The 65,898-nt window shown below is 52.8% G+C and overlaps 3 protein-coding genes across 3 annotated transcripts; 2 read left to right on the top strand and 1 right to left on the bottom strand.

The window, feature by feature from the left end:
• The first annotated feature begins 17,645 nt into the window (after positions 1-17,645).
• SRSF6 (serine and arginine rich splicing factor 6) lies at positions 17,646-22,307 on the top strand. Its single transcript, XM_041398194.1, has 6 exons — positions 17,646-17,932; positions 18,129-18,277; positions 19,558-19,685; positions 19,853-20,061; positions 20,603-20,692; positions 20,808-22,307. The coding sequence occupies exons 1-6, from the start codon at positions 17,826-17,828 to the stop codon at positions 21,169-21,171; spliced, it is 1,047 nt and encodes a 348-aa protein (XP_041254128.1). The 5' UTR covers positions 17,646-17,825; the 3' UTR covers positions 21,172-22,307.
• Positions 22,308-22,441: 134 nt separating this feature from the next.
• Positions 22,442-57,126, top strand: L3MBTL1 (L3MBTL histone methyl-lysine binding protein 1). Its single transcript, XM_041398196.1, has 23 exons — positions 22,442-22,855; positions 35,929-36,118; positions 36,336-36,498; positions 38,571-38,794; positions 39,468-39,612; positions 39,750-39,879; positions 40,524-40,647; positions 41,250-41,355; positions 43,385-43,476; positions 44,067-44,171; positions 44,926-45,061; positions 45,556-45,647; positions 46,655-46,806; positions 46,892-46,968; positions 47,333-47,418; positions 47,980-48,090; positions 48,349-48,463; positions 48,720-48,819; positions 49,739-49,936; positions 50,225-50,271; positions 50,971-51,128; positions 51,764-51,826; positions 52,710-57,126. The coding sequence occupies exons 3-23, from the start codon at positions 36,363-36,365 to the stop codon at positions 52,842-52,844; spliced, it is 2,532 nt and encodes an 843-aa protein (XP_041254130.1). The 5' UTR covers positions 22,442-22,855; positions 35,929-36,118; positions 36,336-36,362; the 3' UTR covers positions 52,845-57,126.
• A 751-nt stretch (positions 57,127-57,877) lies between these two features.
• LOC121332603 (T-cell-interacting, activating receptor on myeloid cells protein 1-like) lies at positions 57,878-60,491 on the bottom strand. The gene is made up of 5 exons (XM_041398195.1): positions 59,937-60,491; positions 59,811-59,846; positions 59,354-59,623; positions 58,841-59,122; positions 57,878-58,190 (listed from the first exon to the last, which is right to left on the bottom strand). The coding sequence occupies exons 1-5, from the start codon at positions 59,965-59,967 to the stop codon at positions 58,027-58,029; spliced, it is 783 nt and encodes a 260-aa protein (XP_041254129.1). The 5' UTR covers positions 59,968-60,491; the 3' UTR covers positions 57,878-58,026.
• Between the last annotated feature and the right edge of the window lie 5,407 nt (positions 60,492-65,898).

Raw genomic sequence — 65,898 nt, forward strand, 5'->3', positions numbered from 1 at the left:
TCTTTCTGCACATCCTGGGCTAGCTTGAAAATCTCTGTGCTTTTAAGGAGGCCTGTGGCAGTTGCTGAGCAAGAAATCCTGCAGCAGCAACCACCTGAACTCCCTGGAAGAGATCCTGGCACCAAGCCCTTTCAAAGTCCTTCCTACTCTCCCCTACTCCTGGGATCCCACTCACACCATCCCACTGCAGCCTGGGGTTTATTGTGTTTGCATCCTCCTCTTTGCATTATAGATTTGGCCTTTATCTTTGTTATTTGTGTCTCCAATTCTTCCCCTACCAAGTACATCAGTCGCTATGGAAACGATTATTTCCTCGGGATGAGTAATCTTCGTGACAGCCCTGAAAACAGCAAAAAGTCAGTGCATATACTGCACCTTCTACTTAATTCAGCGAGTTGTTAATTAGCTCTTCCCTTCAAAGGGATCAAAATCTCTGCCACCAATGATCTGCAGGGAAAAAGAAAGAGTTTTGACTGGCTGCTTTGATCATTTTGTGCTAACTTGGCATGAATCGGAGAAACCCAACAGGCAGCTGCTGGAGCAGCAACCACCATCCAGGGCCTGCGTGTGGGAGGACCATAGGATGTCAGCTGCATGTAGGAAGCTCCCAGTAACCACTGAGCCTGAACCACTGAGCAAAGCAGAAATCCCAGTGGAGTCCCAGCACTCTGGAGCTGACAAAGTCACTGCACCACAGGTGGGAGGTGCAGGATCCCCCCACCAGTGTCCCCCGGTGGGCAAGAGGCCAGTGGCACCCGGCTTCTACCAGCCATGGTGTGGCCAGCAGGGCCAGGGCAGTGCCTGCCCCGTGTTGCCCTGCTGAGGTCACACCTCAAATCCTGTCTGGTTCTGGGCCCCTCACAACCAGAGAGACCTTGAGGGGCTGGAGCGTGTCCAGAGAAGGGAACGGGGCTGGGGAAGGGGCTGGAGCACCAGGAGCAGCCGAGGGGCTCAGCCTGGAGAAAAGGAGGCTCAGGAGGCACCTTCTGGCTCTGCACAACTCCGACAGGAGGGGACAGCCAGGGGAGTTCAGGCTGTGCTCCCTGGGAGCAGTGACAGGATGAGAGGAAATGGCCTTAACTTGTGCCAGAGGAGGTACAGATTAGATATTTCAGAAAATTTCCTCACAGAAAGGGTGCTCAGGCACTGGCACAGCTGCCCAGGGCATTGGCATAGTCACCGTCCCTGGTGACATCAGAAGCTGTGTGGCACCGATGTGGCACTTGGGGACATGGGCTAGTGCTGGCCTTGGCAGTGCTGGGGGAGGGGTTGGACTCCATGATCTGAAAGGGCTTTTCAGACCTTTACAATAAAAAAGAAACTCTGTAGCAGGGCCCCAGGAGCCTCCCCACAGGGTACCACAGCCAGCAGTGTCCCCCAGCAGGGACAGCGCTGGCTCTGCCGGCTCCATGTGCAATATCCCAAAGCTTATCCAAGGCTTGACATTAATGAGAGATGATTAAACAGCTCAGGCTCTCTCAGGGTGTCTGATGGCTCAGCCAGGGCTGGACCCTGTGCCAGGATGGAGCCCAGACCCCCGAGGCACCCCAGTGCTGCTGCTCCTCACACGGGGCTGAGGGCTGAGGAGGCGACCTGGCCCTGGCTACTGCAGGTTCAGTGAGAATTGTACCTTAGCTGAGTTCTGGAAGGATCCAGGGATGAGAGGCAGAGAGGGGCCTGAGCAGGGCATCTCCTCCTACCTTCTGGAAGAAGAGGCTCAGGTTAGGATGTCCCAGAGGAGAGCCTGGCTGGCTCTCCTGTGCTGCAGGATGAGAGATGCAGGTGAGCACTGCCAAGTCTCTGAAAAGAGCATCAGCAGCCACAAGAGCTCTTTGGTGTGGAAATGAACAGGCAAAAAGATGACTGGGAAAACTACCCCAATCCCAAACCCCTCCAAAAGAAGTTGGTGTCTCCAATGATCCAAGCACAGAAATAAACCCAGGAAAATCTCCTGACTGTGATCAGTCTGGCTCTGCAGGCTGCACCACTGAGGATGGAGTGTGTGAATGGGATGGGACAGACTAAGCTGCTGCTTTATTTCCCTTTGTCTCTACCCAAGGAAAATGTAGTGCAGCTCAAATAATGGCCCAGCAGTGAATACTTTCTGCTCTCTCCCTTTGGCCTCATCCCAGCAGTGAGTGGTACTGACATTTCTGAGGGCTGGGGGCAGCACCATGCTCCCTGGGAGCATCCCACACTCCTGGTCCATCCACTTGGCTGCAAAGGCAGGCACTGCTCTCAGAACCTGCAGGAGCCTGGGCTGCCATCTCTGGGATCTTCCTTCCCACCCTGCAGAGAGCCCGCGGGACGGTGGGGAGCTGCCTACAGGGTGGCAGCTTGGGAGGTGCCAGGAATCTGTTCATCCCTGAGCAAAGAGCTCCCCTGAGTCAGGCACTCAGATGAGGGCAGGCCAAACAATCTGTTTTCCATCCCCCCCGCCCGGCACTGCAGCACTGTTAGAAGGTGCTGAAGTCTCCAGATCGATCACCAGGAGCAGGGAAGGTCAGTGCAGACAGGCTGATTGCTTCCTCACCTTGCTGAGCCAGGAATTTTGCATCTCAAGTGTCACCTCTAGGCTGAACTTCTCCCCTGTGCTCACCTCAGGGGCCTCCTGCCCTGGAGAGGACACATGGCACAGGGGGCCAGGCCAGGCTCTGAGTCACCTTCCCAGAGCTCTCCCTGTGCTGAGACCCCGCTCCAGGATTGTCTAAACAATCCCAGCTCCTCTCCCCCGCCACCCCTGCAAGCAGCTTGATGTGTTTTCATATTTAACACCACCACTTCTCACCCTGCACTCTGCTTTTCTGCCTACATCCCTGTGTCCCCTGGCTGCACCCACCTGTGCTGTGGGTTTCCTGCAGGGACTGTAAGCCAGGCCTGCATTAATCCCTGGTTGGAATTTCTGTAAGGACATGAAGGCTCACTTTCAGCTGGCTGAGTTACTCCAAAATCTCAAGACTTCATTCCCAAGGTGGAGAAGGCACTGGAGCAGCTCTTGGAAGTGGCCAGGGGGCAATTCCCTGATTCCAGCTCCTTTACAAGCTGTGCCTGCCCCAGTAGCCAGGCCTTCTCTGGGGCTCTCGTGGCCACCACCACGGCACTGCCCTTCCTCCAGGCTCAGCCCAGCTCCCTGCTGGAGCAGCGTGGGAGTGAGGAGGCAGTGGGAGATCCCTGTGCATCACCACTATCACAGTACCACACTATAAGAGGTGCTGAGGTCACCACAGTAACAGGAATCTTTCAAAGTCCTCTGTGCCATCTCATGGAAAATCTCACATCCACACCCCATCCCAGTGAAAACCCACTGATCTGCCGTCCCTGGGCATCCCTCTGCACTGCTGTGCTCCCACTCAGGTGCCAGGAATGCAGCCAGATCCTGCATCTTCACACCACGTGGCAAATGCTACAGCCATGGGATTTATTTTTCTATGGATGTATTTCAGGCTTTACTGTAAAAAGAAAAAAATATTTAGCTTATTAAATGACATCCAGACAATCTTTTTATTAAGACACCCAAATATTCTTCCATCTGTGTTTGTACTAAGAGAAAACTAAACCATTCTTATCAACAGACTTGTCAGCAAATCTTGGGAAAAGGGTAAAATTAAGCCATGAGTGCAAACCTCTTGTTAACATGAGCATCTGTAATGCCCTCAAAATAGAAGGAAACTAAACATCAACTCAGCAAAATCCGGGGAGACGCAAATTAACAAATTACTCTCACAGTACAGTGGTTTTTCTTTCTTGAAAAAATCCACAAACAGGTTAATCTACTGCTCTGTGTCAAAAGGTGCAAAACTCTTCTCCTTTCATCACCTTCCACCCCAGCTGCTGCAAGCTCAGCCCAAAATACAGCCCAGGTGCACCAGCAGTTACCTGCACTGGGGCCTTTCTTCCAGTCAGTGATGTGTGCTATTAAATCTCTCTTTCTTACTCATGGCACAGCCCAGAGATGCTCTGCTGGATTTACCAGGTCAATTCTGAAGTCTGGTCACATAAAACTGTGGCAGGGAGAAATAAACACAGCACATCTTAATTCAAAGCCCAAAGACACAACCTTCATGGAAAGCAGTTTGTACTGCTGAGAATAAATCTCTACCTCTGCTCATGTATAAAGATCTAAGAATAAATTATTTGATAATGTTTATCCTTGTGTGGAAGTCTTGTATCATTCATTACATGCTCAGGATAAGCAGCTGAGCTCTGAGCTGCTCTCCTGACTGGACAGGAATGCCCTGAGGTCCTGCCAGGGTGAATTAATTACTCTTCCCCTCCTGGCAGTGAAGGGTCATTTCCTACAAGCCACTGCGAGCCCAGCCCCACCCCTGTGTGTCAGACCCCTCCAAGTGTCCCCAGCACTGTCCCAGAGGAGCGTCCCCTCATGCACCACTGTCACAGCTCCTGACAGCTCCTCCCCACGCCTCTGCTCTGCTCAGCACATCTCCAGAGCTGGGGCTGCTCCAGAGCCTGGGCTAGCAGGGTTCCACCCTCCTGCCTGGCTTCCTCGTGCTGCTCCAGCTGAAATCCTTGCTGGCATTGCAAGGAGAGCCCCCCACCCACCAGGGGGGCAGAGCTCATCAGAGACAGGGCACAGCCTGCACATCCCACCAGCTCCACGACCTGGCAGTGCTGGGTTAATGGGGAGCACCAGCAGCCCAGGAGTCCTGCTGCCCAGCCTGCACCCTCCACTTCATCCCTGAAAGATTCTCATTGCAGCTCCCACTACTGTAAAGTGTGCCCCTTCCCCATGGCTGGGAAGGAACACTGACAGGCTGCTTCAGAGAGGAGATCAGCTCTTTGATCTCCTCCCAGAGAGGAGATCCACTCTTTGCATTTCCACCCATAAGGGTTTAGGTGTTATTAATACTGTTGTGAATGACATTTTTAATGCTAAATCAGGTTCAGCTTGAGCCAAGGAGGCCAAGTATCGTAGGCAGCACAGAGAAGGACTCACAGGAAGGATTCACAGAAGTTAAGGAGGTTTTTTTTTAAAAAAATAAAGAAATCTGTGATTAATCTCCTTAATGCAAAGAGCATTTTCTGGGACATCAGTTTAATGACTCAACACTTCTGCCACAATGTCACAAAGCCCCTCCACTCATCCAGCTCCTGGAGTCCAGGGAATTTCTGGCTTTTATTCAGAGTGAAAAGTGCTGAACCCCAGTGGAAGGTAAATAGCTGGAGAAGGGAATAGAAGTCCCCCAGGAAGGCATGCAAAGGCACTCAGCAAATCCCCATCCTCAGAGCAGACTGAGGTTTTGGAGTCCCTCCTGTGCCCACACCAGGCTCTCCCCATCCTGAGATGGCCCAACACTGGCACGGGAGGGCTGGGGAGTGGAGCACCCAGGGACAGGGACAGGGACAGGGACAGGGACAGGGACAGGGACAGGGACAGGACAGGGTGAGGGCAGAGGCCGGGGGCTGGGCACTGCTGGTCATCCTGGCCACGGGTCTGGCAGCCATCGGGGGTGGGCAGTGAGCACTGCCCGCGGTGTCCCAGGGCTGCTGCACCGCCCAAAATCCACCCCACGGTGACAAATGTCAGCCAGGCCTGACAGAGCAGATGGACAGAGGCTGGGAAGCAGATGGAGAGAAGGGAATTTGGAGCTGATTTGAAAGGCCCCGAAGTGCCTTGTTAGGAAAACACATCCAGGCATGGACAGAGCAGCCTGCAAAGATGGGAAAGACAGGATGTGAGAGGAGTGCCATGCACAGCCTGCTCCTGTCACCAGTGGGGTCAAAGGACAGCCAGAGCCCCCAAGGGACACCACGCACCTTCATTCCCACTGGATGCAGACCCAGCTGGCAGCTTCCTCAACCAGCCACACAGTCAAGCAAATAAATGCAGGAGAGGCTGGGAGCCCCCAGAGCAGTCCTGGGGGTTCCCTCACCTCAGGATTGCAGCCATCATCCCCGGTGGCTGTGCACTGCCTGTGCCCGCAGTGATGGCCCAGGCACAGCCCTGCGTGTGCCCACACCGGGGCTGTGCCCGGGGCCACGGCACCAGCAGCTCCTGGGGGGCTTGGCTGGCTCCTCCTCACCCCCTCCATCACCTCCCTGCTCACCTCCAGAGAGAGGGATGGGAGCTGGGGACAGCAGAGCTGGCAGCAGTGGGAGCGGGTTTGGTGCCTGTGCTGGTTTCTACACCCCTCTGCTGGGCAGCCGGTACAATCGCTAAGGAATGTGGCAGGAACCGCAGGGAGAAGCCTAGCAGGAAAAGGAACAAAACCAACATGTTTTTAAAATGAACATGCCAGGGGAAAAAACCCAACTTCTTTAATTCCCAGTGTGGAAAATCACCACCAGCACTGTGTTCAGACAAACTGGAGTCCGTGTGAACATCCTTTGGCCGAGCTCTGCCTGAGGGGACAGAATGGATCTGAGATTTTCACCTGAAGAATCCCTGAAGGAAAAATAAGCTGGGAATCTTTGCCTTGCTGTTCCAGATATTGGATATCTGGAAGACCTGCATAGGATCCATATAAAAAAAAATCACTCATCTTTTATATTCTTGTAAGGCAGCAGAGGCTGGGGATTTGGGCTTGGATGCATAAGTTTTTAGTCTAAGCTCAGGCAGAGGTTTCCCACATGTTCTGTGACTTTTCTGTCATGGTTTAGTCCCAGCTGGCAGCTCAGCCCTGCACAGCCACTCACTCACCTCAGTGAGACAGGGGAGAGAAACAAAATCAAGAAAAAACTCATGGGTTGAGATAAGGACAGTTTAATAGGGAAGTAAAATCCACACACACAAGTAAAACAAACCAAGGATTTAATTCCCCACGTCCCCAGGGCAGGCTCAGCCATCCCCAGGACAGCCAGACCCCATTATGGTAACATCACTGCTGGGGTGAGGAGCAGAACAGCCCTTGGCTGTGCCAGCCCTGCTCAACAACAACTAAAACATCCCTGTGTTGTCAGGATTTTTGTTTCCAGCACAAATCCAAAATATAGCCTGGTGCCAGTTACTGAGAAGAAAATTCACTCCATCCCAGTCAAAAGAAGCACATTCCACCCTTTATTCCATACCATTTATGTCATGCTCAGGTCCCACAGTATCCACACAAGCTCATTAACCACCAGCCCACTTCCCATATTTTGATATACAGATATCATTCCCCTAGTATTTGGACCACTGAGTAAAATGTCCATAAATGTCCACAAAGTGAGCACTCAGCTCATTTAGTCCATGCCTTTGGGGTCACTCAGGTTTGGAGAAGTGGTGTTTGTGGGGAGGTGCTGGGCACACAAGGCAGCCTAGGCCAGGTCACTGCTGCCCTGCAACTGCTTCTTGTGTAGTTTCTCCACTGGTTCAGGTGGTTCCTGCTGTAGTAATTCCCATAACCTGCAACTCAAATCCTGGGTTACAACAATTTAAAGATATTTCCATGACAATCTCCACCTCTTTGGACCTGATTATCAGGTTTAACTCTGCACTGAACTCTTCCCTCCTTCCCTGTCCCTGCTCCAGCTTGGATTTAATCACAGACTGGAGTCCCTTAGGGGCGTCCCTGCTGCAAGTGCAGCTTTATCCATGAGCCACAGTCTCCACAGGAATATACCTGCTGTGGCACAGATTTATCCAGGGCCACAGAGCTCTGGGTTGCACTTGCTCCAGTGTGGCCTCATCCAGGGGCTGCAACACCTTCAGAGACACACCTGCTCCAGCAAGGCATTAGCACAGCCACATTCCCTTTGGGAATGGCCCTGCTGCAACAGGGCCCTACCCCTGCCTTTGTCCCTCTGTGTGTGCTAATCCATGGCCACAGTTTCAGGTGCTCCAGCATGGCCTCACGCACAGCCAGGGATGTTCAAAGTGTACCTGCTGCAGCATGGACTTATCCCACAGCACCAGATGCCCTGAGATGTCCCTTCTCCAGTGTGGATTTATCCCTTTGGAGGCACAGCTTTTGCAAGATGGACATGCCCACAGCCACACACTTCCAGAAGTACCTGTCCTGGTGTGGAGTTGTCAGACACGTCGGGGTGTCCTGCTCCTGCACAGGCTCACCCCAGGTCCCAGCCCCTCTGACTGGAGCTCACCTGGGGTCCCAGCCTGCCCAGCACAGACACAGCAGTGGTGCCACATCTCCCTGGCTGTTATCCAGGTGCTCCCAGGCACAGCACAGTGAGATGATCAGCACCACAGCCAGCAGGGAACGCCAAAAGCTGCCACTAATGAGCACAAGATTGCAATGTGAGCACCCAGCAAGCACAGGAGCTGCCAATTAACAACAGCTCAACAGCACTCACACCTATAGATTCCATCCAGCACGTTCCAAGTGAACCTGTCACTATCTTGAACGCTTGGAGCCCCACAGCAGGCACCAAAAAGGACTCCTGTGGGCTGCTACACACAGGCAAAGCAAACCAAGGGATTAATTCCCCACTTCCCAAGGGCAGGGAGGTGCTCAGCCATGCCCAGGACAGTCAGGCTCTGCCATGTTAACAGGGACTTGGGCAGATAATCGTCATCACTCCGCATATCCCCCGCTTCTTCCTTCTTCCCTGGCTTTACATTATGGTCTGGGATGTCCCTGGGGTCAGCTGTGCTCAGCTGTCCCCTCTGTGTCCCCCCTCCAGCTCTTTGTGCACTCCTCTTGCTGGAGGAGTGAGGAGCAGAACAGCTCTGGCTCAGTAACTAAAACATCCCTGAGTTGTCAGCAGTTTCCAGCACAGATCCCAAGCACAGCCTACACCGTGAGGAGAATTAACCCCAGCCCAGCCCAAAGCAGCACAATGTTATTAACCCAGCAGTGTGCCAGCTGGGTCTAGACACTCCACGTGGAGACACCAACTGATTTTCTCTAAGTACTCATAGCAGAAGCTGACAGCTCTTTCATGCAGTCCCCAAACTGAATAAAATGAGAAATTTGGGTTCAGAGTGCAATTAGTGCTTTTTGTGGGCACAGAATTGATGGCATTCCTCCTGTAGCCTTCTCAGGGGCAGGCCTCCTGCCTCCTCTACCTGGAGTACAGAGAGAATTTTGGCTGGAGTCTGTGACCATGTTGGAGATACAATAAGTCCACAAAAGATCAGCTGGTGCCACTGGGCAGAGGAACAAACACTTTCAGAGCCCAAGGATACCCATTTCCCTCAACATGTGTGAGCTCTAGCTGTACCAACACCCACTCTGAGCCATGCTGGGAGCCCCTGCTGACATGGAGGGACCATGGGGGAATGAATCCATTGGCAGAAGAGAGAGCAGGAGTCTGAGAGCCAGCACAGCCCGTGTGCCTCCGTGCTTGGCTGCTCTCCTGCACTGGCCACTTCAAAGACCAAGCCCAGAGGGGACCCACAAGGCATATGAGGACATTTCCCTCACATTTTGCAAAGGAAACAGTGGGAAAAAGTCCCATTCCAGTAATGCTGCACAGAAACAGTCACAGTCAGTTCAGCAGCTCTCTATGTATGTGTCAGGGGGTCCCATTTTGATCCAAACCCAGGAGTCAGTGGCTGGGATGGCTCTCAGGGAGGTGCTAAGGCACAGCAGATGGATGAACTGCTTGGTCAGCTCCTGGGAGCTGGTAAAATCACCTGACTGAGAGGCAGTTTAGCTTGTGCTATGACTGGATGCCAATAGCTTTGCGGCTTTCATGATTTAACAGGGCAGAGGACTTAAAATCCTTAGGAATTGCAGATGGAGTACTAAAAATCCATAGAAAAATCATTCAATTGAAGCTCAATGATTTGCTGTGGCCTGTCTCTGAGACATTGCTTCTTTATTCTTTTGCTTTCTTCCCCCCATGCTATGGTACAGAACATTATCCCCTGCAATGCTCCCAGATCCTGAATTTTGGAGAGAAAAAGCCACATGCAAGAAGAAGGGACCCTTGTAGGCATGGCCACATTTTCAGGTGCCACAGGGACACCTCCTGCTCTCTTCTGTCCCTCCATTCCCCACAAACACAAGGAAGATGAAGGTGAGACACGCAGGGAGACTGGGAATGACCCCAACAGTGAAGTACCCCAGGAACACCTGAACTGAGTTGGGCCATTTTGCATGTGAATCCTTCTGGTGTCAGTGCCTATGGGCTCCCCAAGAGGAGCTATGGGAAAATGGAAGAAAACCTGCCCATTTTGCCTCTGGAGCAGGCCCCATGTTCAGAACTGGGCTCCCAATCAGGTGGGAGAGGGAACTGCAACAGAAATGGTCGGACATTTGACAGCAGCATCCTGACACACCAGTCTTGCAACACACAGCTGGTGGGTAATAAATTCATAATATGCACACTTTAGACTGCTTTCATGAGCCATTCATATGTGGCCATACCTGCTGCTGGAAGGGCTGGAGAAAGAACATGAATTTCACACTGAGGGCTCCTCTGACAAGAGATTATAAGAAATAATCACAAGCCAAATATTAGGTCCCAACAAGACAGACAAATTACATTGATATTTATATTGGACTAACAATAAAAGGCCTGTAGAAGGTTACCAGAGCTCTGCTTCATATGTCACAGATTATGATTAATTACAGATTCGAACCTTTGTAGCAAGAGATCAGAGCCCTTCACCCTTAGGAGGGTAAAAAATGAATGTACTTTCTTCTTCTGACACTCCTCCCTCCTTCCACTCGCCTAGAAACACCACGATACTCATCTGTCTTCATTTCTCTTAAGTGCCCAGGGAAAAGGAACAGAGGCTTGAAATACAGAGTTGCAGCTTCCAGTTGTGCAGCTCCAGCTGATTTGGTGAATCAAACCATAAAACTCACAGGTTCGGGCTTTGTGCTGCGTCCCAGGAGCACACATCCCTCTGGGTGTGAGAAAAGCTGTGCATTCAGGGCTGAGCCTGCTGTGTGCTCGTGGGCACCAGGAACAGGACTGTCAATCAAGGGTGTAAAAATAACAGGGCACACAGAGAGAGGTCAGGCACTGATCCGGAAGGATGGAGAAGATAATTGGATCTTATCTGCATCTGCTCTGAGCAACCTCTGCCAGCCTGCCTGGACTGTGGGAGAGATGAGGTTCACCTCTGGTCACTGTGTCACGATTTTACAGCCAGTTCTCGTGTTTCAGGATTTCCAACAGACCAAAAGAGAAGGAATAAAACAGCACAAGGGTGAGGTCATCCTAATTCCAGCCAAGGCTGGTCAGAGAGGTCCCTAAATGGCCTTGGAATAGGGGGAGGTTTTGCCATTTACCTTCTGGGCCCCAGGCTGGTCCTAATCCAGGACCAAGGTGGAAGAAAGCTAGAAGAAGAACAAACAATGTGAAAAACACATCACTGATTATGGGGGACAAAGACTGAAAAAGGGGCAGAGGATGTGAGATGGAAAGATTTGCAAATGGCTTGAGAGGGCACTGGAGGAAGATGTGGTACCAAGTGAGGAGGCACATTGAAGACTCAGGATTCCTTCTGAAGGACAGAAATGGAAAAAAAAAAACTAAACAAAAGGATGCAATCCTAACATGAATCCTCTGCCCCTTTCCTTGTGGCCTCAGCAAATATCACTCTGCTGCCACCTGCCAGGGGCCCTGAGCTGTTCCACCAGAGACAGCCATCACATTATCAGGGCCCCTGAAGCCTGAAAGACACAACAGCCAGCGCTGGTGTATCAGCATCCCATGGGACACGGGACTCCTCATCCTGTGTGTCACATCTTCTGCATATTCCAAAGAGCACACGGCCCCCAGGCATTGATGCTTGGGAGAAAAGGGAGCTGCTCTGAGGGCCATGCTGGCCCAGGCACAGGGAGGTGCCTGTGCTGAGATCCCGCTGGATCTGCTCACACATGAGCAGAAAGCAGGGAACTGTGTCTCCTTTTCTCATCTAGACACTCCCTGACCCAGCAGATGCACTCCTAGTGCCGTTTGTCCCTTTCCTGATCTGTCTCGCTCTAGTCTTGCTTTGGTGCTGACTGGTTTGGGGATTTTTCTAACCTGACTTTGCTTTTGGGAGCGGGTTTGTCTGGTTGTCTCATTACAGGAGAACCAATTCCCTTGTGTACTTCTGTTTGCCACCACCTGTGGTCCCAGGGTGGGCAGGACCAAAGGCCAGCTCTCTGTGTGCACAAAACCCAGCCTGGAAGCACAGGGCTGTGATCATTCCCACTCTGCACGGCCCTGAGCTGAACAGGCTGCACTTCATCCACCTCCAGGGCACAGCACAGGGACGTTCTCCCCAGAAAAGGTGCTGATGTTAGCACCAGCTGAGGGCTCAGAGCTCAGAGGTTGCATGGACAGCACTTTTGCCATCAAGAATTTATTTTTCCCTGTTGGAACAGGGAAAGAAATTCCTTATACTGAGAGGCAGAGATGTTGAAATGAGCATCATCATCTATGAGAGCAGCTTTTATGGGCAGTGAAAACAGCACTGGAGGGCAGATATTTGGAGAAAGGCAGTTCCTCAGGGCTTTGGTCCTGAAGAGCATCCACCTGCAGGGAAGCCCTTAAAACCTAGGACTTTAGTCCAGGCTTTCACACTGCCTTCACTGGGCATGGGTGGTTTAGCTGCACCTGGGGTTGTTTCCAGTGGGTCTTACAGGCAGCTCCATAGGTGTCAGCACAGACAATTCCACGTGAATGCCCCATCCAGGGTTTTTAAATTTGTGCTAGGGAGTCATTTTCTGGGGAGAACAGGAGTGGAAAATAACAGAATCTAGCTATGGTGGGGAGAGGAGCTTTGGCACTAGGCACTACAACCTGCAGTTATCCCAAAGGAAATACAAATTACTTAAATAATGGGGGTTTTTTACATTTTAAGTATTTGGTAGAATTCATCCTCAGTTCTGTGTATGTCCCACTCAGTGCAATGGTGTTGCTGCCCACAGGAGAGGCTCAGAGACACTGTGACACTTTAGTAATAAACAGTTTTCCCACTTAACAGTTTCTGAGAGAGCTCTGGTGCTTCAGAGCTTGTTCTCCAACAGAACAGCAAAACATGGAAAATCCTGACTGTGAGCTACATCCCAACACTTCCAGGAGAGCTTTTATTTTAGTAGGCTCAGGGACAAGACACAACACCTCTTGTACTGTTCCTCTCTGTGTTGGGCCATTAAGGACTTAAAAAAGGCTTTTTGAACGTTCTACACAGAGATGTGTAATGGTTAAATGTAAGTCAAAATATCTGTATATTGTAGGAAAAAAAATATAGCAACTTATAAATTAGTTGCTGCAACTGCACACAGAAAACACTCCATGAATTTGTGAAATCATACAAGCCCTTTCCACTGTAATGCTGCCTGTTGCACTCGTGAATCAAGCGCTTATTAAATGAAAAAAACTTGAGAGATTTTCCCAGTTCTTTAACTCAAATTCAGCAGTTGCTTTGGAAAGGGAAGGCAGTGGTGGTGCCCTGGGCTGTCACTGGGATTTTCCAGCATGGAAGCATGAGGTGAACACAAGCTGCTTTTAATAGTGGTGGTGCCCTGGGCTGTCACAGACAGGGATTTTCCAGCATGGAAGCATGAGGTGAACACAAGCTGCTTTTAAAGCAGCTGGAAAAAAACCTGGAGTAGAACTAAATGTGGCCTTTTTACTATTTTGATTATGTAGTATGCAACATAAAAATGTTATCGGCATTAGAATAGAAATGCTTATATAAAATCCAAATATTTAATGTAATACAATATAATTAGATATATAGAAGTTTGTCTCAAATATTCAAATTATAGTGTACACCATGAATACTTTGAATCTAAAGCCCAACAGACTGTAACAGTGCATTTATCTACTTTCTGAGAGGATTTTCATCAACAAACTGGGAGAATTTTCCTAATTCAGACCATTAAAGGGAAGTCAGGACACACTCTTGGTGACTCCAGGCAGATGTTTGGGATCCTCCTGTGCAGCCGTGCCTGGAAATGACTCCACAGACAGAGCCCTTGGGGCAGCCCTGGCACTCAGGAGGCTGTGACAGGGCTCTGAGGGACTGACCCCGGGGCTCTCTGGGACTTTCCTTCTAGTCTGATCCTGTCTCTGGAGAAGAACCAGTGCCTCAGAACGCTGGAAAAACAGAACCTGAAACTGAGAAACCGTGTGTCTCAGTTATTTTCTGCCCTTAAGCAGACAGAGCAGCTCTGTTCTCAGCAGAGAAGAGAAATGCAGGCGGTCAACACCCAGGTAAGCTGTGCAGTGGCATCCTCTTCTCCAGGTACACACAGCAGCACCTTTGGCTTGGAGGCCCCAACCTCTTTTCCCTCCCAGCAGCATCCCCAGCTGCCCTGTTCTGCCCGGGGCTGCTGCTGCACCCCGAGGCCGAGGCTGGATCTGGTGTTTGCTGCAGAAATTTTCCCCTTTCCCCTCCCCGATGCCAGCAGGAAATCTGGGGGGAGAAGCAGCAGCAGACTCCTCTGGAGCTCCTCTGTCCCTCTCTTAGCAGTGTTGTCCCAGAGAGAGTTGGTGCCTGTGCTGGGCACTGAGCAATGTGGGGACACAGCCGTGGCTGTGGCAGGCTGGGCAGGGCACTTGCAGCGCAGCCAGTTCAGCCGCTGTTCAGAGCTGCAGCCCAAGGATGCCCATTGCCTCCCTTACTTGTTTTGTATCCATTTGTCTCCATTGGAATCCCTGCTTCTGTGCCTTCCAGTTGTGGCGTGTTTTTTGCGTGAAATAATTTCTTCTTTGTTGCTCTCCCTCTTGCCCACTCTGCTGCCTCAGGAGCAGCCCTGTCCCTGAGGCTGTGTGCGTCCATCTTCCAGATGCAGGCCACGCTGTGGGCTGAGATGGAGAAGAGAGATCACCAGGCAAGTCAAGAGAAGCAGCTGCTGGAAACTGAGGTGTCTGAGCTGCGTGTGAGGCTCCAGAGCTGTGAGGAAAGAGCAGAGGCCATGGCCACACAGTGTAAGGCCTTGGAACTGGAGCTGAAGAAGAGACAGGCTCAGAGAGACAATCTCAGGGCTCGCAATCAGGAACTGCTGAAACAGCTGGAGCAATGTGAGTTTGAGGGGCTCTGTGCACGTGCTGGAGGCTGAGGTGTCTGAGCTGCGTGTGAAGCTCCAGAGCTCTGATGACAAAGCTCTTGCCTTGGCCGTACAGTGTAAGGCTCTGGAGCTGGAGCTGAGGAAGACACAGACTGAGAGAGACAACCTCAGAGCCTGCAGCCTGGAGCTGCAGAAGGAGTTGGAGAAAAGTGAGCAAGGTACAGCTTCTCCTCTCCCATTCACTGCCCCATGCTGTCACACCAGCTGAGAAGCTGTAGCTGGATGTCTCAGCTCGATTGTCCCAAACTCCAGGCCCTGCCAGAGCCTCCAGGCTATTGGCCTCCCTGGAGCAGGGCTGCACAGCCATCCCCTCTCCTTTGTCTCTCTTGGATTGCTCACTCTGCACAAGGCCAAGAGCAAACACACTTTCCTATCCCTCTGAAGCTTGCCCCTTTCATTCCTGCTTTTTTCTCTGGTGGGAAGTTTCCTTCATTTCTGTCAGCTTTGGAGCCTTTGTGGGCTTAGGCCCAGGCAAACACAGGCAGGTAGAGAAGACAGTGCTGTTGTCTCTGCAGGATGCACATCAGTTTACTTGTCTTTTCCCCTTCTCCTTTCCCTTCCCTCCTGCAGCAATGTTGAGGGCTGAACACCAGAAAGTGTTTCTAGAAAGTGCCCTGGAGAAAGACACCATTGCCCAGAAGGGAGAGGATGTGACTCCTTCTCACTCTCTGCAGAAGAAATGGGAGGACCTGGAGGAGGAAAGAACAGATGTTCTGGTGAGATTGGCAGATGTCACAAAGGACCATTTCCTAGCTATGTTTGGACCTTGTGTTCATAGTTGTAAGGGGCACCTTCTTCCAGTTTAACTTTTCTAATTGCATTCTTCTGAAGAAGGACGAGAAAATGTTATAATTTCAAAGGCAGTTAATGCTCAGGCTGCTCATTTTCCTCCATGCTGGGTTTCTGTGCCCAAGAAGCTTTAGTTCTCAACGTCCTCACTGTCTCTATTGACATTGCATGGTTTGGGGAATTCCTGGTGTCCAAAGCCATGTTTGGATTTCTAAATATCTGGATGTGGAAGGAGCGGGGAGAGTCCCAAGTTTGCTGTTGATAGAGAGGTGTTTGGCCTTGGCCATCTGAGAGCAGCCAGTGGGGAGAGAAGAGAGGAAAGCCAAGTGCTGATCCACATCAGGACGTGTGCCTGCAAGGGGACAACTCGTCCTGGGTGGCAGCAGAGAATGACAGAGTGATCTGGCCATTGCTGCTCCCAGAGAGGGCAGTGGGGCTCTCGGGGATGGAGCCATGGAAACTCCACACAGGAGAGGTGGAAAACCACTCCTGTCAGCCCAAGCTCAGGGAATGAAAGGCTGGGGCTGTTTGCTCTTCCCTTCCTCCCTGATGGAGAGCACATCCTCAAGGCACTGCCTGAATCCTGCTTAGCGTGCACTTGAAATCCTGGCTGCAGTTCTGGCAGCTCCTCCCCAAAGGAGCACTGGAGTGGAGCTGCAAGAGGTCGGGGAAGGCCAGAAAGGAATCTGGGACGGGCTGAGGGAGCTGGGAAAGATGCAGCATCACGAGCGGGGGGGGGCCAGCAAAGGGGTGGAGCATCCCGAGGGGCAGAGAGAGAGAGGGGCAGCCTGTGCCTGCCCCTGCAGCAGGAGTCCAGATCTGGTATGAAAAGCAAACCGAGAGAGGGAATGAGTGACCCTTTTTCTCCCTGTTTTGGCAGCATGAACGGGAATTGTACCAGCAGCACATGAGAGATCTGGAAAAGAAGAATGAAATGCATGCACCTGAGATGAGAAGTCATGAGGAAAATACTCAAGGACTGGAAGTGGAGAGGGAAGGCATGCAGGAAGATCTGGAGCATGAGGCTGCTGCCTTCAAGAAATGGAGGCACAACACTCAGGTACTGCGTACTGCACGGAGCAAGAGTGAACTTGCCAAAGGGTCTCTGAGGAAAGACTTGGACATCCTGAAGGGAAAGTCTTGTATCCAGGCAGATACTGGCATTGACCTTCATGTCCACTCCAGTGTCCCTGAATTATTCCAAAGATGTTTCCCATGAAGAGATGGGTCTCTATCCCTGTCAGTGCCGTTGGGTGAAGCAGCCCGGGCTGCAGCAGGCAGCCTTGTCTGTCTGCCTGGCTCCAGCCAGAGACCATTGACTGCCAGATTGTTTCCTGGTATGCCTGGAAAGACTTATCCAGTGCTGGAGGTTGCTGTTCCAATCAGATCCCTGCCAAAAGCTGGGCCTGGGGAGCTGCTTCTCCTGTGCCCATGCAAGGGGGGGCAACATGTGGATGTTTGGGTTTGGTGTGGGAAATAATAGAGCAGGTGAGCTGAGTTTTGGACTAAACCCAGCTGAGTTTTGGACCAATGGCTGAAAAGCAACTGCACTCCGAGTGCTTAGAATCGATTGCATGGGCAATTGAGGAAGATGCAGTGTTTTTGGGAGACACCACGGAGTTTGGAGTAGGGATGTTTGTTGGGAAGGACTGTGCCTGCCCCTGCAGCAGGAGTCTGATTCCGGGGCTCTGTGAGATTGACCCCGGGGCTCTGTGGGACTGACCGCTGGCCCCGGGGCTCTGCCCGGCTCGCCGCACGAGCTCGGTGGGACTGAGCGCTGGAGACGCCGCGCACTGGCGACGCATGCGCAAAGCCGCGCGCAGCCCCCGCGGGCGGGCGGGCGCTCGCAGCGCTCAACCACCGCCCCCCGAGCACGCGCGGCGGCGTGGTGACGTTAGCGCGCGCCCCGCCTCCCGCTATAAAAGCGGCGGCTGGTGGCGGTCGCCATTGTGGTGTGCCAGGCCCGGCCGTGCGGAGCGGGCCAGCAGCGCCTCCGCCGTTCACGCCGCCAGCACTCTCGCTCCTTCTCTCTTTCTATTTCTTTTCCTTTTTCTTCCTCTTCCTCCTCCTTTCCTTTCCTCTCCTTCCCCTCCTCCCCCCCTCCCCGCCGCGGACATGCCGCGCGTCTACATCGGCCGCCTGAGCTATCACGTCCGGGAGAAGGACATCCAGCGCTTCTTCAGCGGCTACGGCCGCCTGCTCGAGGTCGATCTCAAAAACGGGTGAGCGTCGTTCGTCCGTCTGCCCCTCCCGAGGGCCCGGGCCGGCCGGGCCCGTCCATGTCGCGGCCGCTGCCGCGTGGCGCCGGCGCAAGATGGCGGCCGGGGGGGGAGCGGAGCGGGAGGACCGCGGAATGGACCGGGAGCTGTGACAGTGTGCCCCCGCCGCCGCCTGACCGGGCCTTTCTCCTCTGCCCAGCTACGGCTTCGTGGAGTTCGAGGACTCCCGCGACGCCGACGATGCCGTGTACGAGCTGAACGGGAAGGACTTGTGCGGGGAGCGGGTTATCGTGGAGCACGCCCGCGGCCCCCGCCGCGACAGGGACGGCTACAGCTACAGCAGCCGCAGTGAGTCCGGGCCCGTCCCTCCCCGCGGGGCTCGGGGCGGCGGCGGGCAGGGCCGGGGGCGGGCAGGGCTCGGCTGGCACCGAGCCCCGGGGCTGGGTGGGGGAGGTCGTTAGCGAGGGGTACCCGGTGCATCGCTGGGGCTGCAGCGTTTTCTTCGGCACCAGCGGCGCCCTCGGGTATCCCGGAGCAGTTGTGGCTGCCAAATCGTGGCCTTCTAGAAAGGGTTTGCTGTGCTAATTAACGGCTCCAGTATTCTTGGGAGCGTTTAGATGTGACAGTGATGTTGCATCAGTAATGTTAGCGTATAAATATCGTTGTGTAACTGGGGGAGAATCGCTCAACTTTGAGCTTTGATGTGGTTGATTCAGCTGGATATATGGGAGGGGTGGGGGGAGGTTTTGGAGCAGGAATCTGTTGTGCTGAAGGGGGGGATATTGTAAATATTTCTGTGCTCAGCTCGCTCATGTAGCTTCTTGAGCTGAGCTGTCTAGAGCTTGAACGGCCTAGTACTGTAACTAAAAGTACTAAGGTTGATTTTTTCGGTGGTGTTTGAAATCGTGGTGTTGGGGTGGGTGGGTTTCTGTCTTTTTAAAAAAATCAAATGTATGTTGTTTTAAAATTGTTGCATGTTCAATTCAAACTTTTTAACAAGTCCTTGATGTTTCAATTTAAAAGTGACCAGTGGGGCTGAGGCTGTGTCCACTGAGGCTAAGATGACTGCCTTTCCTGGCCATGGCTTTTCCATACATTGTGTGACCCTTGCCCTATGACCCTTTGGCTGACCTTACCGGAAGCCATGACGACAGCAGCCTTTTGCCATTAGACGCAGGGTGATGGTGAGGATTCCAAGGGTTAGACAAAACTGGTTAAACTGAACTAGGTGACTGTTACCTTGCGTGTTTTGTGGCCAAACCACCACCAAAAACCTCATACTGTGATGTAAGTACTTAGTGTAACTAGTAAACGTTTTTGTAAAATGTAGAAATGCATGTAATCAGTTAAGTTTTATATTTTACAATGTTCTGTAAAATAAAACTTAGCAAGGTGAATCTAATAAGGAGCAGTCACTCTCTAACAGATCTTAGGAGCACAGACTTGTAGGATGTTAGTCTGTTTGATTTGCCATTAATATAGATCATGGCAAAATTGCAAAGTTTATTGGAGGCTTAGCGAAATAAAGTCCTACTCCAGTAAATATGACTGTTAAACTAACTTTTTCAGAACGTTGAGCCTCCTTCATGCTAGGAGACAACCTAACTTCGTTTCTTTGTACAATCAAGGTGGGGGTGGTGGCGGATATAGCAGTCGGAGACAATCGGGACGAGATAAATACGGACCGCCCGTTCGTACAGAGTTCAGGCTGATTGTTGAGAACCTTTCCAGTCGCTGTAGTTGGCAGGATTTAAAAGTAGGTATTGATGTTCCGTGTGGAGTCTGTTGTGAATATCAGGAAGCAGTAGCTTCCTTTAATAGCAATGTTGATTTTGTTGCAGTAGAATAATTTAAGAGTGTTTGTGTGCATTGAGTGCTGCTTGCAGAGCCCCCCGTTCTGTAGCTGCCCTGTGCTCCCCGCAGGATTTCATGAGGCAGGCTGGGGAGGTGACCTATGCAGATGCCCACAAAGAACGTACAAACGAAGGAGTGATCGAGTTCCGCTCGTACTCGGACATGAAGCGCGCCCTGGACAAGCTGGATGGCACAGAGATAAACGGCAGGAAGATCAGGCTGGTGGAGGACAAGCCACGCTCCAGCCACAGGCGATCCTACTCTGGCAGCAGGTCCAGGTAACTCAGGGGACACACTGCAGCAAAATGGTGACAATCTGCATGGGGATGGGTGCCCTACCTGCAGCAGTACCTTCAGCTGATGGTTTAGGAATAGGAGGAGGCCTCAGTGTAGAAGGAAATATTTCACATCAAACAGCAAAGCCAGCTTTGAGCAGTTTGCACATGTGAAACCTCAGATGTGATTCACTGACAGTATGTTAAACCCACCCTGGTGGGACCACCCTTGCTCTTGAGAAGTTCTGTAGCAGCTTTTCTCTGTTAGATTATGCTACTAGATAGCACAGCGTATTAGATGCAATCAGGAAGGTTCTTCCCTGTGAGGATGGATTTCCCAGAGAAGCTGTGGCTGCCCTTGGATCCCTGGAAGTATCCAAGGCCAGTTTGGATGGGGCTTGGAGCAACCTGGAATAGTGGAAGGTGTCTCTGCCGTGGCAGGGGGTGGAACACGGTGATTTTTAAGATCCCTTCCATCGTATACTTGATAATGAAGGGTACAACCAGGCAGAGAGACAGGGAATGACATTTTAAATGTCTGCAGGTCACGATCCAGGAGACGGTCTAGAAGCAGAAGTCGGAGGAGTCGGAGCAGCCGCAGCAGATCCCGTAGTGTCTCCAAAAGCCGTTCCCGGTAAGTGCCCTAGAGTTAACACTGCCAGTGCAGGAACTCCCTTGCTGACAGACGTTTACAGCTGCTGGAAGTGTGCTGCAGGCCATGCGGAATAAACTCTCTCTGTCTTTGAAAGATCTAAATCCAGGTCGCGAAGCAAAGACCGCTCCCGTTCCCGATCCAAAAGCAGGAAGTCCAGGTCAAAGAGCAAATCCAAACCCAAGTCTGACAGGGGTTCACGCTCCCACAGCAGATCCAAGGAGAAGTCTGAGAAGTCCCGGTCCAGATCCAGGTCCAGGTCTCGATCTCCCAAAGAAAATGGTAAAGGGGATGCTAAATCTAAGTCCAGATCCAGGAGCAGGTCTCGCTCCAACTCTCCGCAGCAGCAGCAGTCTGCCAAGGCTCGCTCCGAGTCACCACCCAAAAGAGCTGCCTCCAGGTCCCGCTCCAGGTCTCGCTCAAAGTCCCGCTCACGATCAAGATCCAGTTCAAGAGATTAGGACTACAAGTCTCACCTTGCACACTATTATGGAACATTTTCCTACCAGTCAGGCCATTAGTGTTATGTTAGTACTTCAGAAGTTGGTTTTTTCTCTTGCAGGAGTGAATGGCCTAAGAACTAAGGCATAAGGCATAAAGGTTTAATTTCTATCCCAAATTTGACAATACCAGATGGAATGGTGGTACAAAGCAGGAAGAGTCCCCATTTTGTAGAAATTGAGCTGAAGGTTTGATTTTATAGCATTTCTGCAGGAGTAACTTAATTACTCTTAAATGCAAAGTGGTTTTTATATTAAAAATAAACTGAATATAAACAGGCTTAAGTATGGGCTTTTTGAAAGTATCCTTTTTTTCCTATTTTTTTCATGGCATTAGAACTATGGGTGTCATTAGCTTCATAGGTTTCAGCTTGCTGCCAAGGGCAGGATTGCCTTGCTGAGCAGGTCACACAGTTTATCTTAATTTTGGAAGGAGTCAGCAAACTGTATAAACCAGTAACAGTACTAGGAAGATTTTAGACCAGCAATAAACTCAAGTTGGAGGACTTACGTTGTACCTTGACTTGCCAAAAGAACATTCCCCGCATACTGAGACTGTATTAAAGGTAACAAAGGTACTCTGGAACCTGTATCCTACAGTATTGCTGAAAACCCCTTTGTTCCAGACTTGAAAGAATAAAAGTTTTCTGACGTTTCTTGCTTGAATCTCAAGTGTCACTGTTGTCAGACATGAAGGTGTCTCTTGGCTGTGGTCCAAGTCCTTAGTATGCTGTATGGTTTGTCAGCCTCTGAATCCCCAGTGGACATGAAACCCAGGTAAAGAAATCTGTCTTCCCTCCCCTTTGACTCACTTATGTTAACGTTTTGCTTCAGACTAGGAGAACTATAATCCTCTTGTGTGTAGGTCCGAACTTTATTGGAAATGTAATCTCTTGGAGCTAGAGTTCTAGTTTAAACAAAGGCTTTGCTAAACCACAGTTGCCAGTTCACTAAAATTGTGGAATAGGACTCATCCCAAAAAAATCCCCTTTATAGTTAAATTGATTTTTGTAACATGCAGTAGCAAACATTAGAACTGCCTTGTACTCTTTATACAACGTGTAGTTTGACTTGTATAAAATTAAATTGGTGACTCAAACTCTTGTGTTCATTGCAGTGAAATGGGATTCTTGCTCTGCCTTGTGCTGGGGAAATCACAAGGTACCCTGCTTTTATAGAAACAACTTCTTTGGTTTTGTGATAGACTTGGTAGTTCTTGACAGGCTCTTGGTGGTGTGCTTGAAACGAGCACAAGCTCTTTGTGTCCCAGTGTCACTTTGTCCTTTCTGCAGGTGTGGCTGGGTGTGACAGCTGCACCTCTGGTTCCAAGTTACACGCCTGCCCAGAGGAATTGGGTCAGCACGGGGCACATGTGAAATGTGACTTGATGCCAACTTGTCCTTCCTGGAATTTCTTTATGCTGTAAACAATTCTCCTCAAATTCAGGTTCTCACCATTTCCTGATGGTCTGCAAAGCTGCATTTTGCCTGTTGCAGGTGAGTGTCCATGCTGGTGGCAGAGGGGGTCCTAGGGAGAGAGATCAGGTCTGAGATCACTCCAGCTGAAGTGGTTCCATGCCTGGTGTTGCCATAAGATCAGGTTATCAGCCTGGGTGCTGCAGTGTTATCTGCACCTGACCCTGGTGGTAAGTTGTGATAAGGAGTTCTTGGGTTAAATTGGAGCTGTTTGCTGAGGGTGGTGTATTTTAGCGTGAGTACAAAAATGGTGTCGCAGTGTTGATTCCTGCAGGATCTCAGATGGGAAGGGAGTATTGGGGGCTTCCTGCAGAATACACACTTGACAAGAAGAGTTAAGTTCAGGTTTACAGCCTAAGATACACTTGAGGACATGTTTGAGTTAAGCTGCTTTGGTTGTACTTCTGATCATGGAGCAGGTCAGACTTGAGAGGGAACTGCTCCTCTTTGTAAAGCAGCTTCACAGAGAACTTTGATAAAATACACATCACACTCCTCAAAAGAAGGATTGAGCTTGGAGCTCAGCAGGTGGAATGTGCATATTCCCAGTATGTGTGATAACAAGATGTTGACCATTACTTTTTTGTAGATGCATTCCCTGCTTTTTAAATCTGACCCCAGTGCCAGCCCGAGGCTGTCCTGGCCACCCTGAGGCTGTGGATGCCCCAGCCTTGGTCAGCATAGCAGAGAAGGCTCCTAACCAGCTGCACTCAGCTTTCTGATTGCTGTGACAGTGCTGTGACAGTGGCTGTGCTTAGATTGCATTTAACCAATTTACCTGGAACTCCTTTAAATATCGAGATTCCTTTCTGTGTTACTGGAGCCACATTGTCTCCTTTGGCTTCTGCCCTTCACTGTGCACATGAAGCAGGGATTCCTTGGCATGACTCATCCTACTGGATGGGTTTCCTCTGGAAAGCCAGGAGGATTTTCGTAGTGCCAGATCCTGAGCCAGGCAGTGAAATGCATGGCTTGTGATAATGGTGTGAGGAACCACCAAACCCCAAACACCTTCAGTGTTCCAGCTCTGCCAGCAGCACTTTTTGTGGAACACTGAGGCTGGTGTGTGGTGGTCATGACAAGTGTGATTATTCCTGATATCTCTTCTGGGTGTGATGAAAGGGGTTGAGATAAATCTCCATACAAGAGTAAAAGGCTACAGGACCTGCATGGTGGCTGCCACGTGCTTTGCTTTGCCTGCAGTAGCAGCAATATTTTGATGCGGAAACCACCTGACATTGTCATAATTCAGATTTTACCTGACCCTGGACACAACCTTTTGGGGGTGTGCTTCGGAATTGGGCTACCTGACTTTTGTTGTTGTTTTTTGTGATTTTTTTTTTTTTGCCTTTGATATAATCAATATTAATTTTTCTTTAAAGAGACAAAAGAGAAACCTGCCTTCTCATCAAATGGGGGGTGCAGGATTGACCAAATCTAAATGTCCTGTAGCAAATTGTGGAAGAGAAATATTACAGTTAAAAGTGAAACTTGGAATCTGGGACTGTATTTGCAGTCTGGTCCTGGCCTTTTCCTATATTTGAAAAAGCATCCCTTCATGTGTTTTGTTTTTTGACATAAATGCCAGTTTTGTCCTTAAATCATAGAATCCTAGACTGTTTTGGGCTGGAGGGACCTTAAAGCCCATCCAGTCCCACCCCCTACCATGGATGGGAACACCTGCCACCAGACCAGGTTACTCCAAGCCTCCTCCAGCCTTGCCTTAGACATTTCCAGGGATGGGGCAGCCACAACCTCTATTTGATTCACTTTTTATTTGACTCTATGTCAGGAAGAGCTGTGTTGCTGTAAGGAAGGGCACAGCTTGTGTCTGATGTACACTAAAGTAAATCTCTCACCTTGCAATATCACTGCTTTTAGGAGAGCTGAGGGGCACGAGTAAGTGACCCTCCTTTTTCCTACTATAACATTTCTACCTCTAAATTCCATGGTTTCAGACTGTTTACAATTGGGAGATGACTCTGTCCCAATCATGATTGCAACCAGCTTTAGCTGAGCAATGGGGAGGAGCATTTAAAACAATTCTTGGATTTCTTCTTCCAACATGGAATAACTTGAACTATTTCCAATTCCTACTGAAGTCTAGTTTAGGTTGGCATTGTAAGATGCACAGAGCAATTTCATGCATCAAAGAGCAAAAGTCATGAAAGCAGGAACATGGCTGAGGAGCCTGGAAATCCCAGCAAATAGCTGAGGTGCTGGGAATGTCTTGGAGAGGTGATGCAAACCCTGGGGTCATTTGAAAGATGCACCATTTGGATGTGGTTGGCAATAAAATTTTTCCTTTGAGGAAGAACTGAGTACAGTGATTTCAGTCAAAAATACCAAAAACAGTGGAGGGAAAGCTGCAGGTGACACAGCCTGTGCTGGCATGTGGATGGAGTGGGAAGGTTGTAGATTTATTACTAGTGTGTGCAGCTCCTGGAACAGGATCATCCTGTAAATGGGAATAAGAAGTTAGTGCTGTTAAGCCTACAACACCCTCAGCAACTCTGCTGTGTCCTGGCTTTGTCAGGGCTCTTTGAAGTAACCTGGAAGATGTTACTTTAAAAGGTGAGAAGCACAACTAACACAAGTAGTGCTCTGTGTAGTGGCAGCGGTTCAGGAATTATATCTTATGTGTCCTTAGGATCATAATGGTCACTTTTACACCGTGATCAGCCCTTTCCTCCCCCCACCCTTTTTTTTTCAGTTAGGTGAAAAGGATGAAATAGCAGAATATGGGCTCAACTCTCACCGCTCCCTCACACTTTGTTAGTTTGCTAAATGTGTGTGTAGGTGTCAGAGGGGGAGTTTCTGCTGTTTCATAATCCAGTAAAAATTTGCAATAAACAAGCTGCTCTGGAGTAGCTCAAACTTCCACCCTTTTAGCAACATCTGTCTTTACCAGGCTGGGTTGGAAGCACATGGGTGTGTTCCTGTGGGAGAAGGAATGGCAAAGCTGTTGGTATAATCCACACCACGGAAAAAAGTGCTGACCACAGGAGATGTCTGCAGCTAATGCGTGACTCAGTGTAGTTCACACCAGCTTGTACTAAGACTAAAATTTTGGGCATGATTCTGGGTGATTTTCTGACTCAAGGGCAATTTGACTCTAGTTCACAGAAAGTGGCTTTTGTAGAAGTCTAATTTAGAATATCTTAAATACTCTTTTTATTAATTTTAAAAGCAGACACTTAAGTCTTGCTCCAGTGTTTTTCCTTTGGGTAAGAACTGAGTGCAGTAATTTTGGTCCAAAATACCAAAAACAGTGGAGGGAAAGCTGCAGGTGACACAAGGGTTGGAAGTGACAGCCTGTGCTGGCATGTGGATGGCGTGGGGAGGTTGTAGATTTATTACTGGTGTGTGCAGCTCCTGGAACAGGATCATCCTGTAAATGGGAATAAGAAGTTAGTGCTGTTAAGCCAGCAGGTGTTCAGTGGCTCATGGGGCTGGTGTGACCACAGGGCACAACTGCACCCAGGGAGCTGCTAGAGCAGAATGGGGTAAGGTGCAAAGTGCTTTCCCCTGCACAGCTCTTGTGCTCCTTGCTCTGCTTAGCATCAGCACAAGAGGAAAACAGCAGAGTCTCTTGTGATCACAGTGGTGACAGGGATGCTGTACAATTCACCTGGGGGGTGCCACAGCAGCTCCTCTTCTGTTCAGCTCTGGTTCCAGCATGGAGCACGTGCTGACAGTAACAGGAGACACAGAAAAGTATTTATGAAAGAACCTCTCCAATTACCTTGTCTGGGTCTATTTGCTGACAATTAAAACCAGTTGCTCTGTGACACTGCAAGTGTAATCCACCACTTGCCATCATTCAGGTATCAGCTGTGTACATGTGGCAGCCCAGACCAGAATCGTTCTGTAGTTCTCCACACACAACATCCCCCTAGAAAGCATGAAACTGCTACACAGCATTGCAGTGACCTTCCCAGTGGAAGTAAAAGCTGTGGATGGCAGCAGCTTCCTGGTGTTTCATGTTTTATGAGGTCTGTGTCAGGCTTTGGGACATGACTGTGGGTGAGGACAGGGGTGACAGGCACCTACCCCATGTGTGCTGCCATCCTGTCAATAGCAGGATGATGTGGGGATGAATCCCAGCAAAACAAGTCCCAGAGCAGCACAGTCCTGCACACACTGCTCTTGTTGGACTAATGGACTAGCAGAGTTTAAAAATCCATGTCAGAATAAATTAAGTTATAAAAGCATTACAAAGAGATAGGTTTAAGTAAACAAAAGTTCACAGAATCCCAGAATAGCTCAAGCTGGAGAGGATCCATAAGGATCACTGAGTCCAAAACCCTGCTCCTGGCAGGAGCACCTACCATGAAACCATAAGGACCAAGTGTTGTCCAGACACTCCCTGAACGTGCTGCTTCCCTGGGGAGCCTCTTGCAGGCACTGAGCAGCCCCTGGGTGAGGAACCTTTTCCTCATGTCCCACCTGAACCTCCCCTGAGGCAGCTTTGTTCCATCTCCTCGGGTCCATTGCTGGTCCCAGAAGAGGGAGATCAGCACCTGCCCCCTGAGAGGAAGGTGCAGACAGCAGTGGGGTCACCCCTCAGCTTCTCTCCTCCCAGCTGAACGGGCCAGGTGGCCTCAGCTGCTCCTCCCAAGTCCTGCCCTTGAATCTCTTACCATCCTGCTCCCCTCCTCCAGACACAACTCCAGCTCTCAGCTGTCCTTTGTGTGCTGAGGGGCCCAAACTGTGCCCAGGACTGGAGGTGAGGCTGTGCCAGTGCAGGGCAGAGCAGGACAGTCATCCCCTGATGTGCCCTGGGGCAGGGCCGGCCCCTGGGGCTGCCAGGGCATTGCTGGCTCCTGTTCTACTTGCCCTCAGCCCAAAGCCCCTGAGCCCCTTCCCCACGGTAGTTCCCCAAGCCCCAAGGTATCAATTCAGATCCCTTCCAACAGAGGTCACAGAAATGGAAGTTGAGGCACAGAGATGGAAATGGTCTGATGTTACATCCAGAGGGCTCACTGGGAAGCCAAGGCTGTTTCCTCTTTTTTAGCTAATGTCGCTGTATCCTAGGAATTCATCATTCTGAATTCCTGATTGTTTTTTTTGCAGAAAGCTCAGCCAGGAACAGGGAACTGATGGGTTGCTTTTCAAGTGACTGAATTTCACTCTGCTCCTGATTCAAGTCTGTTTGACCTTCCCTCTGCAGCACAAAAGGATTGATATGGGAAAATTTTTTTCATTGTGCCACTGAAGTTTTATTTGAAAATGGGGAAGAAGGCAGTAGCAGCAAAGGAAATATATTGTTACTTCCCTCCTGATTTGCAGGATCTGTTGCTTCATCAGAGTATTACTTAATATTTCTAATGTGGTAAAAATTTTGGAGTACAAAATCTCAAGGTGGCAAGGAACCTGCAGATACACTAAAACTGTGAGGTTGTTCCTACAGTCTCCAAAGTGAGCAGGAACACTCTGTGCCCTGGGTTTGGAGCAGCCAGAGCTGGCTGTCAGGGTGAGGAGGCAGACACCTCTCCCCAGCCCATCCAAAACACAGTGAGGGCTCTTCTCAGAAGCTTTTTGTACATTTGGCCCTTGTCCTTCCAGCCTTGGTTCCTTCCTCTCCCACTTTCTGCAGGTAAGTGGGACAGACCTTGTGTGTCTCAAGACACTTCTTGTGTGGCCACAGACCACTGAAGGGTGGGCAGGTGAGCAGCCCTGGGTTTGAGCAGAGCTGTTTGGAAGCGCTACTGCAGTGTGTCCATCCTGCATTTCCACCTCAGGACCAGTCAGAGCGATCCTTTCACTTCCCAGGGATCTTGGGGATGTCACCTTAACATCCCCTGGTCCTTCTTTGGGGCTGTGGCTGGAGTGCTGGGGAGAGGATTCTGCCCTGGTACCAAAGCCAGACAAGGCCTGGGGAGCTGCTATGGTCTCCATGGCTGCTGTGGAGGACACGTCCCCACTGGTCTTGACTGATTCCTCTCAGAGGAGTGTTTGGTTAATTACACAGTCTTAGAATGGTTTGGATTGGGAGGGACCTTAAAGGCTCATTCCATTCCATCCCCTGCTATGGGTAAGGACACCTTACACCACCCCAGGCTGGCTCCAAGCCCCAATGTCCAGCCTGGCCTTGGGATCCAGGGGCAGCCACAGCTGCTCTGGACACCCTGTGCCAGGGTCTCCCCACCCTCCCAGGGAACAGCTCCTTCCAATAGCCCATCTAACTCTGCCTGCTGGCAGTGGAAGCCATTCCCTGTGTCCTGTCCCTCCATCCCTTGTCCCAAGTCCCTCTCCAGCTCTCCTGGAGCCCCTTTAGGCCCTGCAAGGGGCTCTGAGCTCTCCCTGGACCCCTCTCCTCTCCAGGTGAGCACCCCCAGCTCTCCCAGCCTGTCCCAGAGCAGAGGGGCTCCATCCCACCCACAGCACCCGTGCCCCAGGGGCGCAGCGCCCCGTGGCTCTGTGCTCCCCCGTCCCGTCCAACCGTGGCCCCGCGGCGCGGGGCTGCCCGGCCGCTCCGGGGGGCTCCCGTAGTTGCCATGACGACGCCCCCCTTTCCCGCATCCCCCCGAAAAGCTGCGGCGGGGCTGAGCGCGGCCCTGCGGATGCGGCCCCGCGCGTTTCCACGGCGACGCCGCGGCTGAGCCGCCCCCTCCCCGCGCTCCCCGCGCACACTCGGACCGGCCCCGCGCCCCTCCCGCTCCGCGCCCGCCCGGGTGCAGGTAAGGAGCGCGGCCGGGCAGCGCCGGCCCCCTCGCCGCGTCCCCGCCCGGCACCGCCGCCGCTCGCTGCCCGCAGGGGCGAGGCCCCGGTAGGGCCAGCGGGGCCGGGCTCGGCGCTGGGGGGAGAGCGCCGACATCCCCCGGGCTGGAGCCTCGCGGAGGGACCGGGGGGGCCGGGGCTGCCCCGGGGCCGGGACAGCGGGAGCGGTTTGCTGGCTCGGGCCCGGCCGCCGCTGCCCCCCGGACATCGCCACGCTGAGGGCCCGGGCCGGGCTCGCGTCCCGCCGGCGCTGCGAGCTGCGAGGCGCTCCCGGCCCTGCCCGGCCCTGCCCGGCCCTGCCCGCAGGGACCGCGCTGCCCCGGGGGAGCCTCTCCGGGCCGCGCCGGGCTGGGAGCGCCTCGCACGGCAGACGCCCGGCCGCGCTTCTTCGGGTGTTCCTCAAACACCGGGTGAGCAGCTGCTGTCCCGGAGCCTGCGGTGACAGCACTGCAGCCCTGGACGGGGCCCTGCAGCGTGCAGGGCTTTGGTCCAGCCCAGCAGTGCACAAACATCCCAGGCTGTGCGCAGGGTGCTCCACATGGTCCAGGACAGGTCCTGAATTGATTTTACCTGGATTTCTTTAGTAGTTGAAAATAAAACACTGGACAGTTAGAAATATTTTGATGTCAGGTATCCATCCTGTTTAGATGTTTCCATCTGCTTAGAAGTGTGGAAGAATATCGACGTGTGCAGGTCTGGGTGGTGAGCAGGGCTGGTGCTCTCAGGGGGCAGTGGGAGGTGGGTGTGGCAGTCCCCGTTGTCCCCCTCAGAAGTGCCCAGGATTCAGGCTGCCTGCTGGCCTTGGATGGTGTCACCTCAACCCCTTTGGAGTGGCACATGGGATCGCTGATGACTGCTCATCCTCCCCACCTTGGGTCTGAGCAGATCCACAGGCCTGAAAGCTGGTCCTGATGACAGTGAAACTCCTGGGGACAGCAGGTGACACCCAGCCTGAGTGTCTCTGCTTTATCGTCCGTGTCTGAACCTAAAGCTAAAGGCAGCTTGCTGCTTTACTGCCCTTCTCTCTCTGACCTCCATTTCCACAGAATCTATTTGCTCTTTTGAAATGTGTAACATGAACAGACTCTTACTGCACAGAGGGACATTTCGTCTAGTTTTGAGGTTTTGATGAATACCATGGTCCACTCCAAACCTCACCATGCTGCTCAAGAACCCAGGAGCAGAACTTTGTGGCCCCTGGTTTGTTCCAGAGGAGGCATTTGCTCCTGGCTTTGGAGCAGCAATCAAATTTGGAAGGGAAGAAGTGTGTGATCATCCTCCACTGGGCCACCTACCTGTGTCAAGGGTGTTCCTGAGTGCTCCTGTGTATTTACAAAGCAGATATTTTCTGCAGTGCCATTAGTCTCCTAAACAACTGCCCTGGGCGATGCCAGAAGACAGGGGAAGATTTAAGGTAGCAGCTCTCAGCCCTGCAGATCTCTGAGTGCTCTGGTGTGCCTCTTGCAGTTTTAGCATGATCCCGGCTGGTAGTCTTTCTTAAACGCTCAGTTTTGCCGCTGGAGGTAATTAAAAATCCATATCTCAGCTGATAGCAAGGATGGGGACATTCTCTGTTATGGCTGAGGAAAATCCTGAAAAAAAAAATTTACAGAATCTCAGGCTGGGGGAGGCTGGAGGCACCTCTGGAGGTCACCTTGCCCAGCCCCTGCTCCATCAGGGCCACCCAGAGCCGGCTGCCCAGGATGTGTCCAGGTGGCCTTTGAGTCTCTCCAGGGATGGAGACTCCCCCACCTCCCGGGGCACCTGCACCAGTGCTCGGCCACCCTCCCAGTGCAGAAGTGTCTCCTGAGCTCGGAGGGCCCCTCCTGTGTGTCACTTTGTGCCCGAGCCCCCTGGAGCTGTCCCTGGCCCTGTCTCCTCTGCAGCCTCTCCCCGGGTTTTTATCCCCAGGGATGAGATGCCCTGAGCCTGCTCTGCTCCAGGCTGGGCAGTGCCAGCTCTCTCAGCCTCTCCTCATGGCAGAGATGCTCCAGTCCCTGCATCGCCTTCATGGCCCTGTGCTGGACTCTGTCCACTCTGTCCCTGACTCCTGTACTGGGCAGCCCAGCTCTGGGCCCAGCACTCCAGGGCCGGCCTCTCTGGTGTGGAGCAGAGGGAAAGGATCCCCTCCCTCTGCCAGCTGAGACACAGCTCCCAGTGCAGCCCAGGACGCTGTTCTGCATTGCTGCAGGAGCACATTGCTGGCCCGTGGGCATCCTGGTGTCCAGCTGGACCTTTCATCCCAGCAGGGCAGCCCCCAGCATGTACCAGTGCAGGTTTTAGGAATATTTAAAATTCTGAGAAACCACTAAGTGAATACCCATCAATATTGTTTGAATTATACTACTTCAAGCTAATTTTGTGATGAACAGAAGCAGCTCTCTTGAGCAGATCATGCTTTATAAACATTGTAGGGGCTGTGCAGTGGCTCCGTGCTCCTCTGTGGCCCGTTGCACGTAGCATGTCTCTCCTCTTCCCAAGGAATGGATCACTCCCTGGCTCTGCCATGGTTTGGTGAGAGGGTCAATGTGAGAATGAGTGTGAGGCTGTGGCAGAGCTGGAGGTTCAGGTGTACAGCAGCCCTGGAGACGCTGTGCCAGCCCCAGGATTACTGCTCCAGAAATTGGCTGTGCCAACACCCAGCGATCCCTGCTGGATGAGCTAAACCTCTGTGAGCAGCAGGGCCAGTGATCCTGGTTGCCTTTAAGTGTGTGTTTTGTGCCTGTGTCCCTGTCCGTGTGGCTGTGTGCACAGTCTGGTGTCCCCAGCTCTCTCAGGTGCTCAGGGCAGTCAGACTCAGGTGTCCTGTGCTGGTGCCCTTCCCTGCTGGGCCATGCACAGACCCCTCCTCTGTGCTTGTGCTTGGTTTCCTGAGCCTGAAGGTTTATCTCTGACAGAGACCCCTGTTCAAAGACACTGATCCTGCTGTCAGACTGGTTGGAATGGGCTGGTGAGATCTGGCTGCAGACAGACTCCATGTGCACAGCCCTGCCCTTACACAGAGCACGGGATTCCAGGAGCAAAGCAGGAGGGAACAAAGCACTCCCAGATGAGAATTGTTTTGAAAAATTCCACCTTCCAGACAACACATTTTGGTGTTCTCTGGAGGGACCACGTGTATGTGGGGGTTACTTGGGGTGGCTTTCCTCTTTCCTGGCTTTTCCAGCCAGGGATCCTTGGCTGCCCCTCAGCAGAAGGCAGAAATAAGGAGTGGATGTGAGGAGTCCTTGTGGATTGGATGGGCAGCTGGCTGAGGAGCGGGGCTCACCTGCACCCTCTGTAAGATGTGGAGTTACACCCAATACCAGGAAAAATTGAGAGCTCAGGGCGTCACTGGTAAGGCCAAAACAGCTGCAGCTTCACTGTTGCTCTTTTAAAAGCTGGCTTGGGGAAGGGGGTTTGAAGGCTGCTGAGCAGCCTGATTCTGGTTTGTCTGGGTGGGCAGAGCTTTACCAGATGTTACTGGGACATGTGTAGGCCAAAAGCGTTTAAAGATGGCAGCTGAAAAAAAAAAAAAAAAGATAAATAAAGGCTTTTGTTCAATATCCAGGGCAATCAGCAGAACAAATCATAGAATAACCTGACCATAAGGATCCTGATCCAACTCCTGGCCCTGCACAGACACCCCAGCAATCCCACCCCGTGTCTGAGAGCATTGTCCAAATGCTCCTGGAGCTCTCCTGGGGAGCCTGTTCAATGCCTGACCACCCTCTGGGGTTAAAACCTTTCCTTAACACCCAAGGAAAAGTGTGAGTTTGGTTTGCTATTTGTTGTGCTAATTTGCAGATTTGCATCCTGGTAGGCTGGATAAGGACCAGGCTGGGTAAAGCCCTGAGCAGCTTGGTGTAATCCCACCCTGCTGGGAGCAGAAGATTGAATTACAGAGACCTCCAGTTCCTGAGTTACCCTGTGATGATAGGGGTTGCTGCAGGGCTTGCAGGATCCCCCTGGAGGGATCTCGGGGGCAGTGGTACCTGCCTGGGCTCTGGCTCCAGGGGCTGAGGCCACAGAGTTGTCTGAGCTGTGGGCATCCCCTCCATGACCTCTTTTCTGCTCCCGGGAGGAGCAGGGTTATCAAAGTGCCTTTCTCCTGCTCTGGCAGTGGTGCGAGGGCAGGTCATAGCTGTGGCTGAGCCCCTTTTCCTTGTGAGATACTTCACAGCAGGTTGTTTCTCTTACAAAAACAAATGAATTTACATTATATAATTAATATATTAGTAGTAAGTGTTTGAAAAGGTTAATATTTTTTAAACATTTATGTAATATTAACAATAGTTACTGTTTATTTGTATTACGTATAGAAAACAGAAACAACAGAGATTATGAGTTTATTACTAACAATTTCTAAAACTTTGAATTATTGGGGAATCAGCTGATGATTTTGTAGATAGGATTTGATTGAAGTTTTTAAAATGTTTTGTTTTTAGAGAGATTTTTGGTAGTTGAATTATTACTAATACTTGTATCTTTGTATGGTGGTTTCACTCGTTGGGAAGCACTTTTTACAGTAAAAGATTTGTGTTTATGTTATATTTGGAATAGTACTGATCTGTATAGTATCCTTCCAGGGGGTTTTATACCAGGATTTAAAAAGCTGTGAGCTGGAAACAACATCTCCAATCCTGATTCTCAGTCCCCCAGGTGGGGATGGAGCTCTGCAGCCCAGGTATTGTGCCATGCCCACCCCTGTGGGGCCATGGTGCAGGGGCTGTGGGGGTTACCCCAGGAATGCTGAGTTAAACGTTTACCAGTGTGTGTTATGGCTGATGGGAGCAGTGTTGGTGGTAAATTGTTGTCTGACACCATGGAAGCCCCTGCCAAGAGGTGGGAGAGCCCTGGGAGCTGCTGAATTTCAGCTGTGGCAAGAGTGTGCTTACAAGTTCACACCAACAGTGTTCTTGCTGCTCATGTTTGGCCTTCGAACAGTTTTGGGCTTGGAATAGAATTTGTGCTCCATGTGTGCTCAAAGGGCAGGAGTTGGGACAAGGAGTTAGGGAGAGGTTTCCACCAGCAGGACAGAAGTTGCTCCAGCCAGAGGTACTGGGGAAAGCACTCACACTGCTGCTGAGGGATGGGTAAGGGGAACAGGAGGCACAGTCTGTGGTAGAATGGTGGCATTGTTAAGATTGTAGAGGACCTGTAAGATCACTGAGCCAACAGCAGGGCAGGGCCGTGGGCTGGATGGGCTCCTCTGCCTCTTGGAGGGCTCCCAACCCTCTGAGCTGGGCTGCCCCAGTGCTGGGACATGCCCTTGGCTGCAGTGAGGCCTTTCCCAGGAGGCTGCTGGAGGAGGGCCTGTCTGGAGGTTAAGGCCTAAATCTAAAGTTGTTTAACTTTTCTAGTTTAAGGACCAGCACTACAATCTGTAAGCCAAATTCATTCTGTTCATCCTGAGCTCACAGTGTCCACAGCATCAGCCTAGTCCTGTAAGGATGTGAAGAGTTAACCACAATCACAGAATATCTCAAGCTAGAAGGGATACCTAAGGACCATCAAGTCCAAGTCCCTGCTCCTGACACCCAAAATTAAACCATAATGTTGACTACTACTTCGCATTTCCTGAGCAAATATTTGCTTTTGTGTTCACATCAGAGACTGTGAGAAACTCAGGTGGAGCATCACCAACCTGAGCACTGGATCTAGTTATTTCTCTTCCTTTCCAGGCATTTCCAGTCCAAAATTCTGTTTGAATTGTAAAAAAAAAGGCAAAAGTTCCCACAAAATGAGGAGTTGTCCTTGAAATATTTGACCCAGTGATAAATCAAGGCTTGACTGGATTTAAGTGCCAAAAAAAGCAGATAGATTCCTGCTGGGTATTGGGAAGCACTGAAACAGGTTGGATGCTTGGATGCTAAATTAATTTTGGCTTTCACTTGGAGTCTGTTGTCCAGATTAGTTTCTAAGTTCCTTCAGCTGTCCTGACACTTAACAGTGCTTTTCTGCACCTGGAGAGCCTGAAAGGTCTGTGCTGTTTGCCAGCTGACCATCAGGTGTTTCTGGTCACAAACTGACAGAACTGGGAGGAGTAGATCTTCCCCTCAATGTGATCACACCATCCCACTCTGTGCCCTCTGATTGTAACACCTTTATCTGAATGTCTCAGGTTTTAAAATTCCAGACTTTGCCCTTTGTAGCCCAGTTCTTAGCTAACGCTGCTCCACCGAAATGAGTATCCTCTTTTCCACATGGATGTCTTTCCTTTCAAATTCAGATTGCATCAGGAGGGGTCAAGACATGGCCGTGGTCCTCTCTGTAGCCCTGCCTCCATCCTGGCAGCAGGTGCTTTGGAGAGGGTGCTGCTGCATCCTGGAGCCCCTGGGCCCATGGGTGGGGGCTGGTCACAGCCAGAGAAGGCCAGCCGTGCCCTTGAGGCCCTGGCACTTTGCTTCCTCCTTGTGATTCGTGGCTAGACAGTTTGAGCATCACCAGTCCTGTGAGAAACTCAGGTGGGGTACAGGGAAATTGAGTTCACCCTCTCACACCCCCAGTAACTCCTGTCACTTGTGAAATTCTCCTGCAGCCAGTTAGAAGATCAAGGGTGCCACTCCAACAGGAGAACAGGAAGGAGACCTACAGGGAGCTCTGCCTGCTCCAGGGTGGGATTTGGCAGCCCTCAGTCACAGTCTGTCGGAGCATTGTGGGCCCCCGTGGGAGCCAGGAGCAGCTTGTGGTGGACCTGTTGTGCTCCTGCCATCTTATGGTGGTGCCAGGTGAGAAAAAGCCCTCAGCATTTGCAGGCTCTGAGCTGGGACCTCACAACAGGGGCTTTCATGGGTGCCAGCTGTGACCTTCATGTGGGTTCAGTGGACCTTTAATGCATCTTGCAGGGGTTTGTGCTGGGAGAGACCATCCTGTGCAGTCACATTCTCACTCATTTGTTGTGTCTATACTGGTACCCAACTTGATTTCTTCCCTGCTGCCCTGCAGGGCCTCACTGTGTGCCCAGGCAAGGTGATGGACAGCAGGGGGGAGATGGAGGTGGTGAGGAGCACCAAGAGCAGTGCTGCTGGGGAGGTCAGTGTCCACGTGGTCACCACTGAGAGCACGGTGCAGAGCACCCACCTGCCCACCACTGCCTTCATTATACCAGGTATGTGGAGCAGCCCCCTCCAACTGCTGCCTCCCCAGCCTGGATAGCCCACACTGCTTGTGGAGCTGTGCTCCTCCCAAACCTTGGGAGGCAAAGCCAAGCTGCTGTTGCCATCTTGGATGTTTTCTGTGGCTATCACGCATCACTTGGACTGTTTGTGGTCAATCAAATCTTCCTGAGCTTTAAACAGATGCCCTGATGTGAGGGGCCCTGAGGCAGGGCACCACAGTGTGCTGGTGCCTGCTCTGCAGGGCTGTGAGCTCCTGGACTGTTGCATTACAGGGAATCCTAGAATAGCTCAAGCTGGAGAGGATCCATGAGGATCACTGAGTCCAAAACCCTGCTCCTGGCAGGAGCACCTACAATGAAACCATAAGGACCAAGTGTTGTCCACACACTCCCTGAACGTGATGCATCACTGGGGAGCCTCTTGCAGGCACTGAGCAGCCCCTGGGTGAGGAACCTTTTCTTCATGTCCCACCTGAACCTCCCCTGAGGCAGCTTTGTTCCATCTCCTCGGGTCCATTGCTGGTCCCAGAAGAGGGAGATCAGCACCTGCCCCCTGAGAGGAAGGTGCAGACAGCAGTGGGGTCACCCCTCAGCTTCTCTCCTCCCAGCTGAACGGGCCAGGTGGCCTCAGCTGCTCCTCCCAAGTCCTGCCCTTGAACCTCTCACCATCCTGGTCCCCTCCTCCAGGCACAACTCCAGCTCTCAGCTGTCCTTTGTGTGCTGAGGGGCCCAAACTGTGCCCAGGACTGGAGGTGAGGCTGTGCCAGTGCAGGGCAGAGCAGGACAGTCATCCCCTGATGTGCCCTGGGGCAGGGCTGGCCCCTGGGGCTGCCAGGGCACTGCTGGCTCCTGTTCTACTTGCCCTCAGCCCAAAGCCCCTGAGCCCCTTCCCCAGGACAGCTCCCCAGTCTTGTTCCCCAAGGCATACAATTTTTCAGGATTATCCCATCCTAGGTGCAGAATCCAGGTCTTACTCTTGTTTCATGCACGTGGTGATTGGATTGCCCAGCTCTCAGGTTTATCCAGATCTCTGTCTAAGGCCTTTCTACCCTCAATGGTGTCCACTGCTCCTCCTAATTTAGTGTCATTGATAAAATTACTTAATGGACATTCAATCCCTGCATCCAGATTATTTATCAAAAATTTAGGAGCGCTGACCCTAAACCCTGGGGAACCCCACTGGTGATGGCCACGAGCCTGTTGTGCACCCAGTTCCTGTAAGGCTTTGAGCCCAATTGCAGGAGAGCCATTTGCTCACCCAATGGACAGGACAGGATGAGCTCTGTGCTGGACTCTTTGTCCAGAAGAGTACTGTGAGAGGCAGTACCCTCAAGGCTTTGCTAAAATCCTAAAAAATCACATCTATTGGCTTTGCTTGGACAGCTTAGTGGGGTGACCTTTCCATAAAGGGAAATTGAGTTGGTTAACCAGGACTTCCCCTTGTGAACCTGTGTTGGCTGTGACCAAGGACTGTGTTGTCTCTCCAGTGTTTTTTAGTAACTCCCAGAATAACCTTCTCCATAATTTTACCAAGCAGTGTAGTGAGACTGACAGGCCTGTAATTATCAGGGTTGTCCTTCTTACCCTTCTTGAAAATTGGGACAATTTTGAGTGCAGCTGACTGGTGTCTTTTAGGAGGTTTGAGCAAAGCATGGTTGTGTGTTAGGTGAGATCAGGGATGTTCTCTAGAAGCCGATCTCCCAATTTTTCCTGGTGTCTCAGTTGCACAATGTGTTCCTTTGAAATGTAACTAAACTGGAAGTTGCAGTCCAGGAGCAAACTCCTGTCACATCAGGGCACTGTAGGCACAGAAACAGTCTGAGATCAGGCTGAAGTAGAAACCCTTGAATGTGGATAGTGTTGGTGCCACCCCCAGCATGAGCCATTACTGATTGCAGATTTTTTTGCATCACTCTGCTTCCTTTGTGCTTTGGCCCACAGCAGAGCCCTCACCTGGGAGATCATGTCCTCTGGGATCCTGGGCTGCCTTTGAGCCTTGTTTGCATCAGTGAAGTGTTCTGTGTATGCCTCTGCTTGTTTGTCTCCTTTCTTCCTTTCTCAAGCAAATGCCACTGCCATCAACCTTCCCACGAGCACCTTAGAAATCCAGAGATTCCCCCGGGAGCCCCAGAGGAGCACGGGGGCTGAGAGGCCAGACAGGGGAGCAGGGAATGAGCCCATCACAGCTGCTGTCATTCCCCAGATCAGTGGGGTGCAGACCTGCAGCACAGTCCGTGTGCTGGAGTGGAAAGATGGGGTGGCAACTTTGCCTGGGAGTAACCTGCGGGTAAGTGTAGCGCTGGGCCACTGTGTTTGAGCCCTCTGCCTGTCCCCACTTGAGCTGCTTGTGCTTGTAAATCCCTCAGCCTGTGCCAGGCAGGGAGCACCAGGATGTGCCGTGACCCCCCTGCACCCTAGCTGGAGAATCCCTCAGCTGCTCCAGCTCTTCTCCTGCCCCATCCCTGTGGCCCTGCCATCCTGGGAGCTTAGCACAGAGCTCACAGAGGTTCCTGTGGGGCTGCAGCAGCTCTGCCCTGAACAAGGAGGCACAGGGGTGCCACATGCTATGCAGGACATCTTCCCTTCCAAACTGTGCTGTGGACTTGGCTCTGCCCCAGTTCCTGCCCTCACCTTGGGAGCAGCAGCCTTGTGCTCATCTGGCAGGGGTACCCTCAGTGAATGACAGCTTGCAGAAAATTCACCCATTTCTCAGCTGCTGCTCAGCCTCAGGACACGTCATCCTCCAGCCCCCCACCTGCCAGCTCCAGCTGAGTGCCCAACACAGGCTGCAGGCAGGGCACCTTCACAGGGCCTGGGCTGCTGGCTCACCTCTGTGCTCAGAAGAGTTGTCCTCTTGTCAGACACACTGATGACCATCCCTGTCCCTCATTTTCAGAACAACCACCAGTTGCATGTCTGTCCTGCTGAGCTCTTTTTCCTTGTTTTTTGTTCAATGCCAGTTCCGGATAAATGAGTACGGCACGCTGAAGGTGGTGAGTGCTGATAAGATGCCTCCTGTGGAAGCTGTGAAGGAGGGTCACACAGAGAAAGATGGGGACTCCGAGGTGGCACCCCCCAGCAGAGACAATCCTACTGTGGCTCAGGGTAAAGGCACCATGGTGGCACTTGTGGCGTGGGTACCGGCATCCAGCAGAAGCTGTCTGGTGTCTCTGTGGGCGAGGCAAATGTCTCCCGCGTCCGCTGTCCTTCCGTGTGCCTCACTGCTGCTCCTCTTGTCGCAGACGTGCCCGAGCAGCCCGCGGCAGAAGGGCTGTGCCACTGCGACACCTGCGGCCGCAGACACGTGTGGGACGGCACCCGCGAGGGCAGGGGCTTCTGCAGCGAGCACTGCCACCAGCAGTTCAAAGAGAGGTAAAGGAAGGGGGGTCTGTGCGCTGTCCATCCCTCTGCCCTCCCTCCCTGCCCTGCTCCACATGCTCCAGCCAGGGATGGGAGTGCCTCTGCCTCTGGCAGGTGCTGGGGGTCCCGCATGTTCCGCTTGTTCCTGGAAGCAGGCTGGGGAAGGAAAACTTCCCAAGGGAACAGCACGAAGCGTGGGAGCCAGAATTTCTCCTGCCCAATTTGTGGCCTGATAAACACATATCTGCTGGAGTAGGAGGTTGCTGCAGTGGGGGCTTCCAGGCTGAGCAGCAATGGAAGGCCACAGGTCACAGGGGCATTTCCAGCCCTACTCCTGACCAGTGTGGGACTCTCAGGACTTGTTTTCCAGCATCTCTGGTGCAGCTTAGAGCCCTGCTACTAAACTAGATCCCTTTTGATTAATCCCTGGGTTCAGGTTTCTAACACCCAAGTGTGTGAGGGTGACTCTGGCCTGTACCTGGCTCTAACTCTTGGCAACTTGTATGTGTACATCCCCCCACAGGAGGGGTGGGGGCATGTGTGAGTAAGAAATGGGGGGACAGTGATTGTCCAGCAGCCCCTCCCCTGCTGACACCCCAGGCAGTGTCACCGTGCTGCACTGGCTGCAGTGCTTGGCCCTCCCTCCCTCTGTGCAGGTCTGTCATTGTGGAAAACTCTGCCAGCAGCACCAATGCCACCGAAATCCTCAAGCCTGTGAAGAAACGAAAGAGGAAGGACTATCAGAGTCCCTCAGAGGAAGAATATGAATCTGAGCAAATGGTAGGACAAAGACAGGGAGGGGGTGGGTGCAGCCAGTGTCCAGGGGGCTGGAGGCCAGCCCTGTGTGCTCAGATCTCATCATGCTGCTTAGGGCTCTGTCAGCTGCAGGTCAAAAGGGAAACAGGTTGGCCAAAATGCCAAAAAGACTTGAATGTGTGGAGATGAGGGCTCCTAGCACTGGGCTGGTTGTTTGGCATGTGGAGCACTGGGGCCTGGGCAGTGCCAGAGTGTCCAGGCTCGGCTGTAGGTACTGACCACTCTCAGCTGCCCTCTTGAGTCTGGGCCAGCAAAGTAAGGGCTGAAGTAGGGGAGTGTCTGTCTGTGTGCTGGGTGTCCTGGGGAAGGGAGACACTTTGACAAGGTAAGGAAGCTCTGCTTGCCAGCCCTGACAGTAGCACGTTGAGTCAAGGTGTGATTGCTGCCAGTCAGCACTGAAGTCCCTGCAAGCTCCTATCCCCAGGTTCTCTGGCAGTCCATCTCTGGGCCAGGCATTGGTCAGACTGTGGATCTTGTCAGGGTTACTATGGCCGTGGGCAGCAGTGTGAGGATACAACACACAGCCAAAAACCTCTGGGTTCTGTTCTGTCTGCTTTCATGTCTAGGAGGAAAAGCAGGAAGAGAGGAAAAGCTCAGTGGAAGACTCTGCCATGAGCAATCTGGAGGCTGAGGCGTGGAACGGGAGCCAGCACGGTACGGAGAGCGGGGTGGGCTGTGGGGTGAGCACTGCTCCTGTGGCTGGGGGGTCCCCCTGCAGGGTTGGACCCTTTTGGTGCTGCTGCAGGGTCAAACACCCACTGCAATGTGGTCCTGAAGGCTTGTGAGCTCCTCTGCTTTCTTGATCCTGCTCTCTCTGTCTCTTTCTGCTTCTCTCCTTTCCTCTCTCTCTCTCCGTGGGAAGGGGACACTCCTACGGACACAGCACTGGCCCGTGTTGGACAGAGCTTCCTGTCCCTCCCCTCGGGAGCTCGGTTTGTTACTGGCTCACGGACACTGTGTTTGCTCCCAGGGACACTGTCCTGAGCACTAACAGGACTGCACCACGTGTGGCTTTGCCCTCCTTTGGGATGGGCTCACTGGGAACTTCCCTCATGGCATCAGGAGCTCACAAGTTTGGGAGCTGCTCATGTAGGTGCAGTGCCACTGAGGCCATGTGAATTGGGGTTGTCTCATCCCTTGGGGATCTATTCCGGGACTGTATCAGAGATCTCAAAAGCAGAGCTGTCAGCATGGAAGGAAAGGAGACAAGCTGAGGGACGCAGTGTTTGCTTGGTTGGTTTTTTCCCTGCAGTGTCAAGGAAAACTTTGGGAAACACTGAAAATAAACATTTGTGGGAAACCTTTTGTCTTTGAGTACTGAAAGTCATACTCAAAATAATTTTAAAATTAAACCGTTCCAACTTCATACTCCTCTCCATAATCAAGTGCAGGGACAGTGGCAGGGGCCAGGTGTCATTAACCCCTGATGTTACAGTTAAAAAGGAATCTCAGATCTCATACCTGCTTCTCACTCTGAGCCCTGAGCCTGTAACCTTCCCTGCTGCATACAAGTAAGCAATGATGAGCTTTGTTACTTCAGCATTTTATTTTCTCTTATTTTAGAAGTACTTCAGCAAACAAAATACACACCTGGATGCCTCAGTGCAGCAGTCAGTGTATGCTCTGACTCTTGGTGTATTTGTCGTTCCCCAGAAGTGCAGAGCTTGTACTCACAGATTCCCCAGCCATGCCTGGCGCTTTTTCTGTGTTCTGAGGAATAGTAAAAGTGTTTTTCACTCTGAAATGTCAGCAAAGCAAGGTCAGTCACCTTATTCACAGAAGTTCACCTTTAATTTCTTCCCTAAGTTTCTGGTTTTTTTTAATCTCCTCTTCCTCTAAGCCCAAAGGAGGAAGGAGTTGGTCTGGTTTTCCCCTGCATTTCTAGCCTGCCCTACCTGAGGCTGTCTGCCGTGGCTAATGTGTATCTGGGAATTCCTCAGCACTGGAATAGGCACAGCACCCCTGGAGTCCCTTCAGCTGCTGAAAATTAGGGAGACAACGAAGCTGGAGAGCAAGAGGCTTAGGCTGTGTCTCACAGGTCTTGGGCAAGGCCTTTGTAGCCTTCTCAAAGGCATGAAGGGTCACCTCCCTGCCTATGAAGAGGCAATGCTGTCTTTGTCATGTGGGTAAACACAGCTGTAGGGCATCAGAGTGGCCTTTCCACATCAGAGTGGCTGTCCCACAGGGGCTCAGGTGGCTGTCTCAGAGCAGGGGATGGCAGAGCTGGGATGTGAACCTGCTGCTGGTTTGACTGTCTAGGAGCCCCTTGCAGCTGGGAATGATTCCCAGACCTGTGCATGGATCCTGGCTTTCACAAATCCATCCTGTGTGGACATGGCAGGTGTTCCGGCTGGAAAAGGGTCTCGTCAGGTCTGGTGTCCTGATGGCTTGTCGGTGTTCCTCACGCTCCCTGGAATCCCAGACTCGTTGGAAGGGACCTTAAAGCCCATCTGGTTCCACCCCCTGTCATGGGCAGGGACACCTTCCAGTAGCCCAGGTGCCTTACTAGGACATGGTTCAGGACATTTGGGTCATGGGAGCTCCTGGCTCTGCCCCTCGTCGTGCAGCCAGCCAGGTTTGCTGGAGAAGGGGCTCTGGCAGGATGGTGCTGAGCTGTGCAGGGATCAGGACCCTGTGTGAGAGTGGGGTGGGGCTGGAGAGGCCCCTCAGCAGCGTTTGTGTGCGTTTGTGCTGCGCTCAGGTGCCAGTGAGGAGAAGAAAGAAGGCTGGTCTTGGGCGTCCTACTTGGAGGAGCAGAAAGCTGTCGCTGCCCCTTTAGATCTCTTCCAGGATGTGAGTTGGGATTTTCCTGTCTTTTTCCCTCTTTCATCTTCTCTTTTCTTTCCCTTTTTTTTCCCACCCCTTCTCCTTCTCCTCTCTTCCTTGCTTCCCTGTTTTGCGGGACTCTGAGCAATAGCCAAGCTCCCGTTGTCAGCTGGAAGTGACAGGGCAGCTTCCAGTTCTGATTTGCCCATTGTCCCACTCCCCAGTAGGTGCTGGCCCCATCCCAAACACCCCACTTTTGCTTAGGACACTGCTGTGACTCTGGCAGGGTGGTGGAGCCTTTCCAGCCCTTCCTGGAAGCCAGATGGGCTCTCCTGAGGCTGTGCTGCAAACAAGTCAGGCCTATGTCCTGCTCCCACAGCTGCAGCTTTTACCCCAGGGACACCTTATCCTGCCAATAGCAAGAGATATAAATCCATAAGGAGGTATAACACTTTTTTTCCTACGGGAAAAAAAAAAAAATTTGGATGACAACATAACGTGTGGCCCACAGCCTCTTGGTCCCAGCAGCTGCCATTGCCTGGTGGTTGTTCCCCTGGTGGGTTCTAGACCCAACTCCCTGTGTTGGTTTTACATTGTAGTTTAATTTTTGTTTCCAGTACCAAGTAGCTTCCCAGCACAAGAATGGCTTTAAAGTGGGGATGAAGCTGGAGGGGATCGACCCGCAGCATCCGTCCATGTACTTCATCCTGACAGTGGCTGAGGTAAGGAGCCTCCAGTGCCTGTGTTCCTTGGTTCCTCCTGGCCCCTGCTCAGCCACAGGCTCTGGAGCAGGGGAGGTGGTGCCAGCTGGCCCCTGGAGGAGACAGGGCCTGTCACTGCAGGAGACGAGCTGCTGCTCCAGCACCTCAGGCAAACAAGCAGGGAGTTCCCTGCCAGCTTGGAGGGACAGGACACAGCACTGTGGAGCTGGCCTCTGTCACCCTGACACAGCGGGGGAGGGAGGGATTGTAGTGATGGCAACAGCTTATGTCCCTAAGACAGGTCTGAGCCCTTGAGATGGAGAGTATGGAGGCATCCCACTGTTCTTGTGTCCATGCACAAGGTCCACTTTCCATTCAGCCATGTGGCAGCTGAGCCAGCCTTGCCTTGCAGAGCTCCCCAGGCAGCCAGTGTGGCATTTAGCCAAAATCTCTGCATCAGCAGCTTCCTAGGCTGCAGAAAAAGGAGTCTATGAACTTGCTGGATCCAGCAAGGTGTTCCACCATGATATTTAATGCACCAGTCTGAACATCCCTTCTTTGGGCTGGCTTGTGGAGCCTTTGCACTGACCGTATTCCATGCTGGTCACCCTTTGGGACTGGTTTGTGCCTCCCAGTTTGGGCACTGGTCTGTGATTAACTTTTGGCTTCCCAAGTGACCCATGCTGAGCTGGTGTGTGGGAGGGGGTGTGATGCTCAGCCAGGGACAGCAGCTGGTCTCCATGGCCCTTTCCTTCTCCTCCCTCCCTGCTGGCAGGTGTGTGGCTACCGGATGCGTCTCCACTTTGATGGCTACTCTGAGTGCCACGACTTCTGGCTGAATGCTGACTCCCCTGACATCCACCCTGCTGGCTGGTTTGAGGAGACAGGGCACAAACTCCAGCCCCCCAAAGGTAAGGAGTTAATTCAGCTGGGGTGGTGGGTCCTGCTGAAGGAGGGGGATGAAGAGTGGGCCAAATGTCAAGCTTGAGGTGGGGACAGGGTGGCTCCCCTGGGGCCATCTCCTCCATGGGGCCATGGAGGGATGCTGCTGTACTGGTGGAGTTCCACAGGACAACATTTCAGGCAGCCATCGCTGCTTGCTCACATTTTGCAGCAAAGCCCTGTTGCTCTGGACCTCCCAGTGCCACCAGCTGTGCCCCAGGGCAGGCAGGAGGAGCTGTGCTCTAGATTTCCACTGCACTGCTCATGTTTCCTAACACCCCTTCAAAACCACCCATCAGCCTTCAGCCATGGGCTTTGGGCATCCCAGGGCTGCTGCAGATCCTGTCTGCCCACAGCAGGATGTGCTGGCAGGGTGACAGTGGGTCAGGGATGGCCAGGCTCACCCTCACATCCTCCTGGCTGTGAACTCACTGCTCTCATTTCTCTTCCTGAGGGGTTGTAGGTTATAAGGAAGAAGAATTCAGCTGGACAAACTACCTGAAGTTAACAAAGGCTCAGGCAGCTCCTAAGCACCTCTTCATGGTCCGAAACACTGTGAGTAGCAGCATCTCCTTCCTGCCAGAGCCTACAGGTTCAGGTGTGATCCTTCCTCTCCAGCTGTGCAAAATGCTTTCACTAGCACTGGGCTTTGCTTTGTCCATCCCAGATCCCTCAAGCCCACAGTGCTCAAGAGCCAGGAGTTTATGGCACACTTTGTTGCTCAGGATCTGTAGCTTGGGCACTCATTTGATATGCCCAGACTTGGTGCTGGTCTGATTCTATTTCATCCAGGTTGATCTCATGGGCAGTTAAATGTGAAGTATTGATGAGGAGAAGTAACTACTATTCTCAACAATTATTTGGCTAAAATATATCACTTCATGTTTCATAAGTATAATTCCTTTGTCTCTGTATCTTTGTTGTTTCTCTGTCTGCCTATTCTTTTCACATGGAAGCTTGGGTAAAGAAAGTGGGAATATAGGAGAAGGAAAATGCTGATTGTTCCTTTGTCAGCTGCAACGGAAACTCACCCTACTGGCAAATCAGCCTCTCCAAGTTATTTATTGTGTCTAAACCCTGCTGCTCATTGCTGCAACAACCCCACCAGTGTGTGTGATGCAATGTTTTGTACAGAATCTGGATCCAAGAAATGAAGGCAAGGAAGGGAGAAGTAACCCATCCCAGCTCCTCCTGCCATGCCTCAGGCATTGGTCACTGCTGACTGTGCCCACAAACAAGTGTTTTGGGACGAAGCAGAAGTAGTATCAGTTGGAGGGTTTTTTCTTGAAATTTACTGGTTATAGAAGATCCTGAGGGTCTGAAGATCACTTTTCCTCTTTCTTTGTGTGACCCAGCTGAGTTACTTCCCCACTTCCTCTTCCCTTGCACGGCAGCACACTGCCCATGCGGGAGCCTGAGTGGTCCCAGGCCTGTCTGCAGGCCTGACAGGGTCTGGTTTCAGGAGGGTTTGGGCAGGTGCCTCCTTGCAGCAGGCATAGACAGTGGTGAGGAAGGAGCTGGGGCTGCAGCTCTGAAAAAGCCCTGCTCCTCTCTCCTGCCAGCACGAGGCTTCTCCAGGCTTCAAGGTGGGCATGAAGCTCGAAGCCGTGGACCGCATGAACCCTTCCCTGATCTGTGTTGCCACAGTGACTGACGTGGTGGACAATCGCTTTCTGGTGCACTTTGACAACTGGGATGATACTTATGACTACTGGTAAGTGCACAGAGGCTCTTGGGAGGCCAGTGCTGGGGAGAAACCCACAGAGGGCCTTGTGTAAGAGCTTGGGTATGTTTTCTAGGTGTGATCCCAGCAGTCCATACATCCACCCAGTTGGATGGTGTCATGAGCATGGCAAACCTCTCACACCTCCTCAAGGTGAGTCAGTGATCAGTCAGGTGCAGCCTGGGAGTGCATCCCCTTGGGAACAGGCTTTCCAGGGTGGCGTAGGGGTCCTGGGGACACAAACTTCCTGCCAAGGCTCCTGTACACATGTTCAGGTGCAGCATGGTGCTTGTGTTAGGCCAAGTCTCCACTCAGAGATACGAGGAGACCCCAACTGTCTGTGCACACCCAGCTGTTTCTGCTTCCTTGTACTGTGGGTTTCATGGTCCATGAGAAAATAGCAGCACTTCTCAGGTTCCCGTGTGCCCAGCAGACTTGGTTGGCCCTCGAAGGCAGTGAGGGGTACTTTCTGACTTCCTGCAGGAATGTTTCACCTTCTGCATCTTCCCCCTTCCAGATTATCCTGATCCTGACAACTTCACCTGGGAAAAGTACTTGAAAGAAACTGGAGCATCTGCTGTCCCAGCTTGGGCCTTTAAAGTGGTGAGTGTCTCATCACCTGCTCTACCGCACCTGGGCAGGAATTTTGGTTTTCTTCATTGTCAGGTCTTTGCTTTTGTGACAAGTCCAGTGATTCTCTGTATTCTCCTGCCACAGGCCTAGGCTTTGGGTCTACACTCAGGGTTCAGAAGTCAGGGCTGTCCTGGGCAAATAGTTCAAAATTGGGAAAAATGAGGAGTATGACTGTGCCCTCAGCTAAACAGGAGCTGAGTGATGGAAAATAATTTAGGTTTGCTTGCTTAGTCTTGATTAGTTTTTGTCTCAAACTGCACAACCAGCAGCCATGTCCAGCCAAGTGTAGTTGCAATATAGATCCCCAAAATGTGTCTCTTAGAGACCTTCTTCCCTGGGGCACATCTTGTTAGACAGCTCAAATGCAGGGAGACTGTTTCTGCTTTCTCCTGTTGCCACTGTGAGCTGGGATGGCTCTTCCCTGGCCAGGCGAGGATTGGGAACTGGGCTCAAGGAGGACACAGTGCTGGGAAAGCTGCTGAGGGGGCAGGAGCCTCAAGCTCCCTGCTCCCCCTGACTGGGCTCTTCCAGCGCCCGCCCCACGGCTTCCTGGTCAACATGAAGCTGGAGGCAGTGGACAGGAGGACTCCTTCCTTCATCCGAGTGGCCAGTGTGGAGGACGTGGAAGATCACAGGATAAAGGTGGGTGCTGGAGCATCAGTGCTGAGCCTGTGTCCAGGCACTGTGCTGGCTCACTCCTGCCCTTCCCAGCTCACTGGCAGCGTGCAAATGTGGGCAGGTCCCAGTGCCTGGCTCCAGGAGTGGAGAGCCTTGTGCTGCACTTCAGCTCTACCCTGCTGTTTGCTCTCCCTGCTGTTTGCTCTCCACTAGGAGGGCTCCAGAGCTCCTCAGAGAGGTGTGCTGGCATTTGAAGGGTGACCCCTCTACTTGCTTCCCCAGGTCCATTTTGATGGCTGGAGCCACGTGTATGATTTCTGGATTGATGCAGATCATCCAGACATCCATCCCATGGGCTGGTGCTCAAAAACAGGACACCCATTGCAGCCTCCTCTCAGTAAGTGCTGCACCTGTGTCAGCTCCTCCCTCCAGGGCACAAGCATGCCAGACACCTCTGTCACTGCCACCTGCTCATGCACAGAAACGGGAGGGCAGGTTCTGGCTGACAATGGGCAGAGAGGAGAGGCCACTCTATGGATTTGTCAGTTGGAAAAGCCCTCCCTGTTTGATGCAGGCAGGGAGCCCAGAGTCCTGACTCTGCCTGGGCTTGCAGCTGTGACAGCCTTTCTCTTGTTCCTCTCTCCTGGCTGCAGGGCCAAAGGAACCAGCCTCCTCTGCCCATGGGGGCTGCCCAAGCCTGGGCTGCAAGAGCATCCCTCACTCCAAGAGCTCCAAGTACAGCTTTCACCACAGGTGAGCTCCCTGGCACAGCCTGGAGGGGCACAGATTCTTCCCTGCCGGGCCGGGCCAGCTCTTCCTCTGCTCCTCCTCATCTGCCACCCCCACCGCACCCAGACTTTCCCTGCGCTCACCCACACTTGGCTCTGCCCCTTTCTCCCCTGGGCCAGGCCCCGGGGCAGCAGCAGGACCCCAGCTGGAGTAACCCCTCTGAGCCCTCCTGTGCCTGTCCTGCAGCCCCAGAGCCCCTGAAGGTGTCCTGTGTGCCCACCTACCAGGGGCACCTGTGGGCTATGGAGAGGATGGTGCAGATGCTGTTCACTGACACCAGCTGTGAGAACGCTGCTCCCTCCACCTCTCCTGGATGCCTTTCCCTGTCAGGCTTTGAGCTGGGAAGTCCTAAGAAGGAGCAGTGCATGGTTCCAGCTCAGGCAGTCACTTGAGGGGCCTTTTCCAAGGGAAGCCAGGCTGGGTCTAGTGCCAACCCCAGCACTAGACTGGTGTCAGGAAGAGCCAGTATGGTGGAGTATCCGTGAGGGTGGGGAGGGCAGGTGTGCCTCCTGCGGGTTTCTCTGCTGGCCACACTCCTGGCACACACTTACTGCTTGCTGTGAGGCTGGTCTGGATGCCTGTGAGGGCAAGGGAAGATGGAGACTCTGGGAGCCCTGATGAGCTGCTCGATCAGCACACAGGCTCCTTGCCCAGGGTTGCAGGGATGGCAAAGGGCCAAGGTTTTTACCTGCAGGGACTGGCTGTGCCCTGCTCCTGCCCCCAGCAGCCTGGCCACGGGAATTGGCTCAGCACATCTTTCCTCTGCCTTCCATGGCCAGGGCAATGGCTGCCTGTGCTCAGGGGCAGAAGGGTGGCCCTGCTGGCTCGTCCCCGAGTGCTGCTTCAACCTGGGCCCAACGCTTGTGTCCCCTCTGTTCTCTAGGAAGTGCCCCACACCGGGCTGCGATGGCTCAGGCCATGTGACGGGGAGGTTCACAGCCCATTACTGCCTCTCAGGGTGCCCGCTGGCAGAGAAGAACCAGGGCAGGCTGAAGGCCGACTTGTCTGACACCGAGGCCTCGACGCGCAAGAGGAGCCCCATGGGTTTCCCGCAGCGAAAGAAATCTCGGCACCATGGGAGGTAGGGGCACGGCCAGCGAGCCCCGTGTGGGAAGGGCCCCTGTGCCACCACTGCCCACCCTGGAGGGATCACCAGGCCCCCGAGGCTCCTTGGCCTCGGTCCTGCCAGCTCTGCCAGGCACCTCTCTCGCTTTTTCTTCCCATGGTTTCTGGCTTTGGCTGTCAGCCCTTTGGGTGAGAGCCCAAGGGGTCCCTGCTCCCACTGCCGAGGTGTTGCTCTGGGCTCTGGGGAGGAGGGCCCTGGGGCCAGTCCCAGCCCAGCCGGACATCAGTCTTCCTGTCTCTTTAGAGGGAGACCTCCTAAGTACCGGAAGATCCAGCAGGAAGACTTCCAGAGTAAGTGCCATCCTCTGCCATGGTGTCATTGCAGGGCAGGCTGGAGGAGCTGGGGTGGGTGGGGGTGCTGGGGACAGGTGTCCCTTGGCTCACACAGGTCCGCCCCAGTGAGGAGCTTGTGGTCAGCTGCCAGAGCTGACCATGGGTAAGAGACGTGCCCACCTTGTGCCAAGCCTCACAAAGCTCCCTCAGTTTGGCTCTGGGGTTATGCTTGGGAGTCTTTGAGTGCTTTAGAGCATGGAATTAGGATCCTCTCTATGGCACTCTTAGTTTCTGTGGTGCTTTGTCCTGTTCAGACAGGGATAGTGGGAAGTTGTGCCCCAAAATTTCAGTGTGGTTGTGAACTGCCAAATTATTGCTGCCACACAGAAACTGATGCTGGATAGTTGGCTTGGCATTTAGTTCTGATGCAGACTAGCAGATGCCTGATGTGTATTCCATCCAGCATCCCTTTCACCATGGGCTGTCCTGCCACCTACCTCACCGCTGGGGGTGAGTGGAAAATGAATGATTAAAGGTCACGAGAACAAGTCAAAGCCAAGCTTGTCTCAACTTCTTTTCCCAGGATTCCTAATCCCATCTAAACGAACACTTGGGTACTGTGACACCCTGTTGACTCAAGGGACAGCCACTAGCTCTTGATACCTGCAAGGGACGTTCTCATCTTTTACCTCATGTCACGTTGTACTTTATCCCCAGCTATTTCTTCAGACAATGTGCACCAGTCGCTCTTCATGTCCGCCCTGTCGGCCCACCCCGACCGCTCCCTGTCCCTGTGCTGGGAGCAGCACTGCAAGCTGCTGCCAGGGGTGGCTGGCATCACAGCAGCCACGGTGGCCAAGTGGACCATTGATGAGGTGAGGTGCTTTGGACAGCTCTGTGCTGGCCCCCGACGTGCCAGCATGGCTGGGAGCGCCCTGCCTGGCTGTGCAGCACTGTGGCACTTGCACCAGGCACTTCAGTGGCCACGTCCCTGGGCTAGCGAGGAGGCGTCTGCTGGAGACATTGTTAACTTTGTTCACTTTCTTGGGCAGCCATGGTGACCCCTGTTGAGGCCTGAGTAGGTGGAGGAGCTCTGGCACCAGCCCCAGCAGCCCCTGCCTGCTCTCAGGCACTGGCACAGCTGCCCAGGGCAGTGGTGTAGTCACCATCCCTGGAAGTGTTCAAAAGCTGTGTGGATGTGGCATGTGGGGACGTGGCTTAGTGGTGGCCTTGGCAGTGCTGGTCAGTGGTTGGCTTCAATGATCTCAGGGGGCTCAGACAATCCTAATGACCCCCTGATGTCCCTGTGACCCCCCTGGGTGCCCCTCTCAGGCCAGTGCCTGTGCCTGGGGCCCCGGTTAGGCTGTGGCATGGGAGGGCAAAGCAACTGCACCCTCTGCCCCAAGAGCCCTGTGGCCCCTTGCAGGGCTCCAAATGTGAGGATGTGGGCTCAGGGGGTCTCCAGCCAGAAACATTGCTCTGTCTTGACATTTCTCTCATTTATTCCAAGGTTTTTAGCTTTGTGCATACTCTGACGGGTTGTGAGGACCAAGCCAAGCTCTTCAAGGATGAGGTGAGAAGGGCTGGCGGACGAGAGCAGGTGGTCAAGGACAGCTGTTTGCCACCAGGGCTGGGAGGAATTGGCCAGTGGCCTTCCTGCAGTGGCTTGCTGCTGGATGCTGAGGGCACATCCAGCACCTGGCAGTGGTCCTGCCCTGCAGCCCCACTGCATGGGGGGAGTGCAGCCATCCGGCTGTGTCCCTGTGGGGCAGGAGGGAGTGCTGAGACCCAGGGAGCTGTGCTGCCCTGTTCTCCCAGCATGGGGGGCATCCTTTGAGGGGGTGCGGATGGGGGGCAGCAGGAGGATGGTGCTGCAGCCTGAAGAGCACCATTGCCTCCTGTGGGGAGCTGCTCCTCCTCACCCTTTAATCCTTCCCCCTCTGCCCCTCTCACCAGCTCTGCTGCCTGTCAGGGTCAGCGTTTTTGGACCCTCTGTGGGCAGATGTGGTGACACCCAGGGCTGATTCTGGGCACCCTGGCTACAGCCACTGTCACAGCCTGTCCAGGAAGGGCCTCTGTGCTTTAAGGGTGCTCAGGCAGGCACAGCTGAACCAGGGCAGGGGCCATGAGTGCTGGTCCTTGGAGCAGGGAAAGGATGGCTGCTTGCCCAGAGCAGGTTGTGGTGGCTCTGTGTTGTGCTGGTGAGGCTCCAGCACAGAATCCCAACCTGGCTGCAGTGTGGGCTCCTGGGATGGCCCCTGGAAGGGTTTCTCCCCCTCTGCCCTGTTCCTGGGCATGTGAACTGCCAGCTGGGGTTTCCCTAGGGAGTGCTATGGGTAGGCCCAGCCCTGGTCTCTGGGGTCACCTGTGGCTTCTGCCTAGGTCGTGCTGGTGCTGGCTGTCCCCGGGAGTGCCAGCCCAGATTTGAGTGCCTTTGTCCCTGCTCTCCTTCCCAGATGATCGATGGCGAGGCGTTCCTCTTGCTGACGCAGGCTGACATCGTCAAGATTATGAGTGTCAAGCTGGGCCCGGCACTCAAGATCTACAATGCCATCCTCATGTTCAAGAACGCTGATGACACCTTAAAGTGACTTCTCTTGGCCCAGCCGGGACCCTCCCTCATCACTGGTGCTGCCAAACTGTCTGGTCAGGACAGAGATTCCCCCAGCCGACCGCAGCTTGTCACGTCCTGCTCGTGTCCTCCAGGGTTCCACACGTCCCCTCTCCTACCAGTCCGTCTCCCATCCTGTTCCTTGCACGCTGCCCTTGTGCAGCGCTGGGCCCAGGCCTTGGGGGCGGTTCCAGGGAAGGAGGGTGGAGGTGGCCCTGGCCCATCTTGGTGCCACAGCTGCCCCCACTGTGTCCTGTTGTGCCTGGGTCCCTGTGACCCAGTGCCCCGGGTCAGGGGCGCTGAGGGTTGGGGGAGCACTGTGGAGGGTGTCACAGCGGGGGGCTGGCACCTACTGGAGTCACCCAGGCAGGGGAAGGGACTGCCTGCCTGCATCCATGCTCACACCCATTAAAGGCTGCTCTCACCTTTGCTCAGCAGCTGGGAGAGATCTGGGGTTTTTCCCTCTGTGTGATCCTCTGGGGGTACTTGTGCTAACATCATTTCCAAGGGATATTCTTGAGGAGCTTCTGCTCATTTTGCCTTTATCTCTGAATTCTTTCTCCCTTTTTAAGGCCAGTTGATGACTGCTTTGCCCCTGCACTGCACTGCAAACCAGTGGCCACCTCTTGCCCCTTCAGGGAGCAGCTGTCCTGGCAGCTGCTCTGCCCATGACCAGCGTCTGTGCTTTCTTCCTCTTTCCTGGAATTCAGCAGCCCCAGGGCCCTGCCAGGCCAGGGCTGGCTGGGTGCAGAAAAGGCTCCATTTCTTCTTGCACTTCAGACTGTTTTGTCCAGCACTTCTCTGGGAGAAAGGATCCTTGGATAGCTTGATCCCCTTCCACCTATTAAAGAGTCCTCTACAAAGGAAGTTGTGCCCTCTTTGGTCCTTGTATTAGGAGCAAGGCCCTCTCTAGGGTGGGGACAGCTTCCGAGGACAAGAAGCATCCATTGCTCCAATAGGCAGATCCACAGTCGCTTCGGAAGGGGTTCCTGAGTTGGCTGAGTCAATTCTGCCAAGCTGCCTTCTCCCCACTCTTTGCTCTCACAAGGCACCTGGGTTTTGCTGTCTGAAGAGCAGGAGCTTCTGCTGTCCCTGGATCCCTTACCTGCAGAGCTCAAAGAAATCCAGCACTTAGCTGGTTTGTTTCTGTCCTTTTCAGAACACAGCACCTTTCCAACAGGGCCACAGGCAGTTTGGGAATGCTCATGTAACACTGCCCCTTGTGATGGAGGAGGGACCAAAGGGCTGCAGAGCCAGAAAAGCCAATATTCCTGGGGGTCCTGGCAGAGCCCAGCAGCTTCCGATAGGCCCCTGTGCCTCCTGGCAGTCCCCACACTGCTCTCCATGGTCCATCACCCTGGCACACCTGCTGTGGGAGCTGTTGGAGCAGGGGCTGGCCATGCAGTGTTGGAGGATGGCCACCTGCCCAGATGGCCATCTGCCCAGGGACCCAGTCCCAGGTCCGCTTCATTTCCCATTCCCAACAATGACATTCCAGTAATAAAACAACTTCCCCCCTTTCCCAGTGCCCAAAGACAGGGATGCAGAGGTGTGAGCAAGTGCAGCAGCAACGTGTCGTGGAGCTGCACTGCCTTGGGAGCTGCTGTCACATCTGGGTCAACCTGTTTGAGGCTTCCCATGGAAATGTAGCATTTTGACTCTGTTATTCAATATTTGGGGTCATGTTTGACCTGCCCTTGAAATGTCTGCTGCTTGCTCTTCCCACAGGACTTGCAACTTGTCCATGCCTTTGTTTTGTCATTGCTTGGGTTTGATCTAGGCAGCTTTCCTTCTCCTTTCTTTTTTTATGTCCTTGTATCTTTTCAAGCACTGCAGTGTGGCCAGCTGTGGAGAGAGGGAGTGGGAAGGAACAGCTGTGTCCCTGGGTCCCAGAGTCACTCTCCGAGCCACCCTTCATCTGCAGGAAGTGGTGTGCAGATTGGTCTCTTCAGCTGATGGACAGTCTCTTTCTGGGCAACTGTGTGCTGGGGCAGAAGAGGAGGAGGCCTGGGACCTTCAGCCCAGGCTGTGAATGGTGCTGAGACTTCCAGGTGTGGTCTGGAATGAAAAGGCTCTCTCACACTGGACACAGCCCTTGAGCTTGCAAGGACCCATCTTAGGAAAGCATCCTGTTCTCATCTGCTGTATTGCCACATGTGAAGTCATTCCTCCTGCTGGGGAAGGGACTGAGCACCATTCCAGGGTGCTAGGAGAGGAGCTGCTGCCCAGGCATCAGATCTGAAACTACTGTGAAGGAGGGAGAGCCTTGTGTCTCACAGGGCTGCCTACGAGAGCAGAGGTGGTGAGGAGCTCAGAAGATCCTGCTGAAGGGAAGAGGAGCCATGAGCCAAGCCCTGGCAGCCCTCCAGGGCTGGGTACAACCAGCACCACTGGCTCTTGCTGTGCTGCTGAGTGCAGCCAAGCCGTGCTCTGCCTGGGCACCAGCCCCCCAGGCAGAGGTGCATCCCCACGCTGTGCCAGCCACGGCACCACCTGCCCTGGGCTCTCCTCACCTCCCTCTTCAAAACAGACATGACCTGGACTGGACTGCCAGGGTGCTGCCCCTTGTCTGGGGGGTCTGGCTGCAGAGCTGGAGCCCAGGTCCCCACTGGGTGAGCTCTTTGCTGGGAGCAGCTGTCAGGAGCACCAGTCCCACTGCAAGGGTGGGGGGAGCTGGCAGGCTGTGTCACACCTGCTGCATTGAGCATCACTTCCTCAGCCTCTCAGGCTGATGTACCTGTTGGGGTACAAAGCTGCTGGATTTATCCGGGTGAGGGAGTTACAGGGTTTGTAGGTGGTCAAGGGCTATTTACTGTTAAAACTTATAACCTTCTGTGTCCTTTAAAACCAAACCCAAAGCATCGTGTACGTGTGGATGGGTGATTGTGGGAGTACCATGATGCCATTCCCCTGCTGTTGATGTGTTGCTGTTTTAGGGTGGGGGGTCTCTGGGGCTGTGGAGGCAGCAGACACCCATCCCAGGGTTTCATGTGATGTGTCCTCTGTGAGCAGTTGTCCCTGATCCCAGCAGGGAGGCCCTGGTCCCAGCAAGAAGGAAGGTTTGCTGTACCCCTGGCCTTGGTCCTCCAACCCCCCAGAGCACTGAGTGGAAGTCCCCCCTCAGGGACTGTTAAGGACAGCTGTGACCAAGGCAGAAGCACCAAATTTTCTGTCCTTCCCCTGCTGCCTGACCAGATTCCTCACAGGGACATTTACTGCCGTGTCACTAAGAAGCCAGAGAGGACAGTGGGCTGGGTCTGGCTCACAGGTTCTCTGGGGCCTTTCTGAGGGTTGTGGCTGCAGCCAGCTTTTCTAAGTCAATGAAGAATTCTTCAAGTTGAATGTTTTTCTGAGTGGAGGTCCCCAAGTCTCTGTTTCTGCCATTCCTGCCCCTGCAGCTGGTGTTGAGAGGGCTTAGCTGGAGCCATGGGAGAAGTCCCACTACGTGCTCCAGCCTCAGCTATGGGCTGTCTCCTGGGGGGGCTGGTCTGTGGCTGACTCTGGGTGCGTGGGAGCAGTTGGAGCCTCTTGGGAAACTGTTTCCTCCTCCCAGTGGAAATAGGCAGCACTGGGACAGTGTGAGCCAAGGTCTCCATTTCCATGAGAGCAGCCAGCCTGGAGCTCCCTCACACAGAGAGAGCCTGCCCCACCAGAGCGCAGCTGCCTGCCCTCGCCTTCCTCTGCTGCTCTCCACGGCGATCACAAGCACTGTCTGAAGAGAAAAGCACCCTCCAGTGGTCTGGGAGGGCTGGGGGCTTATGGCAGCTGCTGCCCACAGGGACACATCTGGGCCCGTGGGTGCCATGAGGTTGTTGGAAGAGGGAGCCAGGACAGGAGTGACTTTGCCACTCAGGTTCCTCACTCCTCATCCTCCAGGAGAGCTCCTCGATGCAGAGAGGGAAAGACAGGGCTGCAGCTTGGCTCCCTTCTTCCAGCCCAGCCCTTCCCTCGGGGGCTTGAGGCTCACTTGTACTTGGAGGGGGAATGGGGACCATATTGTGGAGGGAGTGTGATTATGATAACAAAAGCTTTTTTGCACTTTCATTCATTTTGCACTCTTTCTTAATTTCTTTTTTTTTGTGTGTGTTTTTGATATCAGCGCCTCCTCTCTGTGTTTTCATAATGAAAATCCTTCTGTTGTAGCCAGTGCAGCTATTCTGGAACTGTGTGTCCTGAATGTACAGAGATTTAAAGGCTCTATATATATAAATTTATATTGCTACAAAGGTAAATTTATATATATAGATGATGGTGTGATGTGTTTTGTCAGTGTTTTAAAATAATAAACGAATGTGAGCAACAGAGGCCTGTGAAGCAGGAGTGGTCACTGTGCTGTGGGAGTGGTCACGGCAGGGCTGGAGCATCACTGCTGCAGGGCAGTGGGAGCAATCACTGTGCAGTGGGGTAGCAGGAGCAGTCACTGCGTGGTGGGAGAGGTCGCCGTGCTGGTCACTGCATGGGTGCGGTCGCTGCATGGCCAGCATGGTCACTGTGCAGCAGGTGAGGTCAGTGGAGTGGCCAGTGTGCAGCAGGAGTGGGCACGACACGGCTGGAGCAGTTGGTGCGTGGCAGGAGTGGTCAGTGGAGTGGTCACTGTGCAGCAAGAGCGGTCAGCGCAGTGGTCAGTGCAGTTGTCAATGCAGTGGTCAGCGCAGCGGTCAGTGCAGCGGTCAGTGCAGCGCAGCGGTCAGTGCAGTGGTCAATGCAGCAGTCAATGCAGCAGTCAGTGCAGCGGTCAGTGCAGCGGTCAGCGCGGCGGTCAGTGCGGCGGTCAGCGCGGCGGTCAGTGCAGCGGTCAGTGCAGTGCAGTGGTCAGTGCGGCGGTCAATGCTGCGGTCAGTGCGGCGGTCAGTGCAGCGGTCAATGCAGTGGTCAGTGCAGCGCAGCGGTCAGCACAGCGGTCAGTGCAGCGGTCAGTGCAGCGGTCAATGCAGTGGTCAGTGCAGCGGTCAGTGCAGTGGTCAATGCAGCGGTCAGTGCAGCGGTCAGTGCAGCGGTCAATGCAGCGGTCACCGCGCCGCCCGGGGGTGCACAGCCCACCCCCTGCGTGTTCCTGGGTGTTTCACCGCCCGCCCGCCCCGCGGGACCCCCGAGGCAGCCGGGACCGGGACCGGAACCGCGACTAGGACAGGAACCAGGACAGGGATGGCGGCAGGGACGGTTTATTCATCCCAGCGCAGGTCGCTGCAGGGCAATAAGCGGCGGAGCGGGCGGCTCCCGCAGCCCCCGCAGCAGCGGCTCCGCGCCGCCTCAGCCGCGATGAGCCCCAGCAGCAGCAGCAGCCCGGCCGCCAGCGCCAGGCGCACGGTGTTGCACAGCGTGTAATCTGCAGGGACGGAAGGGACCGTCACTGGGGAGGAACCCGCCGGGAGATTCCAGTCCTCCCATAGGGGCAACAGGGGATCCAAGGGGACACTCAGGGCAAGGGGGTATCCCAGGGAGGTCCTCGGTGAAAGAAACACAAAGGGAAGTTCATAGGGAGCAAAGGGATCACCGAGGAGGCCCCCAGCTGCACCTTCCACATCCCTGTCCCCTGGTACACCCCCTACTCACAGCCTCTCACCTGTGGCACCAAACCCTCTCACCACCAGACCCCACCAAATGGCACCAAAGATGGAAAGGAGGGAAGAAACATGGAGCTGGCCCTCAGATGCCACTGCCAGTGAGATGGTGAGACTGAGCTGTGACAAGACATATGACTGTCCCTGGGGCTGGGAGATGCAGGGAGAAATGTCCTCTGCATCCCTTATACACTCTTATCCCCACCTGTCAGCCCAGCAACCCTGGTCTCTAGGTCATCTATAGGTTCTCTGAGGAGCTGGCCAGGCTCAAACACAGGTGAAGGAAGCTGGAACCCCTCGCTTGGTCACTTCATACAGCTGCTTTCCTGCCCTAAATATTTTTTCTAGCTCCCCCAGGGTGTGACAGATTGCTGGGAGGAAGAGTGGAGCAGGATGTGGCTGGGGGGATTCTCACCTCTCACCACAAAGTCCAGGGTGTTGCTGACAGCAGACCATTCTCTCGAAGCGTTGAAGGTGTAGCACTGGCAGCTGTAGCGGCCGCTGTCACCTTTCTGCACCAGGGAGAGGTTGTAGTCACCTCGTTCCCTGGGGAGCAGCTGGGCTCGGATCTGGCCCTCCAGGTACAGGAAACAGCCGGTGATGGGGTGTGTGGGCGTGCAGCGGAACATCACGTCAGCTCCCGCAGTCACCTCGTGCCCAGGCAGGACAGAGAGGTCGGGTCTGGGCAGACGGAGTTCTGTGGGGACAGGAGAGGGCATGAGAAGGTGCAGAGGGCTTTGATGTGGTGCCAGCAGCACCAGGGTCTCTGTGAAGCCACCAGCTGGCTCAGGCAGAGGTGAAGATGGTCCCCACCTCTCCAAGCCAAGGAAGAAGAGAAAAACCCTGTCCATCATGGAAATGGCCACGGGCATCCTGGTGTGCCCTGGGGTGTGTGACCACACAGGAGGGAAAACAGCACATTCCTCACCTTCCACAAGGACTTCCAGTTCAGTACTTCGAGCCAGCACAGTGTCTCCCTCCAGGTAATGGCAGTTGTAGCTACCTCTGTCCTTGTAGGTGGCATTAGAGATGGAGAACTCAGCCCTGCTGCCACTCTGCTGCAGGGTGTGGAGCTGGCGGCTGCCCTTGTACAGCACAAAGGTCCCATAGCTGCACTGGCAAATGCAGCAGATGGTGGTGGAGCCTCCAGGTGGGATCACCCCAGGTGGCTTCAGGAAGATGGAGATTGTGGGGGCACCTGCACAGGGAGAGAGATGCTGCCAGCCAGACCGGGAGCCCCCAGCAGCTGCCCTGCCATGAGCCTGGGGCTGCCACCAGGCCCTGTTTCCACACAAGGGTGAATTTTGTTCCAGGGGGGTGTGGAGGGAGATGGGTGGGCCCAGAAATGTGTCCAAACTCCCCATCTACCTCCTCAAGATACTCACTCGGTGTAGCCTCGCCCTGTGACACCAGCCAAGCGCCTGCAAGAGAAGCAGCTGTGTAACATCACGGTGGAGTGTCTGGACACCTCCTGTCGCCCTCTGGGAATCCACACAGCCTCTGGCACTCACCCAAGGCCAGCACACGGGTCACAGGCAGCATCACGTCCCTCTTGCCTCCCTCTGTATTCGGCTCAGGCAGGGCTTCTTCAGAGCAAAGCGTTGGCCAGAGGCACCGAGCAGCTGCGTGGCTTCTTGTGGCCCCTGATACAAACTCGTTGTCACAAGCTGCCTTCTGTCCCACGGCTTGGGTTTCTGCAGCACGACTGCAGGGCTGGGATGGTTGAACTGGAACCACAATGTCCAGTCACATGCCCAGGGCTGGGCCCCTGTGACAACTTAGGATCTGGCAGACCTTGGGGGCAAGGCTATCCGGACTTTTTGTTTCTCTTTCTTAGATCAGGTCACTTGATGGTGAAATGGCTTCTTCTCAGCCTTATGAAATAGGGAGTTGTTTTGCAACCACAAACCCACAAGTTTGGTGTCTCAGCAGAATTAAATAAGAGGGAAGGAACTTGACTTCCTTTTCGGCCTTTTCCTGGGCTACAGGGTCTGTCTTTGCAGGAGGGGCAGCAACACCCCCTACCTGCAGGTCTGGGTGCAGCCCACAGGATTGGTCCCACTCCTCATCCATCCAAACCCCCGCAGTCCCACACTGGAGCAACTGATGGTCCTTACTGCAGACAGCTGCTCCCTTCCACCCACACCTGGGCCCAGGTGCACCTCAGCTGCATCTCCTCTGGGTTGGCCAGAGACGTAGACAGAGCTCCCTTTGACAGTAATGAAGGGCTAATGAAACAGAGAAAGTCGCTTGCACCTCTGGATGTGGGAGAAGGGAATGGATGAGTTCTGGCACTGGGGCTGTGTGGGACATGTACAGCTTGTCCAGGAGTCCTGCTCTGAAGGTGGCAGTGTTTGTAGCTCCCTGCCCTCCTGTGGGCTGCAGGCAGCACATCCTGTCTCCTCTGTCTGCAACCTCTGCCACAACTGGCTCCTCAGGAAAAACAGGGAAGGCTCAGGGCTGGGTGGGGGGTTATATGGGTGTAAACCAGGGGAAAAAGGCAAAGCTGTACTTCTTCCAGACCCTTTTCTATCCTTTTCTTTCTTCCCCCTTCAGTCCTTTTGGTCTCCCTTGGAGATTCCATGGGCAAGGAGAAGTTTTGCCAGCAGGGTGCCCTATGGGCTCTTCCTGTTCTGGGCACCTCCTCTGGACCTCTCTCCTGTCTAACCACCCTTTGCTTCCCCCAGACTCAACTGATTCTTGGCATTGATGACTTAGTATTTTAGCTTTTATATTTTTCATATATTTGTAATTCTGCAATTCTTTAGTGTATAACTCTAAACTCCATATACAGTGCTAGTAGCTGTTGCTTTCCCATTTTGGGCAGACACAACAATTACTCTCCAGGCCTGGGAATCAAGGACACCTCACTGCCTCAGGCCTGAGAGATGGAAACAAAAGTGAGTTGGGGGAGCAAACTGGGGGTAAATGACTTCATTACCCGAAGCTGTAATTGGAACATTAACCCCCAATATGCAAAAGGACCAAACTTATAAAAGTTATAAAAGTATGAAAACCTGTGAACCGTTGTCCACTTTGGGTGTAGCCCCTGGGGGAATTTGTCTGCCTGAAATGTACCTGAAGGACCTTAAAAAAATATAACTGCTTATTATTCCCTTAATTTTGTCTGGTCTCTGTTTTTAGGTACCCCAAAAAGGCATCAGCATCTCATTGGAGAACTTCCTTTCAGCCCCACAGCCCCCAGTGGCCACACCAAACTGCTCTGGGCTCACCAGTGCCCAGTGGAGAGCAAGCCCTGGCCATTCTGTGGCTCTGCCTGGCTCACACTGTTCAGGACGATGTTGGTGGCATCACCGTGGGCCATCCATGGGCATGCTGGGATCCTTGCTCCTCTCTCCAGAGTTTTTCTCACATCCCTCAGCCTGAGACCGACCTTGGGGTTCACATCCAGAGCATGGGACCATGGAAAGAGCTTTCCCCCTCCATCACCACTGTTGGGAGCTGCCTGATCCAGCAGCCTGAGAGAGAGGAGGCTGTCACAGCTCCAAGGCCCCAGGTCCAAGCAGTTGTGAGTCCCCAGAGGACAGGTGGGTCACACACAGACACAGCCAGTCCCACAGGTCTGGACAGGCACACAGGGCCTCCCACAAACAGCACCAACAGGATGTGCCCCTTATTGTATCCCTGCAAGCACATTTGAGCTTAAATATCAAAAGCTTTAATGAACAATGTACTGTCAGAGTCCCACTACCATAAACAGTTCTACAGGCAGTATGGAAAGGTTTGGTGGAGACAATTCCTCACATCCATTTCAGCAACTCCAAAGAACTCCCCTATGATCTGGGCTTCACCCCCAGCTACAGCTACACCTCCCTCTACTGCCCAAAGGTGGCTCCTCAGCAACTGCACTGCCTACAAGATGAGGATGTCACCCTCTGACAGGAGTCAGTATGTCCAGCACTCCTGATCCCAGCCAGTTTAGCCCTTTTTACCATTGGACATTCTCACCTCAGAATCACAAAATATGCTGACTTGCAAAGGAGCCATCAGGATCATTGAGGCAAACTCCTGGCTACAATGCAAATATGTAAATCAGTAGGTCCTTCTTTTTTTGGCCCTGAAGGAAACCATTTGTCACATAACATTTTCCTTTCAGTTTAAACCTTCCCCAGTTTAATTCTGCAGCCTCAAGTCACTGGCTAGAGCAGAAGTATGTCCACACAAGAACAAAAACAGGGAAGGATAAAAAATACAAGCTGCTTCCAAACCATGCAAATATCAGAAGAAACCACCCCTGCTGCCAAAATCCAGCAACTGCTGCAGTGGTCCCGGTCAGCAAAGCAGACTCCAGCAATGATCTTCCACCTGCTCATCGGTGGGACCATCATGTTTGTAACACCTGAGCCATGTCTCCTGACAGCCCCGCAGGCCTTGGCTGTCTCTTCCCACCTGGATTCTCACTGGCTGTCAGTGGAGGTCTTAATCACAACCTCTCAACAACGCAGAAGCATCCTCAGACAAGCTAAGCATGAAACAAACTCTGTCTGCCTGTTCACACACAACCAGGTGAGCGTGCAGCCATGCTCCCAGTGCTGAGGCCAGAGATCAGCAAGAACCAGCCTGCAGCAGACTTCCCAGGAAAGGTGGCTTTAGAAATGTCAGGGCAGACCTCACAGCCTTCTAGACGTGCCTCTGCTGCAGAGAGGCAGCAAACTTGGGCTCCCAAGGCAAGCAGCATCAACCCACAGTTCACTGAAGTACACCCAAAATTTGACACACAATGTGCAATGTTGACTATAATTTGTGCCACAGATATTTTTAGATTTTAACTATTAAGCTAAGCCACAAATTGTTTTTTACTTGTCACACAAATTTTAGAACTGTGATTAAAAAAATCCAAAAACATGGGAAATAACGCTGTTCCAGAAGACAAATGAAAAGACATTCCTAAGATTAAATTTTAAAAATATTTTATGTAAATGATATTTTTGTCTTCTTTTTTTAGTCAATTTTTCACACTTTAAACTATGCATTAATTCAAATATTGCAATAAAAGCATCATCTTGAATTATAAAACAGTAAAATATTCTTCTTGAAAATATCCACAGGAAAATGTTTTTTCCACCTGAGTTGTTTCAGATTAGTTCAGAATATTAAGAACTGATTCTTTCTTACAAGCAGGTGTTATTGGTTTTTCAGTGAACCTGCATTTTCCAAAAAAGAAAACAAAATTATAATATCAGACTTGTTTTGGGTTCTATTTCCTTTTCTTATGATCTGCCTATTTTTGCCTTTCATTTTCAGTTTCAATTTTTCAAATGTTGCCTTATTCTGAGAGCCAAGATGCTGGAGAATAAATGTCTAATTAGATCCCTCCCTGTCCCTCGTCTCTGAACACCGGTGTTTGTCCTGGGTGTGCCACATCCAGAGGGAACCACAAGGAAGACTTTGCTCCAGACATGCAAAACTGCTCCAAACAGCCCAGGGGGTGCCTCAGCTTGCTCTGTCCACCTCTCAGCCCAGCACATGAGAAAAAGCAGGGAAGAGAAGGGTCAGTTTTATTGCACCTCTAAAGGGAAGGACTAATTTTACTTGCCTTCTGTCATGGTATAATCCTGGACAACAACTGAGCCTCACACATGATCCCTGGTGGGATGGTGGAGAGAATCAAATGGTCAAAGTGAAAAAAAACCCTTGTGGTTTGAGATAAAGGTGTTTAATAAGGGAATAAAAAGCTGCACATGGAAGAAAAGCAAACCAAGGCATTCATTCCCCACCTCCCACTGGCAGGTTCAGCCATCCCCAGGACAGCCTGGCTCCATCACGGTTACAGTGTCTTGGGAGGACAAATACCATCACCCAAACATCCCCTTCTCTCTTCCCCACCTTCCCTGCGAGCACAACGCCATCCTCTGGCGCAGCAGCAGCCGTGTCCCCCTGTGCCCCGGCTGGCCAGAGCTCCTGGCAGCACTGCCGGACCCATCCCCACCCCTGCAGAGGGGGAACACGGAGCACAGGCCCATGGCTATCTGCAGTCCCACCACAGCTCTGAGGGTCTCAGGGATGAGGGTCTCGGAGGAATGGGAATCTGCCTGGAGAGGGGTCGAAGCCGTGGAACACTGACCTGCACACCATCGCACTCAGCAGCAAGGAGAAAGAAGGAAGAGGTGAGGAGGTTTCCCTGAAGAGGTGCCTCACTGAATCCCCTGAAATTTGTCCTACATTTGCCCCAAGTCACCGTGTCCTACGGGTTCCTTCTTCACACATTCCAAGTGGTCTCATGTCTTTGTGGTCTTTTTGCCCACAGCCTGCAGTCCAAGTAACCTCAATGTGTCCTTGTGATGTGGTGTGGTCCCCAGAGTCCATGGGGCTGAAATTTGTCTTATGTCATCTCTGCAGTGCCAGTGATCTCCACGTGGTCCCGTGATCCATTAGACAGAGCCCCTTCAGCCAGGACAGCTGGGTGTTTCTGCAGGCCAGTCTGATGCAGGTGAGCAGCCCCCGACAGCCCTGGGCCCACAGCAGTGTCCCCACATCGTCACAGACTACATCCCTGTGCCCATATCCCCATGTATTCCCATACCACATCCCTCTAGGTGTATCCCTACATATTTCTGTATCCCTGTAGCCATATCCCCACATGTGGGAAATAGATTTATAGAGAGTTTTCAGGGCCTGACAGAAGGCCCACACTGTATGCATCCATATGCAAACTCTGAGATAAGAAATTCTGACTTTAGAAATGCCATAGAATAAGACATATTGTTGAGAGAGAAACGGAGCTAGAAATAAGTTTCAAAAGACGGCCTTGCAAGTAAGACTAAATACTTTAGAGAAATAGAACTATGAAAGATGCATTGTAGTGGGAGCTATGAGGGGTCGTTTTAGATGATTGGCTTTAAAGCATCTACAACACGGTGTGGCTAAACCTGATAGGCCAAGAAACACTTAATAGTGTATTGTATATAAGGAAATAGCTTCTGATTGTGATAGCATGAATTATAACATCTGTGTATCTCACCCTTCTCATGAGACCGAAAATGGAATAAAAGGTTTTAAAACAACTCTCAGTTACCCTATCTCTAAATCAGAAAAAAATATTATCCAACACCCACGTATTCCCATACCCCATCCACGTACCCACATTCCATATCCCTGCCCCATAGGCAAGTTCCCACGCCGTCCCCCCCCCCCCCCCCCGCCCTGTCTCCCCCCTTTTTTAAAAAAAAAAAAAAAAAAAAAAAAAAAAAAAAAAAAAAAAAAAAAAAAAAAAAAAAAAAAAAACCACCTTGGAAAAAGCACATTTCCCCGAATTTGCGTGTGCAACGGGGAAACGAAACTCTCGGTGCAGGAGGCGGGACCAGGGAGGCGGAGCAGGGGCGGACCGGAGCTCCGGGCTCGCAGCGGCGCCGGGCAGCAGCGGCAGCTCCGGGAGTGGGCAGGGGTCCCCGAGTGCCCACCATGGCCCTCAAGCAGCCAAAGGCGTGAGTGGGTCTGGGGGTGTCACTGGGG

Source organism: Onychostruthus taczanowskii, unplaced genomic scaffold (genome assembly GCF_017590055.1).
Source record: "Onychostruthus taczanowskii isolate IOZ18803 unplaced genomic scaffold, ASM1759005v1 scaffold142, whole genome shotgun sequence".
NCBI lineage: Eukaryota > Metazoa > Chordata > Aves > Passeriformes > Passeridae > Onychostruthus > Onychostruthus taczanowskii.

Coding starts and splice junctions, on each gene's coding strand:
- SRSF6 (XM_041398194.1), top strand. CDS start 17,826: ATGCCGCGCGTCTACATCGGCCGCCTGAGCTATCACGTCCGGGAGAAG. Junction 19,686..19,852: donor GTAGTTGGCAGGATTTAAAA/GTAGGTATTGAT, acceptor TGCTCCCCGCAG/GATTTCATGAGGCAGGCTGG. Junction 20,062..20,602: donor TACTCTGGCAGCAGGTCCAG/GTAACTCAGGGG, acceptor AAATGTCTGCAG/GTCACGATCCAGGAGACGGT.
- L3MBTL1 (XM_041398196.1), top strand. CDS start 36,363: ATGGACAGCAGGGGGGAGATGGAGGTGGTGAGGAGCACCAAGAGCAGT. Junction 39,613..39,749: donor CAATCCTACTGTGGCTCAGG/GTAAAGGCACCA, acceptor CTCTTGTCGCAG/ACGTGCCCGAGCAGCCCGCG. Junction 45,648..46,654: donor TCTTCATGGTCCGAAACACT/GTGAGTAGCAGC, acceptor CTCTCCTGCCAG/CACGAGGCTTCTCCAGGCTT.
- LOC121332603 (XM_041398195.1), bottom strand. CDS start 59,967: ATGCTGCCTGTGACCCGTGTGCTGGCCTTGG. Junction 59,847..59,936: donor GACCCGTGTGCTGGCCTTGG/GTGAGTGCCAGA, acceptor CTTCTCTTGCAG/GCGCTTGGCTGGTGTCACAG. Junction 59,123..59,353: donor ACTGGAAGTCCTTGTGGAAG/GTGAGGAATGTG, acceptor CTGTCCCCACAG/AACTCCGTCTGCCCAGACCC.